The 70,496-nt window shown below is 55.6% G+C and overlaps 1 protein-coding gene across 1 annotated transcript; it reads left to right on the plus strand.

Annotated features, from left to right (window-relative positions):
* The first annotated feature begins 29,003 nt into the window (after nt 1-29,003).
* PARP10 (poly(ADP-ribose) polymerase family member 10) lies at nt 29,004-46,714 on the plus strand. Its single transcript, XM_050939805.1, has 9 exons — nt 29,004-29,169; nt 29,411-29,656; nt 37,148-37,381; nt 37,764-38,632; nt 39,062-39,274; nt 39,627-39,756; nt 40,357-41,376; nt 46,148-46,293; nt 46,706-46,714. Exons 1-9 carry the CDS (start codon nt 29,004-29,006, stop codon nt 46,712-46,714), a joined length of 3,033 nt encoding a protein of 1,010 aa, XP_050795762.1.
* The last annotated feature ends 23,782 nt before the right edge of the window (nt 46,715-70,496 follow it).

Below are 70,496 nucleotides of genomic sequence, written 5' to 3' on the forward strand. Positions count from 1 at the left end.
GGGTGATACCTGGGGGAGGGAGGCTGTCCCTGGGGGAACAGGGGCTGTACCTGGGGGAGCAGGGACTGTACCTAAGGGGGTGATACCTGGGAGGGCAGGGGGAGGGGGCAGTCCTAGGGGCAGGTGCCAAACCCAGAGGAGCAGGGGGAGGGTGGTGATACCTGGGGGAGCAGGGGCTGTACTCAGGGGAGCGATACCTGGGGGTGGGCAGGGAAGGGGGCAATTTATAAGAACATAAGAACGGCCGTATCTGGTCAGACCAAAGGTCCATCTAGCCCAGTATCTGTCTACTGAACCTGGCTAATGCCAGGTGCCCCAGAGGGAGTGAAGCTAACAGACAATGATCAGGTGATCTCCTTCCTGCCATCCATCTCCATCCTCTGATGAACAGAGGCTAGGGTCACCATTCCTTACCCATCCTGGCTAATAGCCATTTATGGACTTAGCCAACATGAATTTATCCAGTTCCCTTTTAAACATTGGTATAGTCCCAGCCTTCACAACCTCCTCAGGCAAGGAGTTCCACAAGTCGACTGTGCGCTGCATGAAGAAGAACTTTCTTTTATTTGTTTTAAATCTGCTGCCCATTAATTTCATTTGGTGACCCCTAGTTCTTGTATTATGGGAATAAGTAAATAACTTTTCCTTATCCACTTTCTCCACATCACTCATGATTTTATATACCTCTATCATATCCCCCCTTAGTCTCCTCTTTTCCAAGCTGAAGAGGCCTAGCCTCTTTAATCTTTCTTCACATGGGACCCTCTCCAAACTCCTAATGATTTTAGTTGCCCTTTTCTGAACCTTTTCTAGTGCTAGAATATCTTTTCTGAGGTGAGGAGACCACATCTGTACACAGTTGTCATAAACAGATAGCTAAGGGTTAATGTTCTTTTATCTGTAAAAGGGTAACAACAGTAACCTGAAACACCTGACCAGAGGACCAATCAGGAAACAAGACTTTTTCAAATCTGGGTGGAGGGAAGTTTTGGGTGTGAGTTCTTTGTTCTTTGTCATGTGTTTGTGCCCTCTCGGCTCTGAGAGTGATTTTTCTATCTCCAGGCTTTCTAATCTTCTGTTTCCAAGTTGTAAGTACAAGGATGGTAAGACAATAGGTTTATATTGTTTTCTTTTGTATTTACATGTGTGTAGTTGCTGGAATGTGTTAAATTGTATTCTTTTTGAATAAGGCTGTTTATTCATTTTTTCTTTTAAGCAATTGACCCTGTATATTGTCACCTTAATACAGAGACTATTTTTAATGTCTTTTTTTCATTCTTTTATATAAAGCTTTCTTTTTAAGACTTGTTGGAGTTTTTCTTTAGTGGGGACGCCAGGGAATTGAGTCTGCAGCTCACCAGGGGATTGGTGGGAGGAAGAAGTCAGGGGGAAAGTCTCTTTATGTTAGATTTACTAAGCCTGACTTTGCATACCCTCTGGGTGAGGGGGAAGAGAGATTAGATCTCTCGGTACTTGTGTTTCCAGGACTGGAAGCAGGGAATCTCCTAGGGTTGTCCAGGGAGGGGAGCCTGGGAGGAAGTAACAAGGAAACAAGGGGAGGGAGTTATTTCCCTTTGTTGTAAGACTCAAGGCATCTGAGTCTGGGGGTCCCCCAGGGAAGGTTTTGGGGAGACCACAGTGAGCTAGGCACTGTATAATCCCTAGCTGGTGGCAGTGATACCAGGTCCAAGCTGGTAACTAAGCTTGAAGGTTTTCATGCTAACACCCATATTTTGGACGCTAAGGTCCAGATCTGGGAAGAAGTGTTATGACATGGTGTGCAGCGTTGTGGGAAAGATAGAATCCAGAAGCCAGTAGAAATATTATATTTTTCTTTTCTCTGCTAGGGGCTTTTAATCAGAGGGGGTTTGGTTTTAAAAGGAACCAGAGACAAATTTTTTTTTCTGTTCTCTCCTTGCAGTGGCTTGCATATTAAGCAAGGAACATTTAAGGGTCTTTTGTTATACTATAGCACTCCGATTGAGAGTCAAGTACCCAGCACAATACACATGCAAATAAAGTGGTTTTTCTGGTTTACTTTACATTTAAAAGATTAGCTAGAGGAAGAAAAAAAAAGGCACTGTTGCTAGGCAGACCCCAGGAGGCAACAGAGAACCTGCAGTTCAGACAATAAACATCGGAGAGCACCCCAACACAAGAAAACAGGAACCATGAATTCCAAGGAAAAAAGGGAGGCAGAAGAACAAATCAAAGAAGCAGACCACAGGCGACAACTGGAAAAAACAGAAAAAGAGGTGGAGCTGAAACAAAAGGAAGAAAACATCAAACTGGCAGCCTACAAAAGAGAACAAGCAGCCAAAGAGGCAGCCCACAGAAGGAAACAAGTAGAAGAGATGGCCCACAGAAGGAAACAAGAAGAAGAAGAGGCAGCCTGCAGAAGACAGAGAGAACTCCAGAGGGAGACCCACCGACAGGCCATGGAATTACAAAAGGCTATGCAACAAAACACAGCCAATCCTAACCACCCTGCGCCAATGATTGTTCCACAGCACAGGAAATTTCCCACCTAAAAGGCAGGTGATGACACCGAGGCCTTCTTAGAAAATTTTGAAAGAGCCTGTCTTGGGTACAGCATCCCTGAAGACCAGTACATGGTGCAATTGAGGCCACAGCTCAGTGGACCTTTAGCAGAGGTGGCGGCTGAAATGCCAAAGGACTGAATGAACAATTATAAACTGTTTCAAACCAAGGCCAGATTAAGAATGGGGATAACCCCGGATCATGCCCGTCGGTGTTTCAGAACCCAAAAGTGGAAACCAGATGTGTCATTTCCCAAACACGCCTACTACGTTGAAAAGAATTATGAGGCCTGGATATCAGGAACCAATGTTAAATCCATAGACAAACTGCACCTCCTCATACAAATGGAGCAGTTCTTGGATGGTGTTCCTGAGGACATAACACGGTACATGCAAGATGGAAAACCCAAAAATCTCACCGAGGTGGGGGAGATTGGAGCCAGATGGATGGAAGTGGCAGAAAGCAAGAAAGCTACTGTCAAGGGGAACGAATACCCCAGGGGGCACACCGACCATAAACCCTACAACCGAGGACAGCCAAAGACCCCACCTACAACCCAAGGAAAGCCACAGACGCCCTATTCTTCCACCTCACCAGTCTCCAGTAACCCACCTCGACCCAGTGACCTATCAGATGGAAGATGCTTTAAGTGTAATGAACTGGGACATATAAAGGCCAACTGCCCAAAGAACCCAAACCAAGTGCAAGTCGTTACACCACCATCACACCAAAGATCCCCAGGCCCAGATGCCTCTCAAATACCCTTGGAGCAAAGGGAAAATTTGAGAGTGGGCGGAAAGAAGGTTACCGCGTGGAGAGACACAGGGGCACAAGTGTCAGCTATCCACCAATCCTTCGTAGACCCCAAATTCATCAACCCAAAGGACCAAGTATCAATTTACCCCTTCATGTCACAAGCTGTAGACTTGCCTACAGCTGAACTGCCTGTCCAGTACAAAAGCTGGTCAGGAATGTGAACTTTTGCAGTCTATGACAATTATTCCATCCCCATGCTACTGGGGGAAGACTTGGCCAACCAGGTGAAGCGGGCCAAGAGAGTGGGAATGGTTAGACACAGCCAAACCAGGCATGTTTCCAGACCCATTCCTATTCCTGAGCCGTCCACAGACGCCCCGTCTGTGTTACCAGAGACCCAGACAAAGGTAGTGGACCCGAATTCTATGCCAACCACTGAAACAGCCACAGCACCTCCAGTCCCAGGCCCGGAACTGGAACAGCAACCAGCACCAGCAGTTGCAACCACATCTTCAAACTTAACGCCAGAGGGCACCAGCGAGCCAGAACTGGCAGAAGCAACAGTCAGCCATACCCAAAAGGCTCAGCCCGAGCCTGAAATACCCTCAGGTGCACCAGCGGAGAGCGGTTCACCAGCAACGGAAACAACCCCATCACCTACATCGCTTCCAGAGGGACCAAGGCCAAGTCCACAGTCTGAGGAAGAACTGGTGACCCCAGCCTCAAGGAAACAGTTCCAAACTGAGCAGGAAGCAGATGACAGCCTTCAGAAAGTTTGGACGGCGGCACGGAACACCCCACCGCCTCTCAGCTCTTCTCACCGATCCCGGTATGTTGTAGAACAAGGACTTTTATACAAGGAGACTCTTTCTGGTGGACACCGGGAAGAATGGCAGCCGCAAAAACAGTTGGTGGTTCCAACTAAGTACCAGGGGAAGCTCTTAAGCTTAGCCCATGATCGTCCCAGTGGCCATGCTGGGGTGAACAGAACCAAAGACAGATTGGGGAAGTCCTTCCACTGGGAGGGGATGAGCAAGGACGTTGCCAAGTATGTCCGGTCTTGTGAGGTATGCCAAAGAGTGGGAAAACCCCAAGACCAGGTCAAGGCCCCCTCCAGCCACTCCCCATAATTGAGGTCCCATTTCAGAGAGTAGCTGTGGATATTCTGGGTCCTTTCCCAAAAAAGGCGCCCAGAGGAAAGCAGTACGTACTGACTTTCGTGGACTTTGCTACCCGATGGCCGGAAGCAGTAGCTCTAGGCAACACCAGGGCTAACGCTGTGTGTCAGGCCCTAACAGACATTTTTGCCAGGATAGGTTGGCCCTCCGACATCCTTACAGATTCAGGATCTAATTTCCTGGCAGGAACCATGCAAAAACTGTGGGAAACTCATGGGGTGAACCACTTGGTTGCCACCCCGTATCACCATCAAACCAGTGGCCTGGTGCAAAGGTTTAATGGAACTTTGGGGGCCATGATACGTAAATTTGTCAACGAACACTCCAATAATTGGGACCTAGTGTTGCAGCAGTTGCTGTTTGCCTACAGGGCTGTACCAAATCCCATTTTAGGGTTTTCACCATTTGAACTTGTGTATGGCAATGAGGTTAACGGGCCCTTGCAGTTGGTGAAGCAGCAATGGGAGGGGTTTACGCCTTCTCCAGGAACTAACATTCTGGACTTTGTAAGCAACCTACAAAGCACCTTCCGACACTCTTTAGCCCTTGCTAAAGAAAACCTAAAGGATGCTCAGGAAGAGCAAAAGGCCTGGTATGACAAACATACCAGAAAGCGTTCCTTCAAGGTAGGAGACCAGGTTATGGTCTTGAAGGCGCAACAGGCCCATAAGATGGAAGCATCATGGGAAGGGCTGTTCATAGTCCAAGAGCACCTGGGAACTGTGAACGCCTCATAGCATTTCCCAATTCCTCACTAAAGCCCAGAGTGTACCATGTTAATTCTCTCAAGCCTTTCTATTCCAGAGACTTACAGGTTTGTCAGTTTACAGTCCAGGGAGATGATGCTGAGTGGCCTGAAGGTGTCTACTACGATGGGAAAAAAGGCGGTGGCGTGGAAGAGGTGAACCTCTCCACAACCCTGGAATGTCTGCAGCGGCAACAGATCAAGGAGCTGTGCACTAGCTTCGCCCCATTGTTCTCAGCCACCCCAGGATGGACTGAACGGGCATACCACTCCATTGACACAGGTAATGCTCACCCAGTTAGAACCCCACCCTACCTGGTGTCTCCTCACTCCCAAGCTGCTATAGAACGGGAGATCCAGAACATGCTACAGATGGGTATAATCCGCTCATCTACCAGTGCATGGGCATCTCCAGTGGTTCTGGTACCCAAACCAGATGGGGAAATACACTTTTGTGTGGACTACCGTAAGCTAAATGCGGTAACTCGTCCGGACAACTATCCAATGCCACGCACCGATGAGCTATTGGAGAAGTTGGGACGTGCCCAGTTCATCTCTACAATAGACTTAACCAAGGGGTACTGGCAAGTACCGCTAGATGAACCTGCTGTCACGGAGTGTGGGGGAGTCCAGTCCTGCACCCCTCTTCCTGGGACCCACAGTGACTCTCAGCCAGCCAGTAAAACAGAAGGTTTATTGGACAACAGGAACACAGATTACAGCAGAGCTTGCAGGCACAGTCAGGACCCCTCCACCGAGTCCTTCTGGGCTTTCAGGGTGCTTGGATCCTAGCTAGGATACCCTGAATTCCGCCCACACAGCCCCAAGCCCAAACTCAAACTGCTTCCCTCCTGCCACTCCCTTCCTTTGTCCCCTTCCCGGGCAAAGGTGTTGACCTTTCCCCCTCCCTTACCTAGCTCAGGTTACAGGCCCTGGCATCGTCCATCCCCTAAAGTCCTCCCCTGCTCTCCCACTCCCCACACAGACAGTCCCTACTGCATCACATCTCTCCCCCCTTCGAGACTGAACTGAGCGGGGTCACTCTGCCCAGTGACCTGGGGAAGCTCAGGGCCCCCTCTCCGGGACAACGCATCCGCTGTCAGGTTGGCACTTCCCTTCACATGGACCACGTCCATGTCATAGTCCTGCAGGAGCAGGCTCCACCTCAGGAGCTTGGCGTTGGCTCCTTTCATCTGGTGCAGCCAGGTCAGGGGAGAGTGGTCGGTGTACACGGTGAAGTGTCGCCCAAAGAGATATGGCTCTAGCTTCTTAAGGGCCCACACCATGGCCAGGCATTCCTTCTCGATGGCCGCGTAGCTTTGTTCCCGGGGTAGCAGCTTCTTACTCAGGTACACGATGGGGTGTCTCTCCCCCTTTTCATCCTCCTGCATTAACACCGCCCCCAGTCCCGTGTCTGAGGCATCGGTGAACACCATAAAGGGTTTGTCAAAATCTGGGTTTGCCAGAACTGGGTCACTAACCAGAGCCTCCTTCAGCGCCCGGAAAGCCTCCTGGCACTGCTCAGTCCAGATCACCTTGTCTGGCTTCCCCTTTTTGCACAGTTCAGTGATGGGGCCGGCTATGGCACTGAAGTGGGGCACGAACCTTCGATAATACCCTGCCATCCCAAAAAAGGCCTGGACCTGCTTTTTGGTTTGGGGAGCAGGCCAGTCTCTGATCACCTCCACCTTGGCTGGTTCCGGCTTCAGGCAGCCGCTCCCCACCCGATGGCCCAGGTAAGATACTTCAGCCATCCCCACTTTGCACTTCTCAGCCTTTACTGTTAACCCAGCCTTTCGGAGTCGGTCCAGGACTTGTTTAACCTGGGACACGTGGTCCTCCCAGGTCTGGCTGAAGACGCAGATGTCGTCAATATACGCCACGGCAAAACTCTCCATTCCCCCTCAGTAGCTGATCCACCAGGCGCTGGAAGGTGGCCGGCGCTCCCTTGAGGCCGAAGGGCAGGGTCAAAAACTCATAGAGCCCCAGAGGGGTGATAAAGGCCGATTTCAGCCTGGCATCTGCGTCCAGCGGCACTTGCCAGTAGCCTTTGGTAAGATCCATAGTGGTGAGGTACTGTGCACCTCCCAGCTTGTCTAGGAGCTCGTCAGGCCTGGGCATAGGGTAGGCATCAGATACGGTGATGGCATTGAGCTTTCGATAGTCCACACAGAACCGGATTGACCCATCCTTCTTGGGAACCAGCACTACTGGCGAGTCCCAAGGGCTGGAAGACGGCTGGATCACCCCCAAAGCCAGCATGTCCCTGACCTCTCTTTCAAGATCCTGGGCAGTTTTACCAGTGACCCGAAAAGGGGAGCATCTTATAGGGGGGTGTGACCCGGTCTCCACCCGGTGGACAGTCAAATTAGTGCGTCCAGGCTGGTTGGAAAACAGCTGTCGGTACAGATGCAGCACCCCTCTGATCTCAGCGTGCTGGCCCGGGGTCAGTTGCTCAGAGAGGGGAATCGCCTCCAGGGGGGAACCAGCTTTTGTCCCAGGGAATAGATCCACTAACGGGTCATCTCCCTGCCCCTCCCAATGTCCACACATGGCCAACACCACATTCCCCCTGTCATAGTATGGTTTCATCATGTTCACATGGTACACCCGACGGTGATGTGCCCGGTTTGACGGCTCCACCACATAGTTTACCTCATTCAGTTGCTTGATAACCTTGAAGGGCCCTTCCCAGGCGGCCTGGAGTTTGTTTCTCCTCACGGGGATAAGAACCATCACCTGATCCCCGGTGGCGAAGGCACGGGCTCGTGCTGTGCGGTCATACCAGACCTTCTGCCTCCTCTGGGCTCGGGCCAGATTCTCCCTGGCCAGGCCCATGAGCTCGGCCAGTCTTTCCCGGAAGGTCAGGACATCCTCCACCACTGACTCTCCCTCGGGAGAGGCCTTCCCCTCCCATTCGTCCCTCATCAGGTCTAGGGGCCCCCTCACCCGCCTTCCATACAACAGTTCGAAAGGTGAAAACCCAGTAGATTCCTGGGGTACCTCCCTGTACGCAAACAGCAGGTGAGGTAAGTACTTGTCCCAATCTTGCGGATGCTGGTTCATAAATGTTTTTAGCATCATCTTCAGCGTCCCGTTGAACCTTTCTACCAGCCCGTTGGACTGGGGGTGATACGCTGAGGCCCAGTTGTGCTGGACCCCACATTTCTGCCATAAGGACCGGAGCAGGGCCGACATGAAGTTGGACCCCTGGTCCGTTAAGACCTCCTTGGGGAACCCCACCCGGCTGAAAATTGTCAGCAGCGCATCTGCCACTGTGTCTGCTTCGATAGAGGACAAGGCCACCGCCTCGGGGTAGCGAGTGGCAAAATCCACCACCACCAGGATGTATTTCTTCCCTGACCGAGTCGTCTTGCTGAGAGGTCCCACTATGTCCATGGCCACCTTCTGGAAAGGTTCTTCTATGATGGGTAAAGGCCTCAAAGCCGCTTTCCCCTTGTACCGGGCCTTCCCCACCCTCTGGCAGGGGTCACAGGATTGGCAGTACTGTCGGACATGGGTAAAGACCCCAGGCCAGTAAAAGTTCTGTAGCAGCCTCTGCCTGGTGCGCCGGATTCCCTGGTGCCCTGCGAGAGGGATGTCATGGGCCAGGTATAGCAGCTTGTGACGAAACTTCTGGGGAACCACCAGCTGCCTCCTGATCCCCATGACTCTACTTCCCCTGGGGGAGCCCATTCTCGGTACAGGAACCCCTTCTCCCACAGGAACCTCTCCTTGCAACCTCTCCTCATGGTCTGTACCGCACTAAGGTCAGCCCGGTCCCTGTGCTTCCGCAAGGAGGGATCTTTCTGCAACTCGGCCTGGAACTCAGCAGCTGGGACAGGAATGGGGACCGGCTCTCTCTTGCTGGCTGGGTCTGAGGCCGCAGCCTCTCTGCACCGTGCCCCTGGGCGTTCCCCGCTCCCTGAGTTAGGGTCCTGCACCTCAGGTCGAGTACCTTCCCCGTTTTCGGGGTGCAGTGCCATTTGCCGACTCTGACTACGAGTCACGACCAGGGCACTCTGGGTGTTATTAGGCCAGTCCTCAAGGTCCCCTCCCATGAACACGTCAGTGGGCAAATATTGGTGTACCCCCACATCCTTGGGGCCCTCCTTGGCCCCCCATTTCAGGTGTACCCTTGCCACGGGTACCTTGAATGGGGTCCCGCCCACGCCCATCAGGGTCAGGTAGGTGTCGGGCACCATCCGATCTGAGGCCACCACCTCGGGCCGGGCCAGCGTCACCTCTGCGCCCGTGTCCCAGTACCCAGTGACCTTCCTCCCATCCACTTCCAGGGAAACAATGCACTCTTTCCGGAGGGGCAGCCCCGCGCCCACCCGGTAAACCAAAAACCCGGAACTGGGAGCATCCATAGGTGGTATGTTGCCAACCCCCCTTTCCTGGGAATGTAGCCCCTCCTCCGATTGGGTTTTTACCCAGTCCACCCTCTGCGGGTTGGGTCTACTTGGTCTGTCCCTGAGCTTGGGGCACTGGGCCCGTATGTGACCTCATTGGCCACAGCGATAGCAGCCCATATCTCGTGGGTCCCCTTGAGTGGGTCGGAGGGACCTGCCGCTGGATGTTCCCCTTTTGGGGGGGTTCTCCATAGGCCCCCTTTGGGAGGTCCCATGTTGACTCTCTCTCTGCGTTGAGGCAGGCCTGCTCCTTCGAGACTCCTCCCTGCCATCCCCTGCCCGACTGTCCACAAATTGGTCGGCCAGCTGGCCTGCATGCTGCGGGTTCTCCGGCTTCTGGTCCATCAACCACAGCCTCAAGTCGGACGGGCACTGCTCGTACCGGTGCTCTAGTATGAATAGGTCAAGCAGGTCCTCTTTAGTTTGGGCCCCAGCTGTCCACTTGCGGGCATACCCCTGCGCCTGGTTGACCAGTTGTAGGTATGTGACCTCACGGGTTTTACGCTGACTCCGGAACCTTTTCCGGTACATCTCAGGAGTCATCCCAAACTCGCGGAGCAGGGCCTGTTTGAACAGTTCGTAGTCCCCTGCCTCCGCCCCTTTCAGTCGGCTGTACACCTCCACGGCTGTGGAGTCCAGTAAGGGGGTGAGAACTGCGATCCTGTCTGCAGGGTCAACCCTGTGCAGCTCGCAGGCATTCTCAAAGGCCGTCAGGAAGGTATCTATGTCCTCCCCCTCCTTACGCCGGGGCAGCAAGTGCTTATCAAAGCTCTTTGTAGGCTTGGGTCCCCCCTCACTCACCGCAGCCGGGGCCTCACTTCTCCTCAGCCGGGCCAGGTCCAGCTCATGTTTACGCTGTTTCTCCTTCTCCTCCCACTCACGCTGGCGCTGGTTCTCCTCATGTTTACGCTGGTTCTCCTCATGTTTACGCTGGTTCTCCTCATGTTCACGCTGTTTCGCCTTCTCCTCCAGCTCTCGCCTCTTTAACTCGAGCTCCTCCCGTCTCAGCTCCCTTTCATATTCCAGCCGCCTCCGCTCCACGGATGCCGAGCGTCGCCGGGAGGATCCCCTGCTGGGGGATGAGCTTCGCCGGGAGTATCCCCTGCTGGCCGGGGGGATCACGGTGCCCTCGGTAGCCACTGGGCTCCTCCCCGCCCTTCCTCTACGCCTAGGAAGGGGGGGTCTCGGGAGGCCCTCGTCCGCGGGCTGACCACTCCCAGCGGGAACAGACACTGGTGCCTGCGCTGCATCTGCCCAGCTGCTTCCCTCAGAGACAGGGCTCCGTTCATTCATGCGGTCTCCCTCCTCCAGCTGGGCAATCAGCTGGTCCTTGGTGCGTCTCCCTGGGTGCAGCCCTCTCTGCTTGCACAGCTCCAGCAGGTCACACTTGCGCCGCTTGGCATACATCTTCCTGCTGGCCACTCACAGGCCGGGGTGCTCGCTGCTCCCCACGGTTTCCAGGGGGACCCCTAGTGCACCAGCCCTTCTTGAGGTCACCACCTCTCTGCCAGGGTCGAGCTGCAGACTCCTCCGCCCCTGGGACTGCTCGCTGCAATCCCCCGGGGGACCCTGTTACTGCAAAGTCCTTCTCACTGGGCACACACTCCCAGGGGTTAACCACCCCTTCGTTTTACTGCTCCCCAGTCACTTACTGCAGGAAGCGCCGTCCATGGGGTGCAGTATCTCCCGCCGCTGCCACCAGTTGTCACGGAGTGTGGGGGAGTCCAGTCCTGCACCCCTCTTCCTGGGACCCACAGTGACTCTCAGCCAGCCAGTAAAACAGAAGGTTTATTGGACAACAGGAACACAGGTTACAGCAGAGCTTGCAGGCACAGTCAGGACTCCTCCACCGAGTCCTTCTGGGCTTTCAGGGTGCTTGGATCCTAGCTAGGATCCCCTGAATTCCGCCCACACAGCCCCAAGCCCAAACTCAAACTGCTTCCCTCCTGCCACTCCCTTCCTTTGTCCCCTTCCCGGGCAAAGGTGTTGACCTTTCCCCCTCCCTTACCTAGCTCAGGTTACAGGCCCTGGCATCGTCCATCCCCTAAAGTCCTCCCCTGCTCTCCCACTCCCCACGCAGACAGTCCCTACTGCATCACACCTGCCAAGGAAAGGTCAGCATTCGTCACCCATGCGGGGGTGTATGAATTTAATGTCCTTCCTTTCGGGCTTCGAAATGCACCCACCACCTTCCAGAGGCTGGTAGATGGTCTACTAGCAGGACTGGGAGAATATGCAGTTGCCTACCTCGATGATGTGGCCATTTTTTTAGACTCCTGGCCTGAACACCTACTACACCTGGAAAAGGTCTTTGAGCGCATCAGGCAGGCCGGACTAACTGTTAAGGCCAAAAAGTGTCATATAGGCCAAAACAGAGTAACTTACCTGGGACACCAGGTGGGTCGAGGAACCATAAACCCCCTACAGGCCAAGGTGGATGCTATCCAAAAGTGGCCTGTCCCAAAGTCAAAGAAACAGGTCCAATCCTTCTTAGGCTTGGCCGGGTACTACAGGCGATTTGTACCACACTACAGCCAAATTGCTGCCCCACTGACCGACCTGACCAAAAAGACCCAGCCGAATGCAGTTAAGTGGACTGATGAGTGTCAAAAGGCCTTTACCCAACTTAAGGCAACGCTCATGTCTGACCCTGTGCTCACGGCCCCGGACTTTGACAAGCCATTCCTAGTAACCACGGATGCATTTGAGCGTGGTATAGGAGCAGTTCTCATGCAGGACGCAACGGATCACAACTTCCATCCTGTCGTGTTTCTCAGCAAGAAACTGTCTGAGAGGGAAAGTCACTGGTCAGTCAGTGAAAAGGAATGCTATGCCATTGTGTACGCCCTGGAAAAGCTACGCCCATATGTTTGAGGACGGCGGTTCCAGCTACAAACTGACCATGCTGCGCTAAAGTGGCTTCATACTGCCAAGGGGAACAACAAGAAACTTCTTCGTTGGAGTTTAGCTCTCCAAGATTTTGATTTTGAAATTCAGCACATCTCAGGAGCTTCTAACAAAGTAGCTGATGCACTCTTTCGTGAGAGTTTCCCAGAATACACCGGTTAAAAGATTGTCTGTCATATGTAAAAGTCTTGTAGTTTACATACTTAGTAGTATATGTAAAGGTGTATGTGTTGTATTCATTTGTTTCTTCAAAAGTTCTAGGAAGAAATCACCGCCAGTGACGTTTCCCACTGCCTGTGATTTGGGGGGCGTGTCATAAACAGATAGCTAAGGGTTAATGTTCTTTTACCTGTAAAAGGGTAACAACAGTAACCTGAAACACCTGACCAGAGGACCAATCAGGAAACAAGACTTTTTCAAATCTGGGTGGAGGGAAGTTTTGGGTGTGAGTTCTTTGTTCTTTGTCGTGTGTCTGTGCCCTCTCGGCTCTGAGTGTGATTTTTATATCTCCAGGCTTTCTAATCTTCTGTTTCCAAGTTGTAAGTACAAGGATGGTAAGACAATAGGTTTATATTGTTTTCTTTTGTATTTACATATGTGTAGTTGCTGGAATGTGTTAAATTGTATTCTTTTTGGATAAGGCTGTTTATTCATTTTTTCCTTTAAGCAATTGACCCTGTATATTGTCACCTTAATACAGAGACTATTTTTAATGTCTTTTTTTCATTCTTTTTATATAAAGCTTTCTTTTTAAGACCTGTTGGAGTTTTTCTTTAGTGGGGACTCCAGGGAATTGAGTCTGCAGCTCACCAGGGGATTGGTGGGAGGAAGAAGTCAGGGGGAAAGTCTCTTTATGTTAGATTTACTAAGCCTGACTTTGCATACCCTCTGGGTGAGGGAGAAGAGAGATTAGATCTCTCGGTACTTGTGTTTCCAGGACTGGAAGCAGGGAATCTCCTAGGGTCGTCCAGGGAGGGGAGCCTGGGAGGAAGTAACAAGGAAACAAGGGGAGGGAGTTATTTCCCTTTGTTGTAAGACTCAAGGCATCGAGTCTGGGGGTCCCCCAGGGAAGGTTTTGGGGAGACCACAGTGAGCTAGGCACTGTATAATCCCTAGCTGGTGGCAGTGATACCAGGTCCAAGCTGGTAACTAAGCTTGAAGGTTTTCATGCTAACACCCATATTTTGGACGCTAAGGTCCAGATCGGGGAAGAAATGTCATGACAATAGTATTTGAGATGTGGGCGTACCATGGATTTATATAAGGGCAATAATGTATTCTCAGTCTTATTCTCCATCCCCTGTTTAATGATTCCTTGCTTTTTTGACCACCTCTGCGCACTGCATGGACATCTTCAGAGAACTATCCACGATGACGCCACGATCTTTTTCCTGACTCGTTGTAGCTAAATTAGCCCCCATCATATTGTATGTATAGTTGGGGTTATTTTTTCCAATGTGCATTACTTTTTTATCCACATTCAATTTCATTTGCCATTTTGTTGCCCAATCACTTAGTTTTGTGAGATCTTTTTGAAGTTCTTCACAATCTGCTTTGGTCTTAACTATCTTGAGTAGTTTAGTATCATCTGCAAACTTTGCCACCTCACTGTTTACCCCTTTCTCCAGATCATTTATGAATAAATTGAATAGGATTGGTCCTAGGACTGACCCTTGGGGAACACTACTACCCCTCTCCATTCTGAGAATTTGCCATTAATTCCTACCCTTTGTTCCCTGTCTTTTAGCCAGTTCTCAATCCATGAAAGGACCTTCCCTTTTATCCCGTGACAGCTTAATTTACGTAAGAGTCTTTGGTGAGGGACCTTGTCAAAGGCTTTCTGGAAATCTAAGTACACTATGTCCACTGGATCCCCCTTGTCCACATGTTTGTTGACCCCTTCAAAGAACTCTAATAGATTAGTAAGACATGATTTCCCTTTACAGAAACCATGTTGACTATTGCTCAACAGTTTATGTTCTTTTATGTGTCTGACAATTTTATTCTTTACTATTGTTTCAACTTATTTGCCTGGTACCAACGTTAGACTTACCGGTCTGTAACTGCCGGGATCACCTCTAGAGCCCTTTTTAAATATTGGCGTTACATTAGCTAACTTCCAGTCATTGGGTACTGAAGCCAATTTAAAGGACAGGTTACAAACCTTAGTTAATAGTTCTGCAACTTCACATTTGAGTTCTTTCAGAACTCTTGGGTGAATGCCATCTGGTCCCGGTGACTTGTTAATGTTGAGTTTATCAGTTAATTCCAAAAGCTCCTCTAGTGACACTTCAATCTGTGACAGTTCCTCAGATTTGTCACCTACAAAAGCCAGTTCAGGTCTGGGAATCTCCCTAACATCCTCAGCCGTGAAGACTGAAGCAAAGAATCCATTTAGTTTCTCCGCAATGACTTTGGGTATGGCTACATTTGGAATTTCAAAGCGCTGCCCCGGCAGCGCTTTGAAGTGTGAGTGTAGACAGAGCGGCAGCGCTGGGAGAGAGCTCTCCCAGCGCTGCATGTAAACCACATCCCTTACGGGTGTAGCGTGCAGCGCTGGGAGCCGCGCTCCCAGCGCTGCTGCCCTGATTACACTGACGCTTTACAGTGCTGTATCTTGCAGCGCTCAGGGGGGTGTTTTTTCACACCCCAGTTGCAGCGCTGTAAAGTGTGAGTGTAGCCAAGGCCTCAATCTAAGTGCTCCTTTTGTATTTCGATCGTCAAGGGGCCCCACTGGTTGTTTAGCAGGCTTCCTGCTTCTGATGTACTTAAAAAACATTTTGTTATTACCTTTGGAGTTTTTGGCTAGCCGTTCTTCAAACTCCTCCTTGGGTTTTCTTATTACACTCTTGCACTTAAGCTGGCAGTGTTTGTGCTCCTTTCTATTTGCCTCACTAGGATTTGACTTCCACTTTTTAAAGGAAGTCTTTTTATCTCTCACTGCTTCTTTTACATGGTTGTTAAGCCACGGTGGCTCTTTTTTAGTTCTTTTACTGTGTTTCTTAATTCGGGGTATACATTGAAGTTGGGCCTCTATTAAGGAGTCTTTAAAAAGGGCCCATGCAACTTGCAGGGATTTCACTTTAGTCACTCTACCTTTTAACTTTTGTTTAACTAACCCCCTCATTCTTGTATAGTTCCCTCTTTTGAAATTAAATGCCACAGTGTTGGGCTGTTGAGGTGTTCTTCCCCCACAGGGATGTTGAATGTTATTGTGTTATGGTCACTATTTCCAAGCAATCCTGCTATAGTTACCTCTTGGACCAGCTGCCGTTCTCCACTCAGGATTAAATCTAGAGTTGCCTCTCCCCTTGTGGGTTCCCGTACCAGCTGCTCCATGAAGCAGTCATTTAAAGTATCGAGAAATTTTTTCTCTGCATTTCGTCCTGAAGTGAAATGTTCCCAGTCAATATGGGGATAATTGAAATCCCCCACTATTATTGGAATCTTAATTTTGATAGCCTCTCTAATTTCCCTTAGCATTTCATCATCACTGTTACTGTTCTGGTCAGGTGGTCAATAATAGATCCCTAATGTTATATTTTTATTAGAGCATGACATTTCTATCCATACCGATTCTATGGAACATGTGGATTCGCTTAAGAGTTTTACTTGGTCTGAATTTACATTTTCTTTCACATATAGTGCCACTCCTCCCCCTGCACAACCTGTTCTGTCCTTCCGATATATTTTGTACCCCGGAATGATTGTGTCCCATTGATTGTTCTCAGTCCAGCAGGTTTCTGTGATGCCTATTATATCAGTAGCCTCCTTTATCACAAGGCACTCTAGTTCACCCATCTTATTATTTAGACTTCTAGCATTTGTGTACAAGCACTTTCAAAACTTGCCCCTGTTTATTTGTCTGCCCTTTTCTGATGTGCCAGATTCTTTTTTATGTGACTGTTTATCATCTGATCCAGCCCTTACATTATCCTCTTCTGTCCTCTGTTCCTGACTATAACCTGGAGATTCCCTATCATCAGACTCTCCCCTAAGAGAAGTCTGTGTCCGATCCACATGCTCCTCCCCCATCTCCTAGTTTAAAAACTGCTTTACAACCTTTTGAATGTTTAGTGCCAACAGTCTGGTTCCACTTAGGTTTAGGTGGACCCCATCTCTCCTGTATAGGCTCCCCCCATCCCAAAAGTTTCCCCAGTTCCTAACGAACATAAACCCCTCCTCTCTACACCATCGTCTCATCCACACATTGAGACGCTGAAGCTTTGCCTGCCTACCTGGCCCTGCGCGTGAAACTGGGAGCATTTCTGAGAATGCCACCATAGAGGTCCTGGATTTCAGTCTCTTCCTAGCAGCCTAAATTTGGCTTCCAGGACATCTCACCTACCCTTCCCTATGTCATTGGTACCTACATGTACCACGACCACCGGCTCCTCCCCAGCACTACACATAAGTCTGTCTAGATGCCTCGAGAGATCCGCAACCTTTGCACCAGGCAGGCAAGTCACCATACGGTTCTCCCGGTCATCACAAACCCAGCTATCTATGTTTCTAATGATTGAATCTCCCATTACTAACACCTGCCTTTTCCTAGCAACTGGAGTTCCCTCCCCTGGAGAGGTAACCTCAGTGCGAGAGGCAACCCCAGCACCATCTGGAAGGAGGGTCCCAACTATGGGAAGGTTTCCCTCTGCTCCCATTGACTGCTCTGCTTCCCTGGGCCTTTCTTCCTCCTCAACAGCACAGAGGCTGTCTGAGCGGAGGTGGGACAATTCTACAGTGTCCCGGAAAGCCTCATCAACATACCTCTCTGCCTTTCTTAGCTCCTCCAGTTCCGCCACCCTGGCCTCCAAAGTCCGTACGTGGTCTCTGAGGGCCAGGAGCTCCTTGCACCAACTGCACACATACACCACCCACCCACAAGGCTGGTAATCGTACATGCTTCACTCAGCACAATAAACTGGATAGCCCCCACTCTGCTGCTGGGCTTCTGCCTGCATTGTCTCCTAGTTAATGGAAGGGTGGTTTAAAGAAAGGGGTTTTGGAATATGGTTTGGATTATAGGTTTTAAGGGGACTACAGGGGAACAGGTAGGACCGACAAGGGACCCCCCTGTGACGTTGTGGTTCTGGCGGGACCCAACTGAGAGTGCCAATTCAGGACCAATTGCTCAAACAGGGCAGTCACAGCCCAAGGTTGGGGTTTTTCCACCTCTAAGGCAAACCAAACCAGCCAGAAAAAAGGACTTCGGTTTTACCCCACTGGCTAACCACAAGTCACACAAGCAATTTCCTTAGACACACCAGTCTCCCAGTATCACCACCAGTGCCACCCGTCCTGGGACGAATGGTTATGAAAACCAACACCCCAGTAAAAGAAAAAGGGAAAAAGGTAGAGATGAGAGCTAGAATTGGTTGAATGGAATCAATTACATACAGTAATGGCAAAGTTCTTAGTTCAGGCTTGTAGCAGTGATGGAGTAAACTGCAGGTGCAAATCAAGTCTCTGGAGAACATCCCCCGCTGGGATGGGTCCTCAGTCCCTTGTGTAGAGCTTCAGCTTGTAGCAAAATCCCTCCAGAGGTAGGAAGCAGGATTGAAGACAAAATAGAGATGAGGCCTCTGCCTTATATAGGCTTTTCCAGGTGTAAGAACACTTCTTTGTTCCTGCTGTGGAAAGTTACAGCAAAATGGAGTTTGCAGTCACATGGGCCAGTTTCTGCACACCCTGCTGAGTCACAGGGCGTAACTGCCTTCTCTCGATGGGACAATTGTGTAGGTGATGGTCCTTAATGGACCATCAAGCAGGCTAAACAGAGCTGACACCAACTTGTCTGGGATCTTTCCCAGTAACACAACATAAGTTTGCAATACAGACAGCATACAGCCAATATTCATAACTTCAACTACCAAAATGCTACAGACATACAGACAGCATAATCATAACCAGTAATCCGTAACCTGGTCTTAGACACCTTATATGACCCCCTTTACCTAGGATTTGGTGCCGCTACAGGATCTTGGTTGCAACCCATGTTCTATATGGTCCCAGTTTATATCAATAACGTCACACCCCCCTCCCTTCCCACTCCCCTTGCCAAACTCCCTGTTAGCAGCCCCTGGTCGCAAGCTCCCTGGTTGCTTGTGCGGAGCTTTATAAAGCCCTGACCTGAGTTAATGCCCTGCCTACTGATTAAGGCTCCTGGGGTCAGGGGCCATACCAGGCAGAGTGGGGTCCTGCAGAGCCCCAGGCCATAAGGGTTTTGCCTACTGACTGGTGCTGGTCTCTGCTGTGCGCGTGGCCCCTGGAGCAGACCCTGTGACCACCCTGGGCTGCTCTTTGCATGGTCAGTCCCCCAGCTACAGCCAGGGACGGCGCTTCCATTTAGGCGGCCTAGGCAATCGCCAAGGGCGCCAGGATTATTGGTGGGCGGCATTTTGCCGGAGGGGGCGGCAGACAGCGCTGGTGGAGCTGCTGCAGTCGTGCCTGCGGACAGGGCAGGCGCTACCATTTAGGCAGCCTAGGCAATCGCCTAGGGCGCCAGGATTATACGGGGGCGGCAGGCGGCTCCGGTTGACCTGCCGCAGGCATGTCTGCGGAGAGTCTGCTGGTCAGCGGCTCTGGTGGACCTCCCACAGGCACCACTGCGGCAGCTCCACCAGAACCACGGGCCAATGGATCCTCCGCAGGAATGACTGCGGCAGCTCCACCAGAGCCGCGGGATCAACGCGGGGGGGCGGCGAAATGGTCGTACCCCTAGGGTGCGAGAAAACCTAGCGCCGATCCTGCCTGCAGACGGTCAGCTGCTCCCGCGGCTCCAATGGACCTCCCGCAGGCACCACTGCAGCAGCTCCACCGGAGCCGCGGGACCAGCGGACCTCCGCAGGCACCACTGCAGCAGCTCCACCGGAGCCGCAGGACCAGCGGACCCTCCGCAGGCACCACTGCGGCAGCTCCACCGGAGCCCCGGGACCAGGGTGCGGGGCGGCAAAATTGCTGTGCGCCTAGGGCGCTAAAACCCCTAGCGCCGGTCCTGGCTGCAGCCCAATCCTTGCTGCTCCCTGGGCGTCTCTGGAGCCTGTGGGCTGTGGGGCGCTCCCGCGTCAGGCTCCCAGTGCAGATGGGAGGTCCCCAGCCGGCGCAGAGGTGGGCCTGGCACCTGTGACAGAAACCAGCCCCACGTTGGGCACAGCCGATGGCGGCCTGGCTCCACAGAGGGGTAGCCTGCGGACACGAGGGGAGGGAAGGGTGACCTCTGAGCTCTGCGATGTAGCCCCCATTCTGTGTATACAGTGCAGCCTGCAGGGACTCCAGTGCCTGTATCACTAGTGTGGGATCTGAGAGTCCCTGGGTCCTGTAGCCTCACAGAGCTGCCTGTCCATATTAATTCAGATGGGACACCTGCAGCTTGCCCTTTTTCCTGCCCATTACTGGTGGCCCTGGGCACCTACCTAGTGAGCAGCCAGTGCAAAATCTGAGCCCCCGCAGTATCTGTGACTGTCACTGTGGGAAGGCACTAAGCCAAGGAGGCCGCTCTGACGTTGCCATATTGTGCAGGCAGCAGTTGAACCCTGTCTCTCCACCCAACCCCACCCAAAGCCCAGAGCAAAAGTGAGGAGAGAGTGAGACAGGGAACAAAAGCTTGAAAGGGGGATGTGGTGGTCATGTGTCCAGAGGGCCTGGGGGAAGAGCAGGGTCACAGGACCTGTGGCTGTGACATTAAAGGAGATGCTGACAAGTGAGGGCTGAAAGGCTTGAAAACCTAGGGTGTGGAATTCCCCTAGACTGAGGCCCAGCAAGTCGTGCCGAGCGCCACGGCGGCTGCACCCCAGATGAATAGAAATGTGTCCATGGATTATTTTTAAACTCAGTGGAAACTGGTTTGTTGCCTGGAGTCAAACCTGCCCCGGAAAGGTTTGCAGCCCGGTCCCTGCTCTCTTGTTCTAGCACACGAGACCCCGAGAGGGAATCTGACTACGGAGTTCATTTTTGAGAGGAAGGAAATAAGCTGGAGGAGAGAATCCTGGGGTAGGGGCCTGAGCCTGGTCAGCAGACTGAGAAGTGTCCCCCTGCTGACAGCAGACTGGTTAGCCTGCCATCCATCCCAGGAAAGATCATGGGATGGTTAATTTGAGGCTCTATCTCAAGAACAGGAGGCTGCAAATATACTTAGAATCATAAACCAGAGGGTCAGAAGGGCCCACAAGCTCGTCTAGTCTAACGCCTGCCACGATGCAGGATTGGTTGTGTCTAAACCATCCCAGACAGACGGCTCCAGCCTCCTTCAGAAACCTCCAGTGAAGGAGCTGCCACAACCTCCCCAGGCCCCTGCTCTGTCCCATTGTCCGACTGTTCTTACAGGTAGGAAGTTTTCCTGAGATTTAATCTAAATCTGCTCTGCTGGAGTTTGACCCCATCGCCTCTTGTCCTGCCCTCTAGGGCCAGAGACAACTTTTCTCCATTTTGATGGCAGCCTTTCAAGTATCTGAAGACCCTGATCATGCCCCCCAATCTCCTCTTTTCCAAACTAGACATACCCAGGTCCTTCAGCCTTTGCTTCTATGGCTTGTGTTCCACCCCTTTGATCATCTTTGTCACTCGCCTCTGGATCCTTTCCAGTTTCTATATCATTTCTATACACTGATGACCAAAACTGGACACTGTTCTCCAGCTAAGGCCTAACCAGTGCCGAGTAGAGCGGCACTATCACCTCCTGGGACTTGCCTACTATGCTTCTGTTCATAGGGGCAGCAAGTTATATGGGCCCATGGGGCCTGGGTTCCAGAAAATTCAGGCCCGGGGGGTCTGGATCCAGAAAATTCAGGCCCAGGGGGCCAGGTCTCTCCCCCAGCCCGGCTTGCTGCCCCCATGGACCTCCCCTGAGCGTCCCTGCCTGCCCCCTGCCAAGCTGCACTCCCTCGCCAGCCGCTGCCAGCTACAAGGGAGCGGCGCCGGGGGCAGGCTGAGGCGGCTACGGCGCCTACAGACGGAGGAGGCACATGGCAGCCCCCCGCCCCGGCTTCGCCCCAGCAGGTGACTCCAAATCAACTCTGGGGCTGGGGGCCTTATTCAGGTTGGACCTCCTGAGCAGCAGCCTGGCGGGGCTTGGGTGAGTGTCATGCTGGGGAGGGGCTTCTCGTCTGCCCCAGAGCTCGCTGCTGCTGGCGGGGAGAGGGCTGGGGGAGTCCTCCTCACTGGCCCCCTGACCCAGCCCTGGGGCAGCCTGCCTGCTGCATCCGAAACTCCTCATCTCCAGCCCAGCCCCACGCCCTGCACCCCAACCCTCTGTCCCAGCCCAGAGCCCACACCCAGCACCCAACCCCCTCCCAGAGCCCACACCCAGCACCCCAACCCCCATCCCAGCCGAGTGCCCACACGCAGCACCCAAACTCCATCCCAGAACCTTAGGCGTGTGGGGGTGGGCGGGGGAGGAGGGGTGGGACTTGGACCCATGCTGGGGACCGACAAAAATTATACAAACCTGCCACCCCATCTGAAATCGCATTTGTTTTGTTTTTGTTTTGCAATAGCATCGCATTGCTGACTTGTGTCCAGGTTGTAATCCACCACAACTCCCAGATCCTTCTCAGCAGTGCTGCTGCCAAGTCAGTTACCCCTCCCCGCCCCAGTCTGTATTTGTGCATTTGGTTTTTCTTCCCTAAGTGGAGCACCTTCCATTTCTCTTTCTTGAATTTCACTTTGTCATCAGGGCCAGCACAACCCATTAGGGGACCTAGGTGGTCGCCTAGGGCGCTAACATTTGGGGGGCAGCGACTGCGGCGGCCGGATCTTTGGCCACTGCAGTTGTCGACGGTATTTCGGGGGCAGGACCTTCTGCCGCCTAGGGTGCCAAAAAAGCTGGTGGCGCTCCTGTTTGTCATCTATAACCCAGTTCTCCAGTTTACCAAGATCCCTCCAAATTTTAGCTCTATCCTCCAAAGTGTTGGAAATCTCCACACAGCTTTGTGTCATCTGCAAACTACATCAGTATACGCCCTAGTCCAGTGGGTCTCAAACTTTTTTTCTGGCGACTCCTTTCACATAGCAAGCCTCTGAGTGGGACCCCCCTAATAAATTAAACATGCTTTTTAATATATTAAACACCATTATAAATGCTGGAGTCAAGCGGGGTTTGGGGTGGAGGTTGACAGCTTGCGACCCCCCCCAATGTAATAACCTCGCAACCCCCTCAGGGGTCCCAGCCCCCAGTTTGAGAACCCCTGCTCTAGTCCTACATCCAGGTCATTAATGCAGATGTTAAATAACACCGGACCCAGTGGAACCCCACTTGAGACCCCCTGCCAATCTGAGGGTGTTTTTTAATATACGTATTTTATTGGTCATAGAAGCTGTCTGGAATGATAACAGTACAGAATTCAGTGTGACTGGCTTAAACGCCTTCTTCGGGGAAAGTTGTTCCAGCAGCTGAGTCGAGATCCAGGGGTCCCACTTGCATTGCTGCAGGAAGTTAATGTTTCAATGCTGCTTCCTCCAACCATCATGCTTCAGATACTCATAGTTCCGAACATAGCTGACAACAACATAACCAAAAATCACCATAGCGATACCACCGACGCCCCCTTCACACTGACATACTCATTTGAGTAAATCTGTCATAACCTCTTCACGCAGCCCCAGCCAGCCCCAAGGGGGTGAAATCCTGCACTGCAATCCAGCTGACCCAGCTTCACATCCAGGGGCCTGGTGTCTTTGAGGGGAACGGGCTGGTCCCTCACCAACATCATTCCATTAACAGCTTCTCTTTGTTATTGTTTAACCAATTCTGTATCCACCTACTGGTAGTTCTGCCAAGCCACATTTCTCCAGCTGACTTATCAGAATGTCACGTGGGACTGTGTCAAGAGCCTGGCTGACGTCCAGGTGTATTATGTCTCCCACATTTCCCCGTCCATCCAACCAGTGACCCGGCCAAGAAGGAAATCACACGGTCCCTCACCCCAATCAGTCATGCCTGGGACTGTGCAGGGCCTGGGCTCCCCTCCACACACAGGCCCTGGCTGCATTATCGGGACAGGTCCATGGATGCCAACCAGGGGAATTCACAGCACACAGGGGACCACGCTCTGGGCGGCTGTTTGCCTGCAGCTGCTCTTTGTCCTCCTCTTGCTGGCCTGGGTTGAGCAGGCCAGAGCGGCTACGGCCGGCACTGCTGCCCCACTGCACACAGGCTGCCCACCTCCTGCAGCCCCATGCGGGGAAGATCAATGGTGGAACTCCCTGCAGGCAGGACTGGAGTAACCTTTTGTGGGCTCTGGCGCCCGGCCCATAGCCCTGCCCCCATATTCTGCCCCGAGGCCCCACCCACCACTCGCATGGGGGGGGGGCGGAGAGGAACAGGCAGGGCCTTGGGGGGAAGAGGCTGAGCGGGGGTGGTCCCTTGGGGCGGGGGATGGGCAAAGCAGGGGGTGGGGAACCCGGTACTGCCTGCAGGGCTCCCCACATCCCTGCACCGGCCTGCGGAGCGCTGATGTGTGAATATAGAGGAAATAAAGGGGCCCAAGGTGTTAACCTGCCCCTGTCACTACCTGGAGTTGCACAGTGTTACACAACGTCTGGGATCCCGGGAGCTGAGCCAGCTCGGCCCCATGGCAAACGCCCCATGAAACGTCCCGTCACCCTGCACAGGGAAGTGGCACGTCAGTGCGAGCGCTGGACACGTCAGGCGTTCCGTAGGCTGGCACGGTGACAGCGCCCATCGGGCTGTTCGGGGAACAGAAAGCACCTGCCCCGTGGGCCCGGGCTCCCGGCCGTGTGCAATCGAGAGCCTTGGCCGGCTCAGCCGCGCGTCTCTCGACGGGCCGGTGTGGTTGGGTGGCTCAGACTCCGGCTCCCTTTCGCCCCAGCAGCAGAGACTGATCCAGGGCCTCTGGACTTTAACGACTTTCACTCACTGCTCGCGGCTCAGCTCCCACTTAGGGCCCAAGTGCAGGAACAATTATCACAACAGGTCCCCATGTCCCTGCACCTGCTACAGCACCTCTGTACCCACCTGCAGAGCTCCCCACATCTCTGTATCGGCCAGCACCCCTGTATCCCCTGCAGAGTTCCCCACATCCTCGTACCCCCAGCACCGTCTGTACCCCCCACGGCACCCCCATATCCACCTGCAGAGTTCCCCACATCCCCGTACCCCCAGCACCGCCTGTACCCCCCACAGCACCCCCATATCCACCTGCAGAGTTCCCCACATCCCCGTACCCCCAGCACCGCCTGTACCCCCCACAGCACCCCCATATCCACCTGCAGAGTTCCCCACATCCCCGTACCCCCAGCACCGCCTGTACCCCCCACAGCACCCCCATATCCACCTGCAGAGCTCCCCACATCTCTGTATCCCCCAGCACCCCTGTATTCCCTGCAGAGCTCCCCATATCCCTGTATTCCCAGCACCGCCTGTACCCCCCACAGCACCCCCATATCCACCTGCAGAGTTCCCCACTCCCCCGTACCCTCAGCACCACCTGTAACCTTCACAGCACCCCCATATCCACCTGCAGAGCTCCCCACACCCCCGTACACCCAGCACCGCCTGTACCCCCCCACAGCACCCCCATACCCACCTGCAGAGCTCCCCACATCCCCGTACCCCCAGCACCGCCTGTACCCCCCACAGCACCCCCATACCCACCTGCAGAGCTCCCCACATCCCCGTACCCCCAGCAACGCCTGTGCCCCCCACCGCACCCCCATATCCACCTGCAGAGTTCCCCACATCCCCGTACCGCCAGCACCGCCTGTACCCCCCACAGCACCCCCATATCCATCTGCAGCGCTCCCAACATCTTTGTATCCCCCAGCACCCCTGTATCCCCTGCAGAGCTCCCCATATCCCTGTATCCCCAGCACCACCTGTACCCCCCACGGCACCCCTATACCCACCTGCAGAGTTCCCCACAGCCCCGTACCCGCAGCACCTCCTGTACCCCCTACGGCACCCCCATATCCACCTGCGGAGCTCCCCACACCCCCGTACCCCCAGCACCGCCTGTACCCCCCACGGCACCCCCATACCCACCTGCAGATCTCCCCACACCCCTGTACCCCCAGCACCGCCTGTACCCCCCACAGCACCCCCATATCCACCTGCAGAGCTCCCCACATCTCTGTATCCCCCAGCACCCGTGTATCCCCTGCAGAGTTCCCCATATCCCTGTATCCCCAGCACCGCCTGTACCCCCCACGGCACCCCCATATCCACCTGCAGAGTTCCCCACATCCCCGTACCCCCAGCACCGCCTGTACCCCCAGCACCCCCATACCCATCTGCAGATCTCCCCACACCCCCGTACCCCCAGCAATGCCAGTACCCTTCACGGCACCCCCATACCCACCTGCTGATCTCCCCACACCCCCGTACCCCCAGCACTGCCTGTACCCTTCACGGCACCCCATACCCATCTGCAGAGCTCCCCACATCCCCGTACCCCCAGCACCCCCATACCCACCTGCAGAGCTCCCCACACCCCAGTACCCCCAGCACCGCCTGTACCCCCCACGGCACCCCCATATCCGCCTGCAGAGCTCCCCACACCCCCGTACCCGCAGCACCGCCTGTACCCCCCACGGCACCCCCATACCCACCTGCAGAGCTCCCCACACCCCCGTACCCCCAGCACCGCCTGTGCCCCCCACAGCACCGCCATATCCACCTGCAGAGTTCCCCACATCCCCGTACCCCCAGCACCGCCTGTACCCCCAGCACTCCCATACCCACCTGCAGAGCTCCCCACATCTCTGTATCCCCCAGCACCGCCTGTACCCCCCACAGCACCCCCATACCCACCTGCAGAGCTCCCCACACCCCCGTACCCCCAGCACCGCCTGTGCCCTCCACAGCACCGCCATATCCACCTGCAGAGTTCCCCACATCCCCGTACCCCCAGCACCGCCTGTACCCCCCACAGCACCCCCATACCCACCTGCAGAGCTCCCCACATCTCTGTATCCCCCAGCACCGCCTGTGCCCCCCACAGCACCCTCATATCCACCTGCAGAGCTCCCCACACCCCCGTACCGCCAGCACCGCCTGTGCCCTCCACAGCACCGCCATATCCACCTGCAGAGTTCCCCACATCCCCGTACCCCCAGCACCGCCTGTACCCCCCACAGCACCCCCCATACCCACCTGCAGAGCTCCCCACATCTCTGTATCCCCCAGCACCGCCTGTACCCCCCATGGCACCCCCATACCCACCTGCAGAGTTCCCCACACCCCCGTACCCCCAGCACCGCCTGTACCCCCCACAGCACCCCCATACCCACCTGCAGATCTCCCCACACCCCCGTACCCCCAGCACCGCCTGTGCCCCCAGCACCCCCATACCCACCTGCAGATCTCCCCACACCCCCGTACCCCCAGCACCGCCTGTACCCCCCACAGCACCCCCATATCCACCTGCAGATCTCCCCACATCCCCGTACCCCCAGCACCGTGTGTACCCCCCACGGAAACCCCATACCCACCTGCAGAGCTCCCCACATCTCTGTATCCCCCAGCACCCCTGTATTCCCTGCAGAGCTCCCCATATCCCTGCATCCCCAGCACCGCCTGTACCCCCCACAGCACCCCCATATCCACCTGCAGAGTTCCCCACATCCCTGTACCCCCAGCACCGCCTGTACCCCCAGCACCCCCATACCCACCTGCAGATCTCCCCACACCCCCGTACCCCCAGCAATGCCAGTACCCTTCACGGCACCCCCATACCCACCTGCTGATCTCCCCACACCCCCGTACCCCCAGCACTGCCTGTACCCTTCACGGCACCCCCATACCCACCTGCAGAGCTCCCCACATCTCTGTATCCCCCAGCACCCCTGTATCCCCTGCAGAGCTCCCCACACCCCGTGTCTCCCAACTCCGCACCCAGCTGTGGCGCTCCCCCACCCGCACCCCGTGCTGCCTGCAGAGCTGGGGGCCAGGGGAAGGGGCAGGGAAATTACAGGCTGTGCAGAGCGAACAGCTCTGTGCGGGACCCGCAGCCCCCACGACTGTCTGCAAACAGTGAACAGGGCCCCGCCCCCAGCCCCGAGACCTGCCGGAGCCCCGCCCCCCGGGCCTGCAGCCCCGCCCCCAGCCCGAGACCTCCCGGAGCCCCGCCCCCCGGGCCTGCAGCCCCGCCCCCAGCCCCGAGACCTGCCGGAGCCCCGCCCCCCGGGCCTGCAGCCCCGCCCCCAGCCCCGAGACCTGCCGGAGCCCCGCCCCCCGGGCCTGCAGCCCCGCCCCCAGCCCCCAGACCTGCCGGAGCCCCGCCCCCCCGGGCCTGCAGCCCCGCCCCCAGCCCCCAGACCTGCCGGAGCCCCGCCCCCCGGGGCCTGCAGCCCCGCCCCCAGCCCCGAGACCTGCCGGAGCCCCGCCCCCCGGGGCCTGCAGCCCCGCCCCCAGCCCCCAGCCCTGCCGGAGCCCCGCCCCCCCGGGCCTGCAGCCCCGCCCCCAGCCCCCAGACCTGCCGGAGCCCCGCCCCCCGGGCCTGCAGCCCCGCCCCCAGCCCGCAGACCTCCCGGAGCCCCGCCCCCAGCTCTGAGCCCTTCTGGAGCCGGAGCCCCGCCCCCGCCCCCAGCCCCGCCCCCGGCCTGACGCGACGTGTTCGCTCGAGCCGCGGTCGCGGCCCCGCTGGTGCCTGGTAGCGCCGGGGGGTGGGGCCGGAGCCGGGGGCGGGGCCAGGCGGTGGGGGCGGGGCCAGAGGGGTTGCGAGGCTCCGACTAGTTTCACTTTCGTTTCTCGCCAGGCTGGGCCCGAGCCCGGGTCAGCGGGGGGGGGGCGAGTTGGGGGGGCGTCGGGTGTCCTGGGCCGGGGCGGCGAGAGGGTCCCGGTCCGGGGATGGGCCGGGCCGGGGGGTGTCGCTCTGCCCCCGTCCGGGGATGGGCCGGGCCAGGCTGGGCTGGGGGGTGTCGCCCTGCCCCACAGGGCCAGGCCAGAGCTGTGGGGGTTACCCTGGCCCCCGGGGGGGCAGGCTGGGGACTCCCTTTTCTCTGCCCCCCCGCACTGAGGGGTGTGGGGCCGGCACCCCGTCTGGGGGATGGGCCGGGCCGGGCCGGGCTCTGGGGGGTGTCGCTCTGCCCCAGTCCGGGGATGGGCCGGGCCGGGCCGGGCTGGGGGTGTCGCCCTGCCCCACAGGGCCAGGCCAGAGCTGCGGGGGTTACCCTGGCCCCCGGGGGGGCAGGCTGGGGGCTCCCTTGTCTCTGCCCCCCCGCACTGAGGGGTGTGGGGCCGGCACCCCGTCTGGGGGATGGGCCGGGCCGGGCTGGGGGTGTCGCTCTGCCCCAGTCCGGGGATGGGCCGGGCCGGGCTCTGGGGGGTGTCGCCCTGCCCCACAGGGCCAGGCCAGAGCTGCGGGGGTTACCCTGGCTCCCGGGGGGGCAGGCTGGGGGCTCCCTTGTCTCTGCCCCCCCGCACTGAGGGGTGTGGGGCCGGCACCCCGTCTGGGGGGGGCACTGGGCACAGCCCCGCCCTGGCTGAGCAGCGGGTGCCCTTGCAGGATGGCGGAGGCGGCGCGGGCACTGGAGGTGCTGGGGGTCCCCCTGGACATGGAGGAGGAGCTGCTGGTGCTGTATTTCGAGAACAGGCGCCGCTCGGGGGGCGGCCCCGTGCTGCACTGTAGGCGCCAGGGCAGTCGCGCCATCCTGACCTTCGAGAGCCCCGAGGGTGAGTGTGGGGCACATGGGCACCAGCAGGGACATGAGTGTGGGGCTAGGGGCTTAGCCCCCGTCGCCTTGGGCTGGGAGCACCCACACCGCAGCTGGAGGGTGGGGGCAGCTCCCTGTTCTGGCCCGAGCTGCAGGGCAATGCTGGGGGGTGCTCTGGGGGAGCAGAGCTGCTGGGGTGTGGGATGGGCAGCCCCTCCTTGCTGTGCAGGGGGCTCACAGTGTCTGTCTCTCCCTCCCAGATGCACAGAGGGTCCTTGCCAAGCCCAGTCACACCCTGCAGGACACTGGGCTGGCAGTTCGCCCGGCTGCCCCACAGGATTATGGGAAGATGCTTCTCCGGGGCCTGAACCCCCAAACCGACTGCAGCCTCCTGGAGCTCTACGTGGAGTGTGTGCTGAACTGCGAGAGCCGGCAATACACCATCCACCGCAGCCCAGCTGGGGACCAAGCCCTGGTGCAACTGCCAGAGCCGCTCAGTGACTCAGGTAGGGGCTGGCCCCAGCTGGCTATCGGGCGGGAGAGGGTTGTCAGAGAAGCCTGCCTGGAGGCCACATGTCATTTCTTGGGGTATAGGAGGCAGCAGGTGTGGGGGACGCTCGAGGGGCCAGAGTGGAGTTTGGAGAGCAGTTAAAGGTATACAGCCTTAAGGTCCATAACATAATCAAATGTAACATCCCTGGGGTGAGCAGGGGAAACGCCACAGCAGCCCACCACAGTAGCGTTTAAGTTCAGAAAGGGGGACTGCACCCTAATGAGGATGTTAGTGCAACAGAAATTAAAAGGTACAGCACCAACAGTGAAATCCCTGCAACGACATGGAAACTTTTAAAGACACCATAATAGAGGCACAGATTAAATCTAGACCCCAAATTAAAAAACACAGAGAACCAAAACAGGGCTAAACAATGAAGTAAAAGAAGCAGTGAGAGGCAAAAAGGCACCTTTAAAAAGTGGAGGTTTAATCCTATTGGGGAAAATAGAAAGGAGCCTAAACTCTGACAAATGAAGTGTAAAAATGCAATTAGGAAGCCTAAAAAGAATTTGAGGAACGGCTAGCCAAAGACAGAAAGTAACAGCAACAGTGTTAAGAATGTTAGCAGCAGGAAGCCAGTGGGGGCCCGGGCCAATCGAGATGCTAAAGGAGCACTCATGGGGGATAAGGCCATTGCAGAGAATGAATTAAGAAGAACGGCCATACTGGGTCAGACTAAAGTTCATCCAGCCCATTATACTGTCTGAAGCACCTGGTATTGGCCGCTGTCGGCAAAGGGAATGAACACAACAGGGAAGCATCAAGTGATCCATCCCCTGCCGCCCACTGCCAGCCTCTGACAAACAGGCTAGGGACACCATCCCTGCCCATCCTGGCTAATAACCATTGATGGACCTGTCCTCCCTAGTCGGGGGGATATGATTGAGGTCCATAAAATTTGCATCGGTTTTCAGGGCTGAGGGATGTGAGGGAGATTACCTGAGCTATTCTTTTTAGGTGACAAATCTGAGGAAATCTGGTGCGTCTGACGAAGTGGGTTTTCACCTATAGACTTTAAGGTCAGAAGGGACCATTATGATCATCTAGTCTGACCTCCTGCACAACGCAGACCACAGAATCTCACCCACCCACTTCTATAACAAAGCTCTAACCTGTGTCTGAGTTATTGAAGTCCTCAAATCGTGGTTTGAAGACCTCAAGCTGCAGAGAATCCTCCAGCAAGTGACCCATGCCCCATGCTGCAGAGGAAGGCGAAAAACCTCCAGGGCCTCTGCCAATCTGCCTTGGAGGAAAATTCCTTCCTGACACCAAATATGGCCATCAGCTAAACCCTGAGCATGTGGGCAAGACTCACCAGCCAGCACCCAGGAAAGAATTCTCTGTAGTAACTCAGATCCCACCTCATCTAACATGCCATCACAGACCATTGGGCATACTTAACCTGCTGATAATCAAAGTTCAGTTGCCAAATTAATTGTCAGAATTAGGCTATCCCATCATGCCATCCCCTCCATAAACTTATCAAGCTTAGTCTTGAAGCCAGATATGATAGTAGTGCCCCCACTATTCCCCTTAGAAGGCTGTTCCAGAACTTCAGTCCTCTGATGGTTAGAAACCTTCATCTAATTTCAAGTCTAAGCTTCCTAGTGTCCAGTTTATATCCATTTGTTCTTGTGTCTACATTGGTACTAAGCTTAAATAATTCCTCTCCCTCCCTGATATTTATCCCTCTGATATATTTATAAAGAGCAACCATATCTCCCCTCAGCCTTCTTTTGGTTAGGCTAAGCAAGCCGAGCTCTTTGAGTCTCCTTTCATAAGACAGGGTTTCCATTCCTCGGATCATCCTAGTAGCCCTTCTCTGTACCTGTTCCAGTTTGAATTCATCCTTCTTAAACATGGGAGACCAGAACTGCACACAGTATTCCAGATGAGGTCTCATCAGTGCCTTGTATAACGGTACTAACACCTCCTTTGCTGGAAATACCTCACCTGATGCATCCTAAAACCACATTAGCTTTTTTAACGGCCATATCACATTGGCTGCTCATAGTCATCCTGTGATCAACCAATACTCCAAGGTCCTTCTCCTCCTCTGTTACTTCCAACTGATGCGTCCCCAATGTATAAATCTGAGGAACTGTCCCAGACTGAGGTGTCATGAGACGAGATTGTGGAACAAATTGATAAAGTAAACAGTAATAAGTCACCAGGACCAAACAGGATTCATCCAGGGGTTCTAAAGAAACTCACATGTGAAATTGCAGGACTACTAACTGTAGTCTGTAACCTATCATTTCAATCAGCTTCTGTACCAAATGACTGGAGGATAGGGAGGAACTCGTTGAGAATTCAAGAGTGGAAGGCAGCATGGGTGAAAGTGATCATGAAATCATAGAGTTTGCAATTCTAAGGAAGAGTAGAAGGGAGTACAGCAAAATAGAGACAATGGATTTCAGGAAGGCGGATTTTGGTAAGCTCAGAGAGCTGATAGGTAAGGTCCCGTGGGAATCAAGACTGAGGGGGAAAATAACTGAGGAAAGTTGGCAGTTTTTCAAAGGGACACTATTAAGGGCCCAAAAGCAAGCTATTCCGATGGGTTGGAAAGATAGAAAATATGGCAAAAGATCACCTTGGCTTAACCACGAGATCTTGCGTGACCTACAAAATAAAAAGGAGTCATATAAAAAATGGAAACTAGGTCAGATTACAAAGGATGAATATAGGCAAACAACACAGGAATGCAGGGGCAAGATTAGAAAGGCAAAGGCACAAAATGAGCTCAAACTAGCTACAGGAATAAAGGCAAACAAGAAGACTTTTTATCAATACATTAGAAGCAAGAGGAAGACCAAGGACAGGGTAGGGCCACTGCTCAGTGAGGAGGGAAAAACAGTAACAGGAAACTTGGAATTGGCAGAGATGCTTAATGACTTCTTTGTTTCGTCTTCACTGAGAAATCTGAAGGAATTCCTAACATAGTGAATGCTTATGGAAAGGGGGTAGGTTTAGAAGAGAAAATAAAAAAAGAACAAGTTAAAAATCACTTAGAAAAGTTAGATGCCTGCAAGTCACCAGGGCCTGATGAAATGCATCCTAGAACACTCAAGGAGCTAATAGAGGAGCTTTCTGAGCCTCTAGCTATTATCTTTGGAAAGTCATGGGAGACGGGAGAGATTCCAGAAGACTGGAAAAGGACAAATATAGTGCCCATCTACAAAAAGGGAAATAAAAACAACCCAGGAAACTACAGACCAGTTAGTTTAACTTCTGTGCCAGGGAAGATAATGGAGCAAGTAATTAAGGAAATCATCTGCAAACACTTGGAAGGTGGTAAGTGGCAGAGAATAGCCAGCATGGATTTGTAAAGAACAAATCGTGTCAAACCATCTGATAGCTTTCTTTGATAGGATAACAAGCCTTGTGGATAAGGGAGAAGCGGTGGATGTGGTATACCTAGACTTTAGTAAGGCATTTGATACGGTCTTGCATGATATTCTTATCGATAAACTAGGCAAATGCAACTTAGGTGGGGCTACTATAAGGTGGGTGCATAACTGTCTGGATAACCGTACTCAGAGAGTAGTTATTAATGGTTCCCAATCCTGCTGGAAAGGTATAACAAGTGGGGTTCCGCAGGGGTCTGTATTGGGACCGGCTCTGTTCAATATCTTCATCAACGACTTAGATGTTGACATAGAAAGTACGCTTATTAAGTTTGCAGATGATACCAAACTGGGACAAATAGGAGAAATGGTCTGAGGTAAACAGGATGAAGTTTAACAAAGACAAATGCAAAGTGCTCCACTTAGGAAGGAACAGTCGATTTCATACATACAGAATGGGAAGAGACTGTCTAGGAAGGAGTAAGGCAGAAAGAGATCTAGGGATTATAGTGGTCCACAAGCTAAATATGAGTCAACAGTGTGATGCTGTTGCAAAAAAAGCAAACGTGATTCTGGGATGCATTAACTGGTGTGTTGTGAGCAAGACACGAGAAGTCATTCTTCCGCTTTACTCTGCGCTGGTTAGGCCTCAACTGGAGTATTGTGTCCAGTTCTGGGCACCGCATTTCAGGAAAGATGTGGAGAAATTGGAGAGGGTCCAGAGAAGAGCGACAAACAATGATTAAAGGTCTTGAGAACATGACCGATGAAGGAAGGCTGAAAGAATTGGGTTTGTTTAGTTTGGAAAAGAGAAGACTGAGAGGGGACATGATAGCAGTTTTCAGGTATCTAAAAGGGTGTCATCAGGAGGAGGAAGAAAACTTGTTCATTTTTTCTTTCTTTTTTTTAAGGGTGGACTTTTTTTTTACTTTGTTAGGGCTGTTGTCTGCATCTTCAGTCATTGATGTCTGAACTTTATTTGATCAGGACAGGCTCGTTGATTTTATTATTTATACTTACCATATTCACACATTTAAACTAAACTAATAAGATTATAGCAGAGTTTTGCAAAAATGAAGGTTGCAGCAGCTTTTACAAAATGGAGTGAGCATCTTAAAATAGAGTTTGAGTTACAATATGGACAAGTGTGAGGAATGACAGAGTGAACAGAAGCTTCTATGTAGACAAGTATGATGAATGGCAACAGTGAGCAGATGTTACAATATTGAAACAGTGCAAGTTTCAGTGATTTAAGCAGCAAGTGGATTGAAAGTGAAATTTACAAGGCAGGGGGCTGAATGCTATGGCTTTTAACAAGCATATTAATTGTCAATTAGCCAGTTATTGGGGTAACCGGTTTTATGAATGAAACAACATTCATTCATAAAACTTTACTTACGAAGTTATATTAATAAAGTGAACAATTAAAAACCATTTCATTCATCAGTTCTTCAGTATGAATAGCTAATGTGACACCAATTTTTAAAAAAGCCTCCAGAAGTGATCCCACCAATTACAGGCTGGTAGTTCCTGATACATGGTTTTTGTAAAGGGAAATCATGCCTCACTAATCTATTAGAATTCTTTGAGGGGGTGAACAAGCATGTGGACAAGGGGATCCAGTGGCTATAGCGTACTTAGATTTTCAGGACTCAATGGTCAGTTTTCAGAACGGAGAGAGGTAAATAGTGGTATCCCCCAGTGTCTGTACTGGGCCCAGTGCTGTTCAACATATTCATAAATGATCTGGAAAAAGGGGTAAACAGTGCCGTGCCAAAATTTGCAGACGATACAAAACCACTCACGATAGTAAAGTCCAAAGCAGACTGCAATGAGTTACGAGGGACTCTCAGAAAACTGGATGACTGGGCAGCAAAATGTCAGATGAAATTCAATGGTGATAAATGCAAAGTAATGCAGATTAGAAAATATAATCCCAACTCTACATATAAAATGATGGGGTCTAAATTAGCTGTTACCGCTCAAGAAAGATCTTGGAGTCAGTGTGGAAAGTTCTCTGGAAATGTCCACTCAGTGTGCAGCGGCTGCCAAACAAGGTAACTGAATGTTGGGAATCATTAAGAAAGGCATAGATAATAAGACAGAAAATATCATGTTGCCTCTATATAAGTACATGGTCACCCTCATCTTGAATACTGTGTGCAGATGTGGTTGCTCCATGTCTAAAAAGATATATTGGAATTGGAAAAAGTACAGACAAGGGCACTAAAATGATTAGGGGTATAGAACAGCTTCCATATGCAGAGAGATAAAAAGACAGGGACTTTTCCCCTTGGAAAAGAGATGACTAAAGGGGGGATATGATAGAGGTCTATAAAATCATGAGTGGTGTGGAGAAAGTAAATAAGGAAGTGTTATTTACTCCTCATACCCCAAGTTCTTGTGTTCACTAAATGTAATTAATGAGCAGCAGATATAGAACAAACAAAAGGAAGTATTTCTTCATACAACACACAATCAACCTGTGGAACTCCTTGACAGAGGATGGTGTGAAGGCCAAGACCATAACAGGTTTAAGAAAAGAACTAGATAAGTTCATGGAGGATGGACCCTCAGTTGCTATTTTGGTCAGTTTCACTGTCAGCGTTTTTAAAATAGTAAATTTCATGATTTCAGCTATTTAAATCTGAAACATCACGGTGTTGTAACTGTAGGGGTCCCGACCCAAAAGGGGCTTGTGGAGGGGTCACAAGGAGGTCGCGATATTGCCACCTTTGCTTCTGCGCTGCTGCTGACAGTGGAACTGCCGTCAGAGTTGGGCAGTCTGAAAGCGGCAGCTGCTGGCCAGGAGCCCAGCTCTGAAGGCAGGATACTGGCTAGATGGACCCTTGGTCTGACCTTACATTCAGCTTCTTAGGTTTTTAATATGTTTTGTTGTACCTGGTCAGGAGTTTTCAGTCAATGATTTTCCATTGGAAAATTCACTTTCTACAAAATCGTTTTCTGTTGGAAAATGGTTCCCAGCTCTGCTTCTCCCCCTCTCCTCAGAAGCCCAGGCTGCCTCACTGTGCGGTGGCTGGCCGCTGAGCTGCCCAAAGCCAGGCACCGCAGGGAGACTCCGAAATATGTAGAAAACCCCAGTGGAAATGTCCTTTTGACTTGTTCCGAAGCAAAGGGGGGTGCTCCTGCTCCATGGAAAGCTTCAGCTTTGGGCCATTCTGACACTCTGGGAGGTTGTGGGGGTTCCTGAGGAAGGGGATTCGGGTTTCCAGCCGGCTCTGTGAACCGCAGGTGAGCAGGGTGGTGGCGTGACATGCCCAAACCCGGCGAGCTCAAGAAGGATGGGCAAGTCCAGGGATAAAGGGATCCCCACTTGGGACCATTCATGCTGGAGGGGAGGTTCAGCGTTTGGCCCTGGGGTTTAAGCCCATCGCTGTCTTGCTAGCCTGCAGGCTGATCCCTAACGAGGGAGCAGCTTGTCTCCCATCTGCACCTGTGGTGTTCTTGCACCTTCTTCTGCAGCACCTGGGGCTGCCACTTCAGAGCCAGGGGCCCTGGGGAGCTGTACCTTGGCTCTGACCCTCTCTGCCTATTCCTCTGTTCACCCACCCCAGGCAAATGGCTTAGAAACTAAACAGGTGACGGGAGTGCCCCCTTCCCAGCGCTGTTGGCTCCTGCGTGTCTCACCATCACCTGAGCAGGCTAGTCTCTGCCGCTGTGTTCCCCTGCTCCTTCGGCCGCTCTGGGGAAGCCTGGGATGGGCACCCGCTGCTGACTGGAGCCTGCCCTCTCCAGGCGCTAGGTGGTTTGGTCGCTCCTGGCTCAGGAGTGCCCGGTGCTCGCAGCTCCTGGGAAGCGGGTAGCAGAACTGGGAGCTTGCAGCACCTCTGCTCTGCTCATGGCCAGGCTCAGCCATCCTGACCAGGCATTCCTGATCTCAGAAAGTAAATGGGGTGACCTAGAGTCTGCAGCTGCTGCCTCACAGCCCCTTTCCCCAGCAGATCCCTTTGGGAGCTCTGACGGGGCTCTCTCCCCATTCTGCCCTTGCCAAGTCTGTGATGTGGGGGTGTCTCTTTCCCTCTGCCCTTGGCCGGCTGGGATGGCGGTGGCAGGCTCACTGTTCTTTGCCTTGGCAGAGCTCCTGGGCATGGAGGAGCGTGTGCGCCGGCGGCCGCTGGATGGGGTGCCGCTGTCCGTGGAGTGGGTGCAGCAGACAGACAGCGTGCTGGTGCGGAGCCGGGGCGCCGGGCTGAGCAGGGACCTGCTGGAGCTCTACTTTGAGAACAAGCGGAGCGGTGGGGGCAGCGTGCAGGCCGTGAGAGTGCTGGCAGGGGGCAGGGCAGCTGTCATCTCCTTCCAGGACCGGGCAGGTGCGTTGGGCTGGGGCAGGGTGGGATCAGCGCTGAGCTGTCCACTGGGGCTCCAGGGTTGGAGGGCTCCTGGAGGCTGGTCCAGGTGAGGCGTGGAGGGGGGGGGGTCTGCTGTGAATGCAGGCGGGTGCCTCCAGCCTGACAGTGACGCACGGCCCAGCTCACACAGACCTTTCAGGGCTGCAGGCAGAGAGGCAGGAGACCGCTGCTGCTGGCCCCAGCACAAGGTCCGGAGCCCCCCTCTGGGGCAGGGGCAGGGAGCAGAGCCGGGTCTGGCTGTGGTTGGTGGGGCAGTGGGCATGGCACCCCTCCCTGCATGGTCTGGATGCGTCTGTCTTCTTGGGCAGTTCTCAAACCCCTGTGCCTGTTCACTGCCGTGCAGCTGTGCAGCGGGTGCTGGAGAAGGCCCACAGGCTCCAGGAGAGAGACCTGGACCTCTCCCCATACTATGACTTCCTGGAGCCCCCTGACTGCCCCCCGGAGGAGGGAGCTGAGGCCCCTTCAGGGGAGGCGGCAGCAATGGATGGCGGGCCCCAGGCGATCTGTGTGAGAATTGAGGACGCAGCGAAGCGGCAGCTGCTGGAGTCCAGCGGGGCCCTGCCAGAGCTGCAGGCTGCCTTTCCGGAGCTGACGCTGCGGCTGGACGAGAATGGGGCCTGGATCTCAGGCGGGGACGCAGCCCGGCGGCAGCAGCTGCAGGAGCGGCTCCTGGACACCCTGCAGGGGATGGCCCAGGAGCTCCTGCCGCTCCCGGCCCAGACCCTCAGCTTTCTGCAGCGTAGCGACGTGCAGGAGGAGGTGGAGCGGCTGCTGGCCAGCCAGGACTTGCTGGCCTGCTACTCACCCAGTGGGAGTGCGCTGAGTGTGATGGCGCTGAGCCCTGCGGCCGCCCACCAGGCCAGCTCCTCGCTGAGCGCGGCCCTGAGCCCCTTCTGCCTGGCGGTGTCGGCACAGCACCTGCATGCCCTGGGCTCACCGCGCTGGGAGCAGCTCCAGGCCTCGCTGCGCTGCTGCACCGTGTGCCTGGCCCCCGGCGGCGAGCATCTGCAGGCCCTGACGCTGCGTGGCCTGGAGCAGGAGAACAGGGAGAAGCTGCAGGAGTTCCTGCAGGATGCCGCCCTGGACGAGAGCCTGGTGTCCATGGAGCCGGGGATGCTGCGCTACCTGCAGCTCTACTACCAGGAGCTGCTGGCTGGCATCGCCGAGGTCACGCTCCTGCCGCTGGAGGGCACCGACGTCACTGGCTTCAGGGTGAGCAGCCGGCCTCCCGGGGCGGTGTCGGCGGGCGGGTTGGCCTTGGGCCCCCACAGCCATTTGTGGGCAGCCTGCATGCTCCTGCCCCACTGCCTCGTGGGGCTTATTTAGGGCAATGCAGCCTGCGGGGACTACAGGTCCCAGTAGCCAGTGCAGGCAGGACACATGTCATGATAGCACTGCATTCTGGGAGCTGTAGTCTGCACCACGCTGGATTGAGGGGGCAGAGGTTGCAGTCAGCTTCATTCACTATGAACCCCCCCCTCCCGCCCCCAAACAGTCGTGTTCCCACCCCCGACGTCCCGCGCGGTGGGGTTGAGGGGGTGGCTGGCAATGCGCATGTCGTTTCTCCTCCTCCTCATGTCCCACGGGGCCGGAGGGGGGCTGGCAGTCTGCCAGTGCCTCATGCCATCTCTTGTCTTGCAGCTGAGTGGGGAGGCGGGCGCGTGCCGGGCAGCGGCGGAGTTCCTGCAGAGCCTGCTGGGCACCATCAGCTGCCAGCCAGTGACCCTGCGGCACCCTGGCATCGCTCGCTTCCTGTTGGACGAACGAGGCCAGAGCATCCTCCGGGAGCTGGAGAGCCGCTTCCAGTGCGTGATTGGGCAGGAGCAGGTCCACTGGAGCCCCCCGTACACACAGGTACGGCGGCAGCTTGGGGGACAGGGCTCCGGCTGGGACCCAGAATGGGCACAGCTGCTCCTCCACCCTTCCTGCCAGGCTCAGTGCTGGCCCATTGGGATGGATGGGCAGCCACTGGCAGGTGGGTGAACTGGACACTGGGTCTGGAGAGGGGTGTGCAGCCGTGGGATGACACAGGTCTCTAGGGGAGCCTACAGTCAGGCGTGGGGGCAGGCAGCCAGATGAGGACGGACAGAGAGCCGGGGGTGGGGGGGCAGGTCCGGGCAGAGGCTGTTGGTGGTTGGGTGCTTTCAGGGAGCCAGGTCCCTGGCTGGCATCTGGCGCTGACTTCTGTCCTTTCTGCCTGTCTCAGCAGGACCTGGAGCTGCCTGAGGAGCCTGTTCCTCTGAGCTGCCGCCGAGACTCCCTGCCCACTGCCCAGCTGCCCACTCGCCTGGAGCTTCCCGACGGCGAGACCAGTGACTGGTGCACCACCAACATAGGTAGGGCCGCCCCTGTGAGATTCGGACCCCCAGCGGGCTCTGTCCTGTGCCTGTGGGAGTGGACAGGGACTAGAACCCAGAGAGGGGGCAGGCGGCCAGCCCTCCCTCTCCCTGCTGGAGCCCTGGGTAAAGGTCCAGAACTTCCTGGCTCTGTAGGGCTGGGATGGGGGGTGGGTAGCACTGTTCGGGGCCTGATCCTGCAGCCCCAGCCCCCCTTAAGGGAATGCTGAGGGCCAGGGTGGCAGCACCATTCCCCTGCGCTTGGTGCGTGAGCGCAACCCTGCTGTGGCAGCTGGGAGCTTGTTGGCGCTTCTCCGGGCCAGGCAGCCAGTGCCACGGCCCACCCCATGGTACAGAACCCGGCTCTGGCCCCACTGCCGGGGCGGGGGCTGGGGGCAGCCTGGCCGTGCCCTGGGGTCCTGGCTGCTGCAGGAGGAGTTGCCATTTGGCCTCCCCCACCTGTCTGCCCTGGTAAAACTTCCACCTGCCCACTGTGCAGAATGGGCAGCGGCTAGGCCCTGTCTCTGTCCTCCGCTCCCCCAACACCGGGGCTGCCCTGAGAGTCGGGCACGACCTGTCTGACCTGCTGCTCTCCTGCAGAGGAGATCAAAGGCCTGCTGGCCTCCCTGGAGCCCGGAGACATAGCGGGGGCTGCCCAGCTGGCCGCCCCTGCTGCTGGGGAGGCCCCGAACTTTGCAGCGACCAGCCCTGAGGAGGAGGAGGATCTGTACACCGTGGGAGAGCCTGGCACCCCCGCGGGGCAGGAGGAGGAGGAGGAGGTGGTACCTGCAGGGCATGATGGGGAGCAGAGGGGCCTGGCAGATGGTGATGAGGAGGAGGAGAAGCTGCCCTGTGCTGCTCAGTCCAAGTGCAGCATGGAGGAGGAGGCGCAGCTGCTGCTGGCCATCCAGCAGTCCATGGACAGCCAGCGGTGGGAGGAGGAGGAGCTGCAGCGCGCCACGGAGCTGTCCCTGCGCTCCTACGAGCAGGAGCAGCACCAGGCCCCAGCAGAGCCTGCAGCTGACCGCAGCCTGCAGGCTGCCTTGGTGGAGTCCCTGGAGGAGGCACTGTGCGTGGCCGGTTCTGCCCAGCTCACCATCTACTCAGCCTATGAGCAGGACGTCAGCGCGCTGCCGGGGCAGCTGGAGCAGGCACTGCGGGAGCAGCAGTGCCAGGAGAAGGTGGCGAGTGAGGCTCTGCGGGCTCTGCCGTCACGCTGCCGCGGGTACCTGGCCCAGCTGCAGCGCCAGCACGCCGTGCGCATCTCCCTGCAGGATGCCACGGCCACCGTGCACGGCTTTGCCGACTACACAGCCTGTGCTGCCCGCGACCTCACCCAGCTCCTCACCCGCCTGCTGCAAATCCAGCGTCCGCTCGGGGAGCCAGCTGCGCGCTGGGTGCGCTGGGAGCCCCCTGGCACCGCCACCCCCTACTCCTCGGAGGCCAGCGCCCTGCTGGAGCAGGCCTGGCGCCGGCAGCAGAAGCAGCTGGATGTGCTCTTTGACGGCAGGCCCTTCACCATAGACTTTGAGCGCATGGAGGAGTACGACATCGGCGGTGCCTGCACCCTGCCTATCTCGCGCACAGAGCCCCCGGCCCTGGAGTACAGCCGCCCTGCAGGTGCGTGCTCCCAGCTCCGCTGCTGCTGCCTCCAGCCCTGGGGGCTCAGCACTGTCCCGTGGGGCCTGTCCTGGGTAGTTCTCCAGCTGTCGTGCAGGCAGCCAGGGCTTGGCAGCTGGTGGGTCCTGGTGGGCTGGAGTCAGGGTTCCAGGCAGGTAGTCCAGTCTGAGCTTCTCTGTTGCTCCCCGCCCCTGGCGTGCTAGCCCAGCACCTGGAATTAGAGCAGGGACACAGGAGACTCAGCTGGCATGTGCCACAGGCAGCGAACACCGAGGGGCACTGGTGCCCAAGGCCCTACTATGGCAGGGGAAGGGCAAGGTGAGAGACCCCCAGGTAATCCTGGCAAGGGACCACACGCTGCAGGAGAAGGCGAAACCCCTCTGGTCCCTGCCTGTCTGAGCCGGGGAAATTCCCTCCCAACCCCACACAAGCCATCCGTCACCTCCTGGGCATGTGAGCTAGAACTAGTCAGCCAAGAGCCTGCAGGCTGCTCAGAGCCCCCTCAGAGCCCTGGCCCATCCCGTCCAATGGCCCAGCTCCAGCCAGGGCCACCCCGATGCTTTGGAGGACGGAGCTGGTAAAACCCAGACTATCCGGGGGAGGGAACCTGTCCCGACCATGCCGGTGACCGCTGAGGAACATGAGACAAACTGGAGTGAGCTCCTCCCCCACCAGCACAGCCACCCCTTTGTCCCGTCCCGTTCTCTGGAGACTCTCAGCTGTTGGCCCCACAGCTCTCGCTGGGAGGCTGCTCCAGAATCTCCCCCCTCGAATGCTCAGAAACCTTCTAATTTGTTCCTGGCCCGTTTCTCCCCACTTGTTCTTGTGCCAACGTTGTCCTTTAGCTTCACCAGCTCTTTGCCCTGCTTAACTTTTCCCTGATACATTTATGCAGAGCAATGCCTGGTCAGAGAAGCCAACATCTGCTCCCATCAGACCGGCCCTCCATGCCCCTGCTAATCCGCATGGCTCCTCTCTGCCTCGGTCCTGAGCGTGGGGTCCAGTGTCCAACCCACGTCTCCCCAGGCCTCGTTCAATGGCAGTAGTGCTGTCGCTCTGTCTCTTAGCTGGAAATGCCTTGCTGCGACATCCCTGGCCTGCATTTCCCTGTTTCACAGCCCAGCATGCTGGTGGCTTGTAGGCATCCTGTGCTCAGCCCCCAGCCCAAGTCTCTCCTCTGTCACAGCCAGCTGATGAGCCCCTGGCCTGGAGCAATAATTCTTATTATTAGACCCTAAATGCCAGCCCTGCACCTCATACTATTGAATTTCATCCCATTCCTGTCGCTCTGGATCTTCCTGGAAATTCTTCCCATCTCCCCCTGCGCCCCTGGATTGGCCAGGCCTCTCAACTTCCCATCAGCCCGTTTCGTTCGCACGCTCCTGCTACTGTATGAGACTGGTCCCCAGACCGATCCTCGAGAACCTCCCTGCAGGGCGATAGTTCATCTTGCAGCACAACCCTCCCCACCCATCCTGAGCCCCAGCTTCCCGAGTTTAACTCCCTTTCCTGTGCCAAAGGCTACACTGAAATCCCCATGTATCACATCTGCCGTATTCCCCTCTGAACAACGCCGTTATTTTCTCAAGGAAGGAACAGGGGAGTCTGGCCCGGGCTGCCTTGGTAAACCCGGCTGTGTTATGGCCCCTGTACCACTGGCCTGCAGGAATTTCATTCTGCTTTCCTCCCCCGTTCGTTCTAAAGCCTGGTGTGCTCCTGCGGTCAGACTAACAGCTCTGGCATTGCCTGGGTCACTTTTCTCTCCTTTCTTAAATACCTGCATGACATCAGCTGTTCTCCAGGCACATGGTCCCACCCCCATCGCTGGATTTCTTCCCAAGCCTTGCACCCGGACTCGCAGCTTCTTGTGCTGGTTCTTTCGGCACTCGGCCCCGGAGCTGAGCGCATTAAACCCTGGAAGATTTTCTTCCACCTCAGCTCTCGGAAATTCCTTTTCTGCCGCCATCTAGCCCCATGAGCATAGTCCCTGTTACCGTCCGGATTGAAAACCCAGCCACGATGTTCAGTGAGCTTTGGGCCATACCTCGAGTGTCTTGAATCTCCTTCCCATCCCCACCCTTCCTTATTGATGGGACTGAAAAACTCTCTGTGTGTGTGAATGTCCTTGACAAGAGCTAATTCAGCTTGACTTCCAGCACTCCTCCCTTTATCCCTACTCCTCCCCCCACCCCATGTGCTGTTCTTTGCTTTTCCACTCCCCTGAGACACTCTGCTGACTCCTAACAACCCTGTGAGGTGGGCCTGGAGCCCTTCCCTACAAACCTCTTCACCTTACTAGGGATGCCAGTTGCAGACGGTTTTGTAGAGTGATGAGGAGAAATTCCAAGCGGCGGCATTTATTTCCTTGATCTCTTCAGTCCAGCTGACTTAGCTAATGATCTCCCTTTGTTTTCCACAGTCTGTCTTTCGGAAATCAAAACCCAGAGCTGATGGCCTGGTTTTGATTCGGTTTAATTAAACGGAAAGTTCATCAGCACACGATCCCTGGATCCGAGGTTCTTTTCCTATGCCCAGCTCTTCTTTGATGCCCTCGCTACTTACCAAAACGGAAGGCAAAATTGCATCACCTCTTGTTGGTTCAGTGACAATTAGATGTAGAAATCTGTCGTCTATCACATCCAGGAATAAGTGGGACCTACCAGTATTAAGAACATAACAGTCAGACTGGATCAGACCCATGGTCCATTGAGCCCAGAGGCCAGTGCCAGGTGCTTCAGGGGGAATGATCAGAATGGCAATTGTTGAGTGATCCATCCCCTGTCATCCAGTCCCAACTTGTCAGAGGTTTAGGGACACCCAGAGCAGGGGGTTGGCTGTTGGCCAGGAGAGTCAGAGATTCATCAATGGACCTGTCCTCCAGGAACTTACCTAGTTCTTTTTTGAACCCAGTTATATTTTGGCCTTCCCCACATCCCCTGGCAGAGAGTTCCACAGGTTGGCGGTGTGGTGGGTGAAGAAATACTGCCTTTGGTTTGTTTGTTACTAGCATTTATTCTCCAGTTTATATCTGGGAAGTTTGTCCCTCCCCATGAGACAATTCCCGAGAGCGTTTCTCTCTGATGATATTAACGAGCTCTCTGTCCAAGTCAAGGGCTGATCCTGGGGCTCTGTAGCAGATCCCTAGCACTGTCTCCACAGACCCTCTTTTACAATCCCCTGCCCAAAGTGATTTGGACCCAAACAACCTCAGTTTTGTCCACACTGTCATTTCGTCTTTCATTACAGCTCCGTTGCTGTACAACGCTACTCCATCCCCTCGACCTTCCTTTCCTCGCTCCGAAAGAGCCCAGACCCGTCAGTGCTTGTGTTCCACCCACCCCTGAGCGCGATCCCCCCGTGGTTCTGTAATTCCCAGGGTGATCGCCTGCATCAGCAGTTCCAGAGCCTCCATTTTATTGCCTCGCCTCCTTGTATTTGTGTACAAGCATCTCAGCAGTGTCCTTTGGGCCTTCCCAGTTTCCTAGCCAGGGTCCTTTTGCTCACTGGAACACCTGCCTGACTGCTACTCCGGTCAGCGTGCTGGCCGTTCTCTTCCCCAGCTTGTACTAGAGCCGCCTCCTGCACTGAAGCCAGGCATGGAGATCTCCCGGGTCTGTCCAAGCGTCCTCCCCTTGCTGTGTAGCTGGAAACCCTTCTCCTCAGTTGTGGAGATGCCCCTCTGCGCACCCTGCCCCTCTGAGGCCACGTCGGCTCTGTCAGCCTTGCTGGCCTTGTGTGTGCAAAAACCTCTGGAGTTTATTTGGTGGCTCCAAGACTCTTTTCTTCTTTGTAAATGTAAAAGAGGGGGTGGCCCTTTGTCCCTCTGATGAAGGGGTTGCCACCCTGAAAAGATGGAGAACCCTGGGCTAGATTGTAATGGTCCCTTCTGCACTCCGTGTGTGACCCCAGTGCATTGCTAGGGGGCGCTTGTCACGGAGTCCCCAGGCGATGCTCTGGAACTGCTCCCCACAAAGCCAGTCAGGACTTTGGGGAGCCTCCTCTCCCTTGGAACAGACTTGTTCAGGGCAGGAAGCTCACACGACTTCACCTCCTGGGTCTCTCCTTGGAGCATTCAGCATCCTCTGCCCCTCCGTGCGCTTCCCACAGTGAGCCTGTCCCAGCGGGGTCCTGGGGAAGCCACAGGGTCCTGCACCCCCACTTTGCAGTCAGACGTGACTCTCAGCCAGCCAGTAACACAGAGGTTTATTCGATGACAGGAACATGGTCTAAGACAGAGCTTGTTGGTCCAGCGAACGGGACCCCTCGGCTGGGTCCATTCGGGGGCCCAGCGAGCCAGACAACTCCGTCTGCCCTCACTTCCCGTCCCCAGCCAGCTCCCAACTGAAACCCTCTCCAGCCCCTTCTCTGCTGAGTTCCTTTCCTAGGCCAGGAGGTCACCTGATCTCTTCGTTCACCTTTAGCCATCTCCTTGCAGGGGGGGAAGGGCCCTGGCCATTTGTTGCCAGGAGACAGTGTGTCGGCCATTTATGCACAATGGAGACTTAAGAAATGTATAGGGGAAACTGAGGCGTGCACACAGCATTCAGAGAAAACATTAAGAACAGTCCCACTTCATCACAGCGCTGTGCTGCAGGCAGTGGGTTGGGGGCTCGATATGGGATGCTGGCCCGATTACCCCAGCGTGGTGCCAGGGGCGCTGTGCTGCAGGAGCTTGATAGGGGGTGCTGACCCGATGCTGTGCAAGGTGGTGGGTCTGGTATCCACCTGCTTGGTGACGTCCTGTTCTCCACCCACCCCACCCCACCCCCAGCTACGGAAGAGAAGGGCCTCGAGGTGGACCTGGACGAGGACGTGAAGCTGGTTCCACTGGCCCAGGGCTCGGAGGAGTTCCGCGACATCGTGCGCCAGTTCTATGACACACTGGAGGACTTCCACAACAAGATTCGCATTGTGAAGGTACACGGGGGGCAGCACAGCCGGGCCAATTCCTCTGCCCACCCCTGCGGCCATAGCTGTGCCAGGGGCTGGCTGTCGGATTTCGTTTGCCCATGTCCCCTTGTGAACTGGTGCACAAGGAGTGGATGGGAGAACATTTATTCCGCATATCGAGGGGATGCTGCTGCAGCCTGGTCCCCACTGGTCACCAGACAGGTGGGTGGGTGCTGGGGTTTGCCCATCTCACACAGGCCCCTGGCAGGCTGTGGCACGGACAGTTCCAGACTGACTAAGGTGGACTCTCAGGCAAGCACCGTTACCCTGTGGGACTCCCTGCTACTTGATGCTGGTGCAGTCTTGTTCCGAAAGGATGGGCTGTGCCTGGGACCGTACTCCCCATGGTTCTGTGTGCGCCCCCTGCTGGCTGTGCCAGTGCCTGTGAGGCAGCCTGGTACCCCAGCACTCCCTGGCTGTTCTAGAGGTGTTCCCCACTCTCACCACTGTTCTGGGAGTCTGGGGCAGGGCCCGCCTGAGCCTGGGTGTGAGCTGGTACCACCCCCCGCCCAGACTCGGGAGCTGCTGGCGATCCTGGGGGAGCCCATGGACCCCGCATGGTGCTTTATCCCCTCACTGCCTACTAGGGGCGCCTGTCCCTCCCCATGGCACAGGGGCTGGTCTGGCTGGGCCCTGGCTGACCTGTGTCCCTACGGCAGGTGGAAAAGCTGATCCACCCACTGCTGTACAAGCAGTACCAGCTGAAGAAGGCCTGCATGGAGAAGGCATGCGGCCACGAGGCCGTGGAGCGGCTCCTCTTCCACGGCACCACGGAGGAAGCCAGCCGGGAGATCTGCCAGCACGGCTTCAACCGCAGCTTCTGCGGCAAGAACGGTGAGCGGATGGGGGTGGGAGTGCGAGTAGTACAGGGAGGGGCCAGGCGCATGTGGAACTTGGGGTCTCCAAGACACCTCCATACACAGGAGGGAACTGATGTCTCTGGAAGTCACTCCCTGCTCCAGCCCTGAACATTTCTCCCAGAGTGGGGCATAGAACCCAGGAGTCCTGGCTCCCAGCCTCTCTGCTCTAACCACTAGACCCCCCTCCCCTCCCCTCCCCTCCCAGAGCTGGGGACAGATCCCAGGAGTCCTGGCTCCCAGCCCCCCTGTAACCACTGGGCCTCACTCCTCTCCCAGATCTGAGGTAGAACCCAGGTGTCCTGGTGCAGGTGGCAGCCTGCCCCCTATACAGGCTGTGCTGTGGGTGCTGCAGCTCGGAGCCTGCTGTGCTAACCCAGTGCCCTCTGCATCCTGCTCTCCAGCCACACTCTACGGGCACGGGGTCTACTTTGCGGTGAATGCTGTGTTGTCGGTGCAGGAGCAGTACTCCCCACGCAGCGCCGACGGCAACAAATACGTCTTTGTGGCCAAGACCCTGACTGGGGACTACACGGCGGGCAGCCGGGACATACGGGCACCGCCCCTGAAGGAGGCGGCTGAGGCCCCACTGCGCTATGACAGTGTGGTTGACAACCCCAAGAAGCCGGCCATCTTCGTCATCTTCAATGACACGCAGGCCTATCCGCAGTACCTGATCACCTGCCAGCTGTCCAAGCCTCCGGCGCTACGCTGAGCCACTGGGCGTGGGCTGGGTCACCCTGCTCCAGCTCACAGCCTGCCGTGTGCCCCTCTGTGCCTGCGGCTCTCAACCCCAAGCAGGCTGCCCTGCCCTGGGCCAGCATGGCTGAGAGGGGAGAAGATGCCTGCGCTGGGCTCCATAGCCGAACTGTGCCCTGTGGAGAGGCCAGGCATCTGTCCCTGCCCAGTGAGCTCCTCTTGGGCGGCCAGGGCCACGCAACTCAACAGGAAGCTGGGCTGCTCTGGGTCCCCAGGCCCCATTGCATGGCAGGGAGCCCCCAGTTCCCAGCCTCTCGCACATTGTATAGTCCCTCTGCCCATTGCCCGTGTATAGCGCCCAAGGGCCAGTGCCATGGCTCTGTCGGGGTAGGACCAGGAGCTGAACCCCACAAGTCATGGAGAGCCCTGGAAACTGGACCCAGAATAAAGAGTCAGACAGCAGCCTGAGCCTTTCCCTCTGTGTCCCTGAGCTCTGGGGGGGGGGGGGGGTCTGGGGGGGTCACTCCTTGGAGCATCTATGTGCTGTCAGGCTCTGCTGCTTGGGAATAAGAGCCTTCTGCTGCCGGCGCCTGGAGTCGCACTGGGGGTGGCGCTGTGTGGGGGCGGGGGGCAGCCCCATGGCTGACAGCCCCCCCCCCCCCCCGCCCCCCATAAATGATCTGGAAAAAGGGATAAACACTGAGGTGCCAAAATTTGCAGATGATACAAAATTACTCACAATAATTAAGTCCCAGGCAGACTGTGAAGAGCTACAAAGGGATCTCACAAAACCAGGTGTCTGGGCAGCAGAATGGCAGATGAAATTCAATGGTGATAAATGCAAAGTCATGCACATTGGAAAACATCATCCCAACTCTCCATGTAAAATGATGGGGTCTAAATTAGCTGTTACCACTCAAGAAAGAGATCTTGGAGTCAATGTGGATAGTTCTCTGAAAACATCCACTCACTGTGCAGAGGCAGTCAAAATAAGTGAACAGAAGTTGGGAATCATTAAGAAGAGGAGAGATGAGACAGAAAATATAGGGTTTTCCTATAAAATCCATGGCACGCCCACATCTTGAATACTGCGTGCAGATTAGAGATGGAAACGGTTAAGTGTAAGCATTAGGCTTACTGCTGATTGGCTCTTAACCGTTAACCCCGGTGGTCAGCCAGCTGGGAGTCACCTCGGTTAACTGGTTAAACGATATAATTTTAATTGTTTAACCAGTGAACTTTTTAGACCAATATTTACATCCTTAGTGCAGATGTGGTCGCCCCATCTCAAAAAAAGATATATTGGAATTGGAAACGGTACAGAAAAGGGCAACAAAAATGACTAGGGGTCTGGAACAGCTGCCATGTGAGGAGAGATTAATAAGACTGGGACTTTTCAGCTTGGAAAAGAGACGACTAAGGGGGGATCTGATAGAGGTCTATACATTCAGGACTGGTGTGAAGAAAGTAAATAAGGAAGTGTTGTTTACTCCTTCTCATAACACAACTACTAGGGGTCACAAAATGAAATGAATAGGCAGCAGGTTTAAAACAAACAAAAGGAAGTATTTCTTCACCCAACACACAGTCAACCTGCGGAACTCTTTGCCGGAAGATGTTGTGAAGGCCAAGACAATAACAGGGTTCAAAAAAGAACTAGATAAATTCATTGAAGATAGGTCCATCAGTGGCCATTAGCCAGGATGGGCAGGGATGGTGTCCCTAGCCTCTGTTTGCCAGAAGCTGGGAACGGGCGACAGGATGGATCACTTGATGTTTCTCTGTTCTATTCATTCCTTCTGAAGCACTTGGCATTGGCCACTGTCGGCAGACAGGATACTGGGCTAAATGGACCTTTGGTCTGACCCAATATGGTCATTCTTCTGTTCTTAGGAAATGGCAGTCTCACCAAAGGACAACGGTTGAAATACAGGAAGGCTATCCTCTTCCTGTGAGCTTTCTGGATGTTAGAAGCCACACCAGAATGAGTCTCTGGGAACCAGGGGCGGCTCTAGGTATTTTGCCACCCCAAGCACGGCAGGCAGGCTGCCTTTGGTGGCTTGTCTGCAGCAGGTCCCCAGTCCTGCGAATTTGGTGTCAGCCTGCGGGAGGTCTGCCGAAGCCAAGGGACCAGCAGACCCTCTGCAGGCATGCCGCCGAAGGCAACCTGCCTGCCACCCTTGTGGTGACCAGCAGTGCGCCCCCCCGTGGCTTACCGCCCCAGGCACGCGCTTGGCGTGCTGGTGCCTGGAGCTGCCCGTGCTGGGAACTTCATAAAGGTCTTCAGAGACACTGCAGTGATTCCTTCCTATGGTGGCATGTATGAAGTAATACTTTGCTGCTGTGTTTATGATTGCATAGGTCTGGGCTAATTTAAAATTGGAAGCATGTGATGATGAAAGCAGAAGAGGAGTGGTAGGTCAGATGCTGCCCACTATTCTGAAATTGGAAGTCTAGGGATTGTGGAGACCTTATGGGTTTTGAAATGTACTGGAATGTTTTAAGGGTGCCAGAAGACAGCCTAGCAGCCGATCCACGAACATGCTCTTCTGATGCTGCTCACATTCCTTGGTGAAAAGCCCTTGCAGGTAAAGCCCTGGCTTTTCCCTGTGCTCATGACTCCCCCTACTGACTAGCTGCAGCCATACAATTTGCTGCTTTCTCACAGCTAAAGAGGGTCAGTGATGCAGGTAACAGGTCTGTATGTTTGGTGCGGAACAGCCGGAGTTTAGTCCCCAGTGACAGGTCTGGTGTCTGTATGTGGTTTGCACATACAGCACCGCAGCTGTTCCCCAAGCCTGGCAGGGGCGGCTCTAGGCACCAGCAAAGCAAGCAGCTGCTTGGGGCAGCCCACTTGCAGGGGCAGCAGGGAGCTGAGCACCAGCAGGGGGCCCTGGGAGCTGTAGTTCCTTGGTTAGCTCCCTGCCTATAGAGCCAGCCCTGGAGCAGGGAAAGAACTACATTTCCCAGCATTCCCCTGGCTGCTACCAACTGGAAAGGGAGGGGGAGGGAGTTTGGTAGCTGAAACCTCATGCTGCAGCTTGCTGTGAATGGAGAGGTCATTGCTAGGGTGGGTGGCATTGGGAGTGGGGAATGTGTGTGCTCAAGGCGTAGGCGGCTTTGGCCCAGATACCCCCTTCAGAAGACCTCCGCAGACTGGATCAGGGATACTGGTGTGACCTCACCTTGCAGCCCCCAAAGAAGGAATTGGGGGGACTAAATGGACAGTGCCCCCCTCTCTAGCTGGAGCCTAGCAAGGGAGGTACGTGGATCCCACTGGAATTTAAAGTGAAAAGTAAGGGAGGGAGGCTCGGGCTGGACAGCTTTAGTTACAGTACCAGGCACGTAGGAGGATTTCCAGTTCTGAGCCATGGAAGCAGAAATTGACTTTTCCTTTCCAGCTGTAGCTGATATTCAGAAAGGGAATCCAGCACCTGCCTGCCAGATCTGAACACCTCACAATTCAGGAGTTTTCAGGCTCAGTGTGGGCAGCTGTTACTTCATTTCTCCCAGGTCAAATACACTGATCCACTGTAACTTGCTGTAGAAAAAGTAGATAAAATTGAGCAAGAAATGCTTCCCCGTGGTTTTTAGGACTGGAATTGCTATTTCCCACAGCCATTGCCTTTTCTGAGTTTTATTTGTTGAAAAGGAAGACAGTGATATTGCATTGGCAAATTCCCCCCAGAAACAGAGTGGAACAAAGGAATAATAAAGGCACCTCAACTTTTCCTCATTTATGGAGGACAGTCTTATAATCTGCATCCAGAGATCCTCCAATCACACAAGCTGAAAACTGTTCCACTTTACTGCAGCTCTGTAACCATGTGGGACCCAATCCTGTCTGTGTTCTGTGCACATCCAAAATTCCTGCTGAATGACCCACCCTGGGAGCAAGTTACCAGTGACCCAGGGCTGGGGAGGAAGGAGGGTGGTGGGGGGGAGAGCCCAGGGCTGGGGTGAAGGGGTGTGGGTGAGGGGGCAGCCCAGAGCTGGGGGAGAAAGGGGGAACCCAGGACTGGGGTGGCAGGGAGTGTGTGGGTGGGGGGGAAGGGGGGACCCCAGGGCTGGGGCGGCAGGGGGTGTGTGGGTGGGGGAGCACTGGTGGGGAGGGGAAGGGGAGAGCCTAGAGCTGGGGCAGCATGGGGTGTTGGGGGGGGTCCAGGGCTGGGATGGCAGGGGGGTGTGGGTGGAGGGGGAACCCAGGGCTGGGGTGGCAGGGGGTGCAGGTCAGGGGGGAGAGCGAGCCCAGGGCTGGGATGAGGCAGCCAAAGTTTTTTTTTGCTTGGGGTGGCAAAAACCCTAGAGCCAGCCTTGAAGCCTGTTCCCAGTCCTGGAGCTCAGAGTAGGTGATCACAGAGGCTCGTTCTGCTGGGGGTGTCGGAATCCTGCCCCACCCCCGATGGGAGCAGACGTCCCACTGCGGGCAGAGGCCGGAGCAGCCAGTTGTCCCAGGAGCCCGCTCCTGTCCCTTTAGCTGCTGGTCCCAGGGCCCCTGCTCTGACCGTTAGATCCAGCTCCTGCCCACGTGAAGGAATCCGTTCCCAGCTGTACAGCAGTGGGCCGGGATCCAGCAGGGAAGGACTGGGCCAGTCACTGGAGTGATAGGGGTCACCCTAGGGGGCCCCATTGGCTGGCTGGCAATCAGTCACCCATGGCTTTGGGGCCCAGGGGGAGCCCCATGAAGAGGCCTGAGCTCCTGCCCCTGGAGTTAAGACCCCTCCTCCCTGCTGAGAGTCTTGGCCTTGTGCCGCGGTGGGAACAGGCCAGTTTGGGGCAGGGATGGGGCAGGGGGGCTGGGAGTCAGGTGTCGCTGGGGCACGCTTGGTTCGTTGGGAGAGATTCTCAGTGGCGCTCGGTTTAGTCACACGGCCCGGGAACAAGGCCCCGCACGGCACCACTCTCCAAGGAGCAGTCCCGGGCAGCGATGTCCTCGTGCAAAAGGCGTCACTACCAATTACAACCCAGAGCCAGCTACTGTCCTCTGCACATCACCTGAGCCTGGGGGCAGGTATGGAGCTTGTCATCATGTTTGGGCCCATGGTGCCCATCCCCCTTTTCCTTGTTCTGAACACACAGTGCAGGCCGGGGGGCACTGAGAGCCCCCCCAGCTCTGTGCCAGCCAGGAGGTCTGGGTGGGGGATGCCCTTCGTGCTGCTAGGAGGAAACAAGTCTCTGGCCTGACGCTGACCATTTCCTGCCGACTTAAGCCACCGAGGACTTCAGCAGTGCAGGGTGTTGGGGGGCACTGAGCAGGAGTGATGGGGGTTACAGGATGGGCCAGGTTAGGCTGTGTTGCTGGGCCAGTATTTGTGCTTAAACCCTTACTGGTGCTTGATGCATGCTAAGGTATAGATAGTGTGGATCATGCGTGTTGTTAATATGATTTATATTTATATGTGACCCAGCATATATTAGTCAACATGGGACTCCTGAGTTCTATGCTTGGCTCTGGGAGAAGCGTGGAGTCTAGTGGCTTGGGGGGGCAGGGCTGGGAGCCAGGACTCCTGGGTTCTAAGCTTGGCTCTGGGAGGGGAGTGGGGGCTGGTGCTTAGAGCAGGGGGGGCTGGGAGCCAGGACTCCTGGGTTCTCTCCCCAGCTCTGGGAGGGGAGCGGGGGCTGGTGGGATAAAGCAGGGGAGGACTGGGAGCCAGGACTCCTGGGTTCTCTCCCTGGCTCTGCTGCTGACTCGGGGTGACCTGAAGCAGAGTGGCTCTGTGCCCCCAGGCCTGGGTGGTGGTTATCCAGGTCGAAGGAAGGAATTCCACCTCTGGGTGTGACGTTGCGGTTCTGGCGGGACCCAACTGAGAGTGCCAATTCAGGACCAATTGCTCAAACAGGGCAGTCACAGCCCAAGGCTGGGGTTTTTCCACCTCTAAGGCAAACCAAACCAACCAGACAAAAAGGACTTCGGTTTTACCCCACTGGCTAACCACAAGTCACACAAGCAATTTCCTTAGACACACCAGTCTCCCAGTATCACCACCAGTCCCACCCGTCCTGGGGATGAATGGTTATGAAAACCAACACCCCAGTAAAAGAAAAAGGTTCTCTCGATCCCAAAGGACCAAGCCCCAGACCCAGGTCAATATACACATTAGCTCTTACCCACAAATCACGCTGTTGCCAATCCTTTAGAATCTAAAATCTAAAGGTTTATTCATAAAGGGAAAGAGATAGAGATGAGAGCTAGAATTGGTTAAATGGAATCAATTACATCCAGTAATGGCAAAGTTCTTAGTTCAGGCTTGTAGCAGTGATGGAGTAAACTGCAGGTGCAAATCAAGTCTCTGGAGAACATCCCCCGCTGGGATGGGTCCTCAGTTCCTTGTGTAGAGCTTCAGCTTGTAGCAAAATCCCTCCAGAGGTAAGAAGCAGGATTGAAGACAAAATGGAGATGAGGCCTCCGCCTTATATAGGCTTTTCCAGGTGTAAGAACACTCCTTTGTTCCTGCTGTGGAAAGTTACAGCAAAATGGAGTTTGCAGTCACATGGGCGTTTCTGCACACCCTGCTGAGTCACAGGGCGTAACTGCCTTCTCTCGATGGAACAGTTGTGTAGGTGATGGTCCTTAATGGGCCATCAAGCAGGCTAAACAGAGCTGACACCAACTTGTCTGGGATCTTTCCCAGTAACACAAGTTTGCAATACAGACAGCATACAGCCAATATTCATAACTTCAACTACCAAAATGATACAGACATACAGACAGCATAATCATAACCAGTAATCCGTAACCTGGTCTTAGACACCTTATATGACCCCCTTTACATAAGATTTGGTGCCACTACAGGACCTTGGTTGCAACCCATGTTCTATATGGTCCCAGTTTATATCAATAACGTCACAGTGGGAAAGTGAGTTCTGAGAGCCGCTGGCTCTGGTTTGTCAGCCAGGGCAGAACGGGACCCCGGGGTGGGAAGCCGGGGTGGCACCAGCTAGCATCCCTGATTCTGTGGCACATTTTTAAGTGAAGATCGTTAGCCACTGGCTGGGGGGTGGGGCCAGAGTCTCCATCCCCTGGAGTCTGTAATTCCAGGCGGGGCCCCCGGCTCAGCGGGTGCAAGCGGCACGGGGTGAGGTTTGGGCTACGGGGCTGTCAGAGCCCAGGCTGGAGTGCCTGGTGCCCTCTGTTGGTGAGAAGGGAAAAGTGTTGCCTTGGAGCTTCATTTGCATGGGCTGCTCCCATAATTCCTTCAGTCACCATAACGAGACGTGCACTTGGCTTTGGCGTGGGGAGGCTGGACTGGGGTTCTCTCTGTGCTCGGCTCCTCCCCTCCCCTCCATGGAGCTGGGTGTTGGGGGCCTTTCCAAGGGAGCCAGGCAGGCGGATTCCTGGGGGGCACCTCTGGGTGGGACGCAGTATGAGAGTTCTGTGCAATGGGGTGGGGGAGCAGTGAAGAGATGTAGATGCTGCTTGCTGGCCCCAGGGATGCTGCAGCCAGGGAGTGCACGAGAGCTGCTCGCTGGGCTGCTTCTAGCGACTTCTGATAGATCCTGGGGCATGTTCCAGGGGCCTGGGGGATGAAGATTGGGCTGGGTCATTCCAGGCCTGTTAGCCTGACACCACGCCCGGGCGACATACGGGGCGGCTGAGACGGGAGGGTCGTATCATTGCTCTCAGTCAAGGGGGGTTATTGGGAGTGGCACCTGCCAGACTAACTGCCTGGGTTTTCTTGACAAGATTACAAGTGTGGTTAATAAAAGTAATTGTCCCCCTCAGCTGCAGCTCTGTGTCCAGCTCTGGCTGCCGCGCCTTTAGGAAATGGGACAAATTGGAGAGAGGCCAGAGAACAATCAAAGGTTTAGAGACCCTTCCGGTGAGGAAAGGGGGAGACCCTGTGCAGCCTGGGGTGGGTGGGGCTGAGAAGAGTCCTCAGCGCTGTTATACGGAGACTGGGGATCAGCTGTTCTGCGTGGCCATTGAAGGCAGGACAGGAAGTAACAGGCTGAACCTGCCGCACTCTCAGGGGTTAAGCTCTGGAACAGGTGCCCCAGGGAGGTTGTGGGATCCCCATCGGTGGTGGTTTTTAAGAACAGTTGGAAAAACACCTGCCAGGGATACTCTAGAGTTCCTTGGCCCTGTCACAGAGCAGGGAGCTGGGCTAGACGATCTCTCGAGGTCCCTTCCAGCCCCACGTTTCTATGGTTCCATGTAACTGAAAACGGGGACGCATAGAATCATAGAATATCAAGGTTAGAAGGGACCTCAGGAGGTATCTACTCCAACCCCCTACTCCAGGCAAGACCAATTTCCAACTAAATCATCCCAGCCAGGGCTTTGTCAAGCCTGACCTTCAAAACCTCTAAGGAAGGAGATTCCACCACCTCCCTAGGGAACCCATTCCAGTGCTTCACCACCCTCCTAGTGAAATAGTGTTTCCTAATATCCAACCTAGACCTCCCTCACTGCAACTTGAGACCATTGCTCTTGTTCTGTCATCTGCCACCACTGAGAACAGCCGAGCTCCATCCTCTTTGGAACCCCCTTTCAGGTAGTTGAAAGCAGCTATCAAATCCCCCCTCATTCTTCTCTTCTGCAGACTTCATCAATGGGTGTTTCTAGGGGGGTCCTGCATCTTTATCAAGGACTTGGAAGAAAACATAAAATCACACTGATAAAGTTTGCAAATGAGACGAAGCTTCAGGGAGGGGTAACTCCGTGACCTGTGTCCTCGTTATACTGAGCAATCTGGGTCACTTGCAAAGCTGGGCACAAGCAAACACTGTGTTTTAGCACAGCCAAATCGAAAGTCACCTCCAGGAAGAAAGAAGGCCGGCCGTACTGGCAGGATGGGGGACTGAGAAAGACTTGGGACTCTCTGTGGCTAATCAGCTGAACATGAGCTCCCTGTCTGATGCTGCGGCCAAGAGGGATTGACTCTGGGATGCATAAAACAGGAGAATCTGGATGAGGAGCAGAGAAGTTATTGCACCTCTGTATGTGGCCTTGGTGTGACCACTGCTGGGATCCTGGGTCTGGTCTGGTGTCCAGGTCCAGAAGGATGTTGATAAATTGGGGAGGGGTGAGAGACAAGCTCCAGGAATGATTAACGGATCGGAAAACCTGCCTCGTAGTGAGAGACTCAGGGAGCTCTGTCTATTTAGCTGAACAAAGTGACGGTTGTGGGTGTTTGGAGCAGAGGCTGTAAGTACGTGCAGGGGGAACTGGGCTCTTCCGTGTAGCAGAGGAAGGGCCAACACACTCCCAGGGCTGGATGTTGCAGCTAGACAGACTGGAACTGAGGTGCAAAGTGTTACTGGGGAGCAGAATTCCTGGGTGGATTCTCCATCACTGACAACCTTCAACTCAAGCTTGAATGTGACGTTTCTAAACCATCTGCTTTTGTTCACACAGGAGCGATTTTGGAGCCGTTCCCTGGCCTGTAACAGGCTCAGACGAGCTTCTGGGAACTCGGGGGACATTAGCGCTGAAGGGCAGGCAGGCTGCCAGCGTTTCCGGGTATGTGCATGTACACTGGAGTTGTCTGGCCCTGACCGTAGTGGGCTTCCCCTCCCTTACCTCACTGCTTGGCACTGGGAGCAGCTGCCTCCCGGGGCACATGGGGGGGGTTGTTCCCAGCTTTCTGGGTGGGCTTGGCGGGTTGGTTCTTTGCCCAGAGGGTCCCTTGGTGCATTGAGCCCAGCGTGGCTGGAAAGGGCTCTGCCGTTCCTGGTTCCTGGCACTAGAGGGGGCAGCGTCCCGGCTGCAGCAGGGCCCCACCCCAGTGCCATGTGCCAGGGTCTGGCCTGTGGGGCTGGATGGGAGCCAGCGCTGGCAGCTCTGTGCAGGCTGCATTTCCGCCCTTTTGTGTGACTGATCCCTGGCTCATTAACGGGGGGGGGGGGGAGGGGTAATGTTTCAGCAGAGACAAATAGGGCATGGCCCCCTCCCTGCACGTGTGGGGCTGTTCTGAGTGGGGCAGGGGATGGAGACTTGTGCTCACCCCCCAGAATAGTGGGGGCCTCTGTGACAAACAAAGGGAGGACGCTGCCCTTGGGACCCCTGGGATGGCAGCTTGATGACGAGGGGTGGGGCAGGAGCTGCGTGCCTGTGGGAAAGGAGCAGTGAGGGGCTGCCATGGGAAATGGGTGAGGGGTGCAGTGGGGCAGGGAGGTCTGGGGGCTGGGGGAGGTTGCTATGGGGTAGGGAGGTCAAAGGCCTTGGGGCTTGGGGGAGGGAGAGGATGGAGGCTGGGACGCTGCTCAGGGAACTCGATCTCAGCTCTGAATTCGGATCAGGAAAACAATCTGAAGGTGGCGGAGCTGGTCTGTGTTCAGTGCGTCCAACATCCCCAGCCACAGACTGGTGTGAGAGCCAGGGGTGCACGGGCAGGCCCAGGGCTGGGCTAGCAGGGGCGGCAGGTCGGGAGTGAGGGGCACCGGCAGAGCTGGGGACAGACTGCGGGGTGGCTCTCTCCCTGGTAGAGGATAAGAGAACAAACATCACGTGACAGCTGTTGGTCACGTTGCTAATGCACAACTAGCAGGGGCTTGGACACTGGGGGCTGAGCACCATGAGAACCGATGCAGCAGGGGATAGCCTGGAGCTGGAAGAGCCGGGACTGCTGAGCAAAGGAGCCCCGGGCTGGGCTAGCAGGGGGCAGTGGGTCAGGATTGAGGGGCACCGACAGCGTCCAGGCTGCAGTCGCCCAGCTCCCTCCTCTCAAAACGCTGGGTCTCTCGGATCCTCGTTTCACAGGCGCCAAATGGCTTGGAGTAATGGGCTGAAAAGGCCATTTGAGTTCGAACAGCCTGAGCCAAAGACCCTTGTCCCCGCCCCTCCCTCTCCCCTGCCCTCTTCCTTTGCCTGATTCGGTGGGAGCCGCAGCCCCCGAGCTGCCCTGCCAGGGCTGTGGTTAGGCGTGGGAGCCGCTGTTCGTGTCTCACATGAAAAGAATCATTTTGGAAACATTCCTTCCCCTGCAGCCTGGGGCGGGCTGGCGCCGTGGGTTAACTCCGCGCATGCCGCACCCCGGTCCGCGTGGTCAGGAACCTAGTGTGTCCGGCCAGCCCAGGCCCTGAGCATCGGCAGCTCCGCCTCCATTCTCGCCTGCAGGGGCCCCTGCTCTGAGCTTGAGTGCTGCATACCGGGCCGGGGGGCCTGTCCTGTGCTGGGGCCCCTTGTCACGGGCTCTGTGGGCCCCGCGTAGCCCAGCATCCTTGACCTGCAATAGAGACAGGCCTCTCCCTTTGGACTGGCCAGGTGTTACCACAGCACCTGGCCAAGGCTCGCCCCCACGCGGGTGCCAGGCACTGCACTGGGCACCCAAAGGGTGTCAGTGGCATGCATGGCTGAACGGCTCCTGGCAGGGTTGTAGCATCCCAGGGTTTGACCTGGCAGCCCCTGGCAAGGGGCCATGAAGCTAAAGCTGAGTGGTGTGGTGACCCCGCGTGCCAGTCACGCCACGCAGCTCGAGGGCCTCTCAAAGGAAGCTGGGGCAACTGCCCCCTGCCCCGGCACTGGTGCCCACCCTGCGAAACGTGCAGCAGCTGCAGGTGCCGCTGTGTGGCCCAGCCCCAGAGCAGAGCTGGGCCCTGCCCCAGAGAGTGCCCAGCTCCAGAGCACAACAGCTGTGGCAAGGCCCCTTCTGCCTCGCGGCATTTAGCGCCCCCCCCGGCAGGGACAGGACCTGGGGTAAATCATCCTCTGCTGTAGCGTGTCTGTCTATCCCCTGTGGGGTTTGTTTCTCAGCCGTCCCGATGGGCCCCGGGGCAGGCCTGAGGGGAGTGCTTCTCCGCCAAACCCAGGGAAAAGTCTATAACGCACCCAGGACCGGCGCTAGGGTTTTGAGCGCCCTAGGTGGACGGCAATTTCACTGCCCCGCGCGCTGGTCCTGCGGCTCCGGTGGAGCTGCCGCAGTGCTGCCAGCGGGAGGTTCACCGGAGCCGCGCGAGCAGCCGACCGTCCACAGGCACGACTGTGGCAGATCCATGGGAGCTGCCTGCCGCCCCCTCCGGACACCCTGGACTGCCGGCTGCCGGGGCGGCACGGCGCCCTGTCCCAGGGGACACCCTGGGCTGCCGGCTGCTGCGGAGGCGCCCTGACCCAGGGGTCACCCTGGACTGCCGGCTGCCGGGGCGGTGCCCAGACCCAGGGGACACCCTGCGCTGCCGGCTGCCGGGGCGGCGCCCTGACCCAGGGGACGCCCTGACCCAGGGGACACCCTGGACTGCCGGCTGCCGCGGCGGCACCCTGACCCAGGGGACACCCTGGGCTACCGGCTGCCGGGGCGGCGCCCTGACCCAGGGGACACCCTGGACTGCCGGCTGCCACGGAGGCGCCCTGACCCAGGGGACACCCTGGGCTACCGGCTGCCGGGGCGGCGCCCTGACCCGGGGGACACCCTGGGCTACCGGCTGCCGGGGCGGCGCCCTGACTCGGGGGACACCCTGGACTGCCGTCTGCCGCCAGCAGCTCAGACTCCCTCTCTGTCCCAGCAGCAGCGGCTGCTCAACCATTTAAAAAAAAATTGGGGGGCTCTTTTTGGTGCCCCCAAATCTCGGCGCCCTAGGCTACCGCCTAGTCCACCTAAATGGTTGCACTGGCCCTGAACACACCAAAACTACAGGAGAGCTCTTGCTCCTGGCCCCCTCCCTGTCCTGTTGCTGGCCCCGGGGGTCACTGGGTTTGGGGGTCTCCCCGATGGGCAGGGGCGCAGTCTGTCTCCCTGCTGCCACCAGCCTTGCAGCAGTTTGTTGTCCCCCCCACAGAACTCCTAGGAGAGCGATTTTTAACAGGTTTCAGGCAGCCCTTACCTGGACCCCGGTGTCCCTAACTGACCTGCAGTGACCCCTTCCCAGCTCATAGGGAAAAGGACCTTTACCATTCTAGGGCCAGCACCTGTTTTCCCAGCCCCTGCTGCAGCTGCCTGGCACCGAGAGTGTCCCCTGGCCCCGGCACCCCAGGGTGGGGGAAGGGGCAGCTTCTGCCAGCCAACAGTGCCATGATGGGGGGTTGGTTAGGAGGGGATGGGGCGAAGGGGGGCAGAGGGGCAAGCGGGGGGACAGCTGAGGTGACAAGACCGAGGAGGGTAGAGTTGGCACAAGCAGCCCCTTGGGGGTAGGGCCAGGGGCTCAGCACCCCTGCCTGGGCTGGCCACAGGCTCAAAGGGCCCGGCTTCCCCTGCTTCTGTTCCCAGGAGCTGGAGCCCCGGCTGGCTGCTCGCCACGTTCCTCTCCCTGGCCGCAGCTAACTCACAAAGCGCTCGTGACCAGGACGGGTTGTAGCTCCTGCCGGGAGCCGGGCGTAGGGGAGGCAGGGCGGGGAGGCAGGTTACCAGCACGTGGTCAGGACAGACCTTTCCCTAGTGCAGATGACACTTGTGGGCGTGTCCCCTTCCCCTGCCCACGCGGTGCTACTCCAGACCAAGTTCACTGCCCGGACCCCATTCCCAGCAGGGTTAACCACCCTGCAGCAGAACGCTGGCAAAGCGTGTGCTGCAGTTCTTGGCACGGCCCCGAGAGGGAGTAGCACCCCCGGCCCCAAGGGGCTGAATCCCCAGACTGGCACGTATGAGGCAGAGCGACTCGGCAGATGCTGGAGGGCTGGAAGAACAGAACATACGAATGGCCAGCCTGGGTCAGCCCAATGGGCCATCCAGCCCAGGGGCCTGCCTGCTGAGAGTGGCCGGTGCCAGGTGCTTCAGAGGGAATGAACAGAACAAGGCGATTATCAAGTGATCCATCCCCTGTGATCCAGGCCAGGCCCAGCTTCTGCAAGACAGAGGTTTAAGGGCACCCAGAACATGGGTTGTGTCCATGACCATCTTGACTAATAGCCATTGATGGACCTGTCCTCCAGGAACTTATCTAGTTCTTTTTTGAACCCACTTATGCTTTTGGCCTTCACAACCTCCCCTGCCAACGATTTCCATGGGTGACTGTGTGTTGTGAGAAGAAATATGTCTTTATGTTTGTTTTAAATCTACTGCCTGTTAATTTCATTTGGTGACCCCTGGTCTTGTGTTATGAGAAGGGGTAAATCACACTTCCTTCTTCGCTTTCTCCACACCACTCATGATTTTATAGACCTCTACCGTATCCCCCCTTAGTCGGCTCTTTTCCAAGCCGAAAAGTCCCAGTTTTATTAATCTCTCATACTGAAGCCGTTCCACACCCCTGCTCATTTTTGTTGCCCTGCTCTGCAGCTTTTCCATTTCTAATGCATCTTTTTTTGAGATGAGGCGACTACATCTGCACACAGTATTCAAGATGTGCACGTACCATGGATTTATATAGAGGCAACATGATATTTTCTGTCCTGTTATCGATCCCTTTCTTAATTGTTCTCAGCATTCTGTTTGCTTTTTGACTGCCGCTGTACATTGAGTGAATGTTTTCAGAGAGCTCTCCACAATGACTCCAAGATCTTTCCTGCATTACTTTGCATTTATTAACACTGAATTTCATCTGCCATTTTGTTGCCCAGTCACCCAGTTTTGTGAGATCCCTTTGTAGATCTTCGCAGTCTGCCTGGGACTTAACTATCTTGAGTAGCTTTGTCTTCTCTGAAACCTTTGCCACCTCCCCAAGAGACGAGAGCAGGAGGTACAATGGTGGTACTGGCTCTTGTGCCTCCCCGCCCGCCCGCAAGGCTGGGCAGAGGCTCTCAACTAGGGCACCGGGACTCAGAGTGCACAGCTAGGTGCCAGGTGATTCTGCACAGAAGCCTGGTGGATGAGGTGGGGCCAGCACTGCAGAGCGGCCAGTGTGGCTGCATTGAAGAACTGGTCACCTGCAGTTTTCTGGAAGGGGCTGCCGCTGGCCTTGTCTGTGCTAGGAAAAGGGACACTTCCCATGTGCTGGCCAGTTTGGGGCCCCCAGTGGTTACCTTGGCCTACTCCACATGGGAAACCCCCGGGATTACTCATAGACTTCAAGGTCAGAAGGGACCATTATGATCATCTAGTCTGACCTCCTGCACAACGCAGCCCACAGAATCTCACCCACCCACTTCTTTAACAAACCCCTAACCTATGTCTGAGTTATTGAAGTCCTCAAATCGTGGTTTGAAGACATCAAGCTGCAGAGAATCCTCCAGCAAGTGACCCGTGCCCCATGGTGCAGAGGAAGGTGAAAAGCCTCCAGGGCCTCTGCCAATCTGCCCTGGAGGAAAATTCATTCCCGACCCCTAATATGGCAATCAGCTAAACCCTGAGCATGTGGGCAAGACTCACCAGCCAGCACCCAGGAAAGAATTCTCTGTAGTAACTCAGATCCCACCCCGTCTAACATCCCATCTGTGATACAGTAGGGACTGTCTGTGTGGGGAGTGGAAGAGCAGGGGAGGACTTTAGGGGATGGACGATGCCAGGGCCTGTAACCTGAGCTAGGTAAGGGAGGGGAAAGGTCAACACCTTTGCCCGGGAAGGGGACAAAGGAAGGGAGTGGCAGGAGGGAAGCAGTTTGAGTTTGGGCTTGGGGCTGTGTGGGCGGAATTCAGGGTATCCTAGCTAGGATCCAAGCACCCTGAAAGCCCAGAAGGACTCGGTGGAGGGGTCCTGACTGTGCCTGCAAGCTCTGCTGTAACCTGTGTTCCTGTTGTCCAATAAATCTTCTGTTTTACTGGCTGACCGAGAGTCACTGTGGGTCCCAGGAAGAGGGGTGCAGGGCTGGACTCCCCCACACTCCGTGACAACTGGTGGCAGAGGTGGGATATACTGCATCCCGTGGACGGCGCTTCCTGCAGTAAGTGACTGGGGAGCAGTAAAACGAAGGGGTGGTTAACCCCTGGGAGTGTGTGCCCAGTGAGAAGGACTTTGCAGTAACAGGGTCCCCCGGGGGATTGCAGCGAGCGGTCCCAGGGGCAGAGGAGTCTGCAGCTCGACCCTGGCAGAGAGGTGGTGACCTCACGAAGGGCTGGTGCACTAGGGGTCCCCCTGGAAACCGTGGGGAGCGGCGAGCACCCCGGCCTGTGAGTGGTCAGCAGGAAGATGTATGCCAAGCGGCGCAAGTGTGACCTGCTGGAGCTGTGCAAGCAGAGAGGGCTGCGCCCAGGGAGGCTCAGCAAGGACCAGCTGATTGCCCAGCTGGAGCAGGGAGACCGCATGAATGAACGGAGCCCTGTCTCTGAGGGAAGCAGCTGGGCAGATGCAGCGCAGGCACCAGTGTCTGTCCCCACTGGGAGTGGTCAGCCCGCGGACGAGGGCCTCCCGAGACCCCCCCTTCCTAGGCCTAGGGGAAGGGCGGGGAGGAGGCCAGTGTATACCGAGGGCACCGTGACACCCCCGGCCAGCAGGGGAGCCTCACGGCGAAGCCCACCCCCCAGCAGGGGATCCTCCCAGCGAAGCTCACCCCCCAGCAGGGGATCCTCCCGGCAACGCTTGGCATCCGTGGAGCGGATGCGGCTGGAATATGAAAGGGAGCTGAGACGGGAGGAGCTCAAGTTAAAGAGGCGAGAGCTGGAGGAGAAGGCGAAACAGCGTAAACATGAGGAGAACCAGCACCAGCGTGAGTGGGAGGAGAAGGAGAAACAGCGTAAACATGAGCTGGACCTGGCCCGGCTGAGGAGCAGTGAGGCTCCAGCTGCGGTGAGTGAGGGGGGACCCAAGCCTACAAAGAGCTTTGATAAGCACTTGCTGCCCCGGCGTAAGGAGGGGGAGGACATAGATACCTTCCTGACGGCCTTTGAGAATGCCTGCGAGCTGCACAGGGTTGACCCTGCAGGCAGGATCGCAGTTCTCACCCCCTTACTGGACTCCACAGCCGTGGAGGTGTACAGCCGACTGAAAGGGGCGGAGGCAGGGGACTACAAACTGTTCAAACAGGCCCTGCTCCGCGAGTTTGGGATGACTCCTGAGATGTACCGGAAAAGGTTCCGGAGTCAGCGTAAAACCCGTGAGGTCACATACCTACAACTGGTCAACCAGGCGCAGGGGTATGCCCGCAAGTGGACAGCTGGGGCCCAAACTAAAGAGGACCTGCTTGACCTATTCATACTAGAGCACCTGTACGAGCAGTGCCCGTCCGACTTGAGGCTGTGGTTGATGGACCAGAAGCCGGAGAACCCACAGCACGCAGGCCAGCTGGCCGACCAATTTGTGGATAGTCGGGCAGGGGATGGCAGGGAGGAGTCTCGAAGGAGCAAGCCTGCCTCAACGCAGAGAGAGAGTCATCATGGGACCTCCCAGCGGGGTCCTATGGAGAACCCCCCCAAAAGGGGAACATCCAGCCGCAGGTCCCTCCGACCCACTCAAGGGGAACCACGAGACATGGGCTGCTATCACTGTGGCCAACGAGGTCACATACGGGCCCAGTGCCCCAAGCTCAGGGACAGACCAAGCAGATCCAACCCGCAGAGGGTGGACTGGGTAAAAACCCAATCGGAGGAGGGGCTACATTCCCAGGAAAGGGGGGCTGGCAACATACCACCTGTGGATGCTCCAGGCTCCGGGTTTTTGGTTTACTGGGTGGGCGCGGGGCTGCCCCTCCGGAAAGAGTGCATTGTTTCCCTGGAGGTAGATGGGAGGAAGGTCACTGGGTACTGGGACACGGGCGCAGAGGTGACACTGGCCCAGCCCGAGGTGGTGGCCTCAGATCGCATGGTGCCCGACACCTACCTGACCCTGATGGGCGTGGGCGGGACCCCATTCAAGGTGCCCGTGGCAAGGGTACACCTGAAATGGGGGGCCAAGGAGGGCCCCAAGGATGTGAGGGTACACCAATATTTGCCCACTGACGTGTTAATGGGAGGGGACCTCAAGGACTGGCCTAGTAACACCCAGAGTGCCCTGGTCGTGACTCGTAGTCAGAGTCAGCAAAGGGCACTGCACCCCGATAACGGGGAAGGTACTCGACCCGAGGTGCAGGACCCTAACCCAGGGAGCGGGGAACGCCCAGGGGCACGGTGCAGAGAGGCTGCGGCCTCAGACCCAGCCAGCAAGAGAGAGCCGGTTCCCATCCCTGTCCCAGCTGCTGAGTTCCAGGCCGAGTTGCAGAAAGATCCCTCCTTGCGGAAGCACCGGGACTGGGCTGACCTTAGTGCGGTACAGACCATGAGGAGAGGTTGCAAGGAGAGGTTCCTGTGGGAGAAGGGGTTCCTGTACCGAGAATGGGCTCCCCCAGGGGAAGTAGAGTCATGGGGGATCAGGAGGCAGCTGGGGTTCCCCAGAAGTTTCGCCACAAGCTGCTGTACCTGGCCCATGACATCCCTCTCGCAGGGCACCAGGGAATCCGACGCACCAGGAAGAGGCTGCTACACAACTTTTACTGGCCTGGGGTCTTTACCCATGTCCGACAGTACTGCCAATCCTGTGACCCCTGCCAGAGGGTGGGGAAGGCCCGGGACAAGGGGAAAGCGGCTTTGAGGCCTTTACCCATCATAGAAGAACCTTTTCAGAAGGTGGCCATGGACATAGTGGGACCCCTCGGCAAGACAACCTGGTCGGGGAAGAAATACATCCTGGTGGTGGTGGATTTTGCCACTCGCTACCCCGAGGCGGTGGCCTTGTCCTCTATCGAAGCAGACACAGTGGCAGATGCGCTGCTGACAATTTTCAGCCGGGTGGGGTTCCCCAAGGAGGTCTTAATGGATCAGGGGTCCAACTTCATGTCAGCCCTGCTCCGGTCCTTATGGCAGAAATGTGGGGTCCAGCACAACTGGGCCTCAGCGTATCACCCCCAGTCCAACGGGCTGGTGGAAAGGTTCAACGGGACGCTGAAGATGATGCTAAAAACATTTATGAACCAGCACCTGCAGGACTGGGACAAGTAATTACCTCACCTGCTGTTCGCGTACAGGGAGGTACCCCAGGAATCTACCGGGTTTTCACCTTTCGAACTGTTGTATGGAAGGCGGGTAAGGGGGCCCCTAGACCTGATGAGGGACGAATGGGAGGGGAAGGCCGCTCCCGAGGGAGAGTCAGTGGTGGAGTATGTCCTGACCTTCCGGGAAAGACTGGCCGAGCTCATGGGCCTGGCCAGGGACAATCTGGCCCGAGCCCAGAGGAGGCAGAAGGTCTGGTATGACCGCACGGCACGGGCCCGTGCCTTCGCCACCGGAGATCAGGTGATGGTTCTCATCCCCGTGAGGAGAAACAAACTCCAGGCCGCCTGGGAAGGGCCCTTCAAGGTTATCAAGCAACTGAATGAGGTAAACTATGTGGTGGAGCTGTCAAACCGGGCACATCACCGCCGGGTGTACCATGTGAACATGATGAAACCATACTATGACAGGGGGAAAGTGGTGTTGGCCGTGTGTGGATATTGGGAGGGGCAGGGAGATGACCCTTTAGTAGATCTATTTCCTGGGACCAAAGCTGGTTCCCCCCTGGAGGCGATTCCCCTCTCTGATCAGCTGACACCGGGCCAGCACGCTGAGATCAGAGGGGTGCTGCATCTGTACCGACAGCTGTTTTCCAGCCAGCCTGGACGCACTAATTTGACTGTCCACCGGGTGGAGACCGGGTCACATCCCCCTATAAGATGCTCCCCTTTTCGGGTCACTGCTAAAACTGCCCAGGATCTTGAAAGAGAGGTCAGGGACATGCTGGCTTTGGGGGTGATCCAGCCGTCTTCCAGCCCTTGGGCCTCGCCAGTGGTGCTGGTCCCCAAGAAGGATGGGTCAATCCGGTTCTGTGTGAACTATCGAAAGCTCAATGCCATCACTGTATCTGATGCCTACCCTATGCCCAGGCCTGACGAGCTCCTAGACAAGCTGGGAGGTGCTCGGTACCTCACCACTATGGATCTTACCAAAGGCTACTGGCAAGTGCCGCTGGACGCAAATGCCAGGCTGAAATCGGCCTTTATCACCCCTCTGGGGCTCTATGAGTTTCTGACCCTGCCCTTCGGCCTCAAGGGAGCACCGGCCACCTTCCAGCGCCTGGTGGATCAGCTACTGAGGGGGATGGAGAGTTTTGCCGTGGCGTATATTGACGACATCTGCGTCTTCAGCCAGACCTGGGAGGACCACATGTCCCAGGTTAAACAAGTCCTGGACCGACTCCGAAAGGCTGGGTTAACAGTAAAGGCTGAGAAGTGCAAGGTGGGGATGGCTGAAGTATCTTACCTGGGCCATCAAGTGGGGAGCGGCTGCCTGAAGCCGGAACCAGCCAAGGTGGAGGTGATCAGAGACTGGCCTGCTCCCCAAACCAAAAAGCAGGTCCAGGCCTTTATTGGGATGGCGGGGTACTATTGAAGGTTCGTGCCCCACTTTAGTGCCATAGCCGGCCCCATCACTGAACTGTGCAAAAAGGGGAAGCCAAACAAGGTGATCTGGACTGAGCAGTGCCAGGAGGCTTTCCGAGCGCAGAAGGAGGCTCTGGTTAGCGGCCCAGTTCTGGCAAACCCAGATTTTGACAAACCCTTTATGGTGTTCACCGACGCCTCAGACACAGGACTGGGGGCGGTGTTAATGCAGGAGGATGAAAAGGGGGAGAGACACCCCATCGTGTACCTGAGTAAGAAGGTGCTACCCCGGGAACAAAGCTACGCGGCCATCGAGAAGGAATGCCTGGCCATGGTGTGGGCCCTTAAGAAGCTAGAGCCATATCTCTTTGGGCGACACTTCACCGTGTACACCGACCACTCTCCCCTGACCTGGCTGCACCAGATGAAAGGAGCCAACGCCAAGCTCCTGAGGTGGAGCCTGCTCCTGCAGGACTATGACATGGACGTGGTCCATGTGAAGGGAAGTGCCAACCTGACAGCGGATGCATTGTCCCAGAGAGGGGGCCCTGAACTTCCCCAGGTCACTGGGCAGAGTGACCCCGCTCAGTTCAGTCTCGAAGGGGGGAAAGATGTGATGCAGTAGGGACTGTCTGTGTGGGGAGTGGGAGAGCAGGGGAGGACTTTAGGGGATGGACGATGCCAGGACCTGTAACCTGAGCTAGGTAAGGGAGGGGAAAGGTCAACACCTTTGCCCAGGAAGGGGACAAAGGAAGGGAGTGGCAGGAGGGAAGCAGTTTGAGTTCGGGCTTGGGGCTGTGTGGGCGGAATTCAGGGTATCCTAGCTAGGATCCAAGCACCCTGAAAGCCCAGAAGGACTCGGTGGAGGGGTCCTGACTGTGGCTGCAAGCTCTGCTGTAACCTGTGTTCCTGTTGTCCAATAAATCTTCTGTTTTACTGGCTGGCCGAGAGTCACTGTGGGTCCCAGGAAGAGGGGTGCAGGGCTGGACACCCCCACACTCCGTGACACCATCACAGGCCATTGAGCATATTTACCTGTTAATAATCAGAGATCAATTAATTGCCAAAATCAGGCTATCCCGTCATACCATCCCCTCCATAAACTTATCAAGCTTAGTCATGAAGCCAGATACGTCTTTTCCCCCACTGCTCCCCTTGGGAGGCTGTTCCAGAACTTCACTCCTCTAATGGTTCGAAACCTTCATCTAATTTCAAGTCTAAACTTCCTGATGGCCAGTTTATATCCATTTGTTCTTGTGTTCACATTGATACTGAGCTTAAATAATTCCTCTCCCTCCCTGATATTTATCCCTCTGATATATTTATAAAGAGCAATCATATCTCCCCTCAGCCTTCTTTTGGTTAGGCTAAACAAGCCAAGCTTTTTGAGTCTCCATTCATAAGACAGGGTTTCCGTTCCTCGGATCATCCTAGTAGCCTTTCTCTTAACCTGTTCCAGTTTGAATTCATCCTTCTTAAACATGGGAGACCAGAACTGCACACAGTATTCCAGATGAGGTCTCACCAGTGCCTTGTATAACGGTACTAACACCTCCTCATCTTTGCTGGAAATACCTCGCCTGATGCATCCTAAAACCGCATTAGCTTTTTTAACGGCCATATCACATTGGCGGCTCATAGTCATCCTGTGACCAACCAATACTCCGAGGTCCTTCTCCTCCTCTGTTGCTTCCAACTGATGCGTCCCCAGTGTATAACCAACATTCTTGTTATTAATCCCTAAATGCATGACCTTGCACTTTTCACTATTAAATTTCATCCTATTACTATTACTCCAGTTTACAAGGTCGTCCAGATCTTCCTGTATGATATCCCGGTCCTTCTCTGTGTTAGCAATACCTCCCAGCTTTGTGTCATCCGCAAACTTTATTAGCACGTTCCCACTTTTTGTGCCAAGGTCAGTAATAAAAAGATTAAATAAGATTGGTCCCAGAACTGATCCCTGAGGAACTCCACTAGTAACCTCCTTCCAGCCTGACAGTTCACCCTTCAGTATGACCCATTGGCGACTCCCCTTTAACCAGTTCCTTATCCACCTTTCAATTTTCATACTGATCCCCATCTTTTCCAATTTAACTAATAATTCCCCATGTGGAACCATATCAAATGCCTTACTGAAATCGAGGTAAATTAGATCCACTGTGTTTCCTTTGTCTAAAAAATCTGTTACCTTCCCAAAGAAGGAGATCAGGTTGGTTTGGCACGATCTACATTTTGTAAAACCATGTTGTAATTTGTCCCAGTTACCATTGACCTTAATGTCCTTCACTACTTTCTCCTTCAAAAATTTTTCCAAACCTTACATACTACAGATGTCAAACTAACAGGCCTGTAGTTACTCGGATCACATTTTTTCCCTTTCTTAAAGATAGGAACTATGTTAGCAATTCTCCAGTCGTGCGGTACAACCCCTGAGTTTACAGATTCATTAAAAATTCTTGCTAATGGGCTTGCAATTTCATG

The sequence above is a fragment of the Gopherus flavomarginatus genome, chromosome 2 (assembly GCF_025201925.1).
Source record: "Gopherus flavomarginatus isolate rGopFla2 chromosome 2, rGopFla2.mat.asm, whole genome shotgun sequence".
Taxonomy (NCBI): Eukaryota; Metazoa; Chordata; order Testudines; family Testudinidae; genus Gopherus; species Gopherus flavomarginatus.

Coding starts and splice junctions, on each gene's coding strand:
- PARP10 (XM_050939805.1), top strand. CDS start 29,004: ATGGCGGAGGCGGCGCGGGCACTGGAGGTGCTGGGGGTCCCCCTGGAC. Junction 37,382..37,763: donor CTCCTTCCAGGACCGGGCAG/GTGCGTTGGGCT, acceptor ACTGCCGTGCAG/CTGTGCAGCGGGTGCTGGAG. Junction 39,757..40,356: donor CTGGTGCACCACCAACATAG/GTAGGGCCGCCC, acceptor GCTCTCCTGCAG/AGGAGATCAAAGGCCTGCTG.